Below are 72,089 nucleotides of genomic sequence, written 5' to 3'. Positions count from 1 at the left end.
GTCATGTGTTACTCATTCCATCTAACAAGTGTCAAATATAGCTGAAACCTTTAAACTGCAAAAAGCAGATACTTTGTTACAAGGACTCATGATAACAATGTTTTGAACTGCAAAACTAAAAGAAGGGTGTTTGACACCTGTTATGAGAAAAAGCTATTTACCTTGGGGGAACTTTGCTAATGAAGTAAGTGCGTGCATTGGTTTATTTTCATTTTAAATCACAAGGGATGTCATGGAAAAACGCAATGCATTGCACATTGTATTAATTCCTTACATAAATTCTAACTAAAAAGAAAAGCAAGTTAGCCTCAGTCTAATTATTATGCCTCCTAGTTCCTTGTGATAGTATACAGACACAAGTGAAGCAAGTGGTAATTGCATCTTAATGAAGGTGGTATTTCTATTTTACTAAATGTGGTAAAACATAACCAGACGGTCACTGTGAATGGGCTCATATCCCAAGGGGCTGGTTACATAGGTGGCATTATTCAAGTGACTTGGTAAGTGTGTTCTGAGATACTGCCAAAGTGGTATTGCAGATAAAATACCACATACATTTGCACTCTAGTGCGCACCAGGTTCGGTTGTTGGCTTACTGCTTATGATCCTACTATAAGAACAATATTGGGCAGTTCTGTATTTTTAGGGCTCACCAAAATACCACAAAATACCCCAACAGGATCACCAAAACCACCGAAAAATACCCCTAAAACCTCTGCCTCCTAATTTGCTTCTCCAAAATATGTGCTTATGTTAAATGCTCAGAATTTCCACCGGCATTTTGCTCTCTCTGTGTCTGCTGCGGGCCTAACGGGGGATAGCTCAGGGGCAATGCAATTTTTTGGCAGCAAGACAATGCAGAGCAACACAGGTTTGAATCACGGTTACACACTTGGAGACTGGTCTCCGGTGTTGAGCCAGTAATAAAAGATGCATTCATTCCTTCATTAATTACTGCCTTGACATAGTTAGCCTCCATATTCTGCAAATGAAGGTAGGGAAAGAATACAGGAAATGGACATTCCACATTTCCAGAAAAGAACACCTCTCTCTGCAGCCATTTCAGGAAAGCAATTCAGAGTGAATCTGACTCTTCTGACTCCCTGTATGCCATCCGGACAGAATGAGTGGCAGACATGAATTTGGGAAGCCTCCAACCATACATAGCACACCAGCGCAGCCAAGTCCCCAACACTTTGCTAATCTGCATGAAAATATCTGCCACTCCACACGAGAACCAAAGAATTAGAGCAGGTTTGCCCATCCTATGTATACCACATATGCAAGAGACACCACCACATCCAGACCACCAGGCTAGACATGCATGCACAGCAGATGGGCGCAGCTAATCTAGATAAGGATATATGCATCACTGATGCCCCGATTGGCAGAGAAACTGACCACGTCTTTCAGGTGTTCCACATGTCCAGTGGAAAATAGCACATGCGGACACCCGAACACCTGCCCCAATCCTAACTACCACCAGATGCTTCAGTTGTCCCTGATGAACAAATTCAGTCAAATCTTCTTGAGCCAGAAACTGACATCCGCATTGTATGCTACTGGATCAAACTTCATCAATTATAACTACCATGAATGATGATGTCCATTTTACATGGCTATGATTAGCTGGTACTGGGTAAGCACAGTATACTCATCTTGCTGAAAACTATAGTCATGAAGATACCCTCCAACACAAGGTGTTATACGCCATATTATTTATTATTTATTTATAATGCGCCGAAAGCCTTAAATCATCAGGGCGCAATAACACTTACACGCTAAATAAGAACGTGCGAGACAGGCCAGTCATATCCAATAGGAGGGAGGCCAAGAGGAATTTATTGGGTTACTTAAATAAGAGGGATTTTAGTGCTTTTCGGAAATACTTTAAATCCCCCTCTAGTCTAAGTGCAGCAGACAGTGTCTTTCAGAAATTAGCCACTTTTACTGGAAAGGATCTTCCTAGGCCATAATTTGATGGCTGGAAGCTTTTGAATAACGCATATCCACAGGCACAGCTCTTGGCAACCTTCCAGGCCATTGTTTTTCAGCCTGCAAAACCATTACAGAAAGGGAAAGACCATATGCAAATCAGGCTTTATCCCACCTCAAAAGGGTCAGTTAAGCCCAAACTGCTAGGTCACATCCCTTCTGCGTGAGACCACAAGCATCCCCAGATATGTTTTGGCCTTGTTGGCCATCATCAGTAAAGAGTAGCTTGGTTCTCTAGGCCTAGCAGGCTAAGATTGCTTGTGTTTCCATGCAGAAAGGACCTGCCCTAGTGGTTCGGGCTGGACTACTCACATTGGTGGAAGTAATTGACTGATTTTCATATGGCTGAACTCCTTTTGTAATGATGGGCTAAAAACAAAGCGGTGATGTGGAAGACTGCCCAGAGCAGTGCAAGTGTTCAGATTTTTTCTAAACCTTCTACCCATCACTTTTTTGGTTATAGTTTGTCTCTCTGTGTGAGAGAGGGTATACCCAGATCTGGGTCGCTTGCCGCCTGCGCTATAGGGAACCAAGCTACACCTCACTGATGAGGCCAAAGAAGGTTGAAACATGACTGGGATTACTTGTGTTTCTGGGCAGAGGGGACCTGGTCTAGCGGTTCAGGCTGGGCTGCTCCTGTTGGTGGTAGTACCTCACTTATTCGAGTATGGCTGGACCCCTTTTGCACTGGCGCAGACGGGCGAAAAAACAGTAGTGTGGACGTTGCCCAGAGCAGTGCCAGGGGTTGAGATTTATTGAAAACCTTCCACCTATCACTTTTTTGGTTATAGTATTTTGTTATTCATCATGTGTGTGGTGCACATCTGTCACTAGTGTGGCTTCACTGTGCTACTGGATTTTCTGTAAGCATTGAAGGATGGAGAGTGGATTCATAGGTGGAAGAGTGAGTGAATGTAGTGTGTCATAAATGCTGTACATGAATAACTGCTATTTGGCAATATTTTACATCTCAGCTGCATTTTATGAGTATTTTCACTGTGTCATACTTAGCTGCATTTTTTAGTACATCCGTTGTGTCATATTTTGCTGCATCTTTCAGTACATCATATTGAAACACTTGTGTATAGGCACGTTATAAATGCCATATCATATCATATCATGTCGCTGCATTTTGAGTATTGCCTCTGTGGCATACTTAACTGCATGTTTGAGTACATCCCCATGTCTCTGGAGGATAGCACAGGGGCAACACGACACGGAGCAACACAGGTTTGATCCCCGCGTCCACGCTTAGAAACCTCTGTGTATTAAGTACGTTATAAAAAACCTATCATATCGCTGTGGTATATTTAGCCGCTTTTATGTATTACCACTGTGTTACATCTAGCTGCATTTTTAGTATGGCCACTGTGGTATATTTAGCTGCATTTTTGAGTATAGCCACTGCGTTATATTTAGCTGCATTCTATTTTAGTGTAATGACTGTCTTATATTTTTTGATTATAGCCTCTGTGTTATATGTATCTGCATTCCTTTGAGTATAGCCACTGCGTTATATTTAGCTGCATTTTTTAATATAGTCACTGTGTTATAGGTAGCAGCTCTGAATTTAGCCACTGTGTCGAATTGAGCCGCAGGAATTCGCCCATTCTAAATTCAGCTGCATCTACAAAACCAGAACACACAATTATGTATCACACTCCATGTTTATGGAAGATAGCCAAAGGCACGACCACATACCCACACGTATCTGCTATCATACACTACTCTAAGACATAATCACACAACACCTCTGCCATAAGAATACAGCTATCCCCCATGACAGAAATGTGGTATAGCTGCACACATAAGGAGTCTCCTGCTCCTGCATACTTCACAGCAACCATCTACATGCCAGCTCGACGTGGGTTGCTAGTAGGGACTTTGACACACCTACCTGTGTATTGGCTAAAATGCAGATATGCATTCTAAACTCCACTGATGAAGTTCCCATACCTGGACTTCGGTCCCACGATGTCGTTCATTTACAGTGTTTTCAGATCATACCAGTGGTAAAAGGCACTACACAAATTACAATTACATTAAATTACAAAAAGGACTTGGTCTCTGGAGAAGTACAAATATTCCATTATGTATCCTAAAATAACTGAAACGTGTTCTTTTTTATTGGATAACCAACGAAGGTCAATGTGAAATCACTTGCAACATTGACACAAAGAGGACTTCATGTTGTGGGGGATTTGTCAGCATTTATGTTTAAATAAATACTTTTAAGCCATCTGAAACTAATAACTTTTCTACAATTTTGATATATGTGGTTGGTCGGAGGACACCTGTATTTCATTTGGCACCATCAAATAATTTAAAGTTCATTTGTCCCACTGAATCCTTACCTCACACTCAGAAATAGGTTACACTTGAGTGCTTTTAATTGGTCACAATTTCGCTTGAAGAAATTGCTCTTCATTAAGCATCTGTCTACTTAATTCCAAGATTTAGCACCCAATATGAGAGTCCAGCCAGTCAAATGGCCAGAAATTAGGGCTTTCTTCTATGGCCACATGTACCTCTCCTATTGGCTGACAATGTGTTAGGCCACAACTTCCCCCGCTCTGGCCCCAATTATATCCTGCACTAGCATCCCTGCCTCTGGTTCCCCATTGGTTCGCCCATCCCATAGATAAGAAAAGGGACTCCATTGCTACCCGCTTGTGGCTTTCTTCAAGGGAATTTGGCATGCTCAAACTAGCCAAGTCAAATTCTGTAAACAAAAAAAGCTATTAGCATTCTTAGGACCTGGTAATGTCCCAAGGCCCAGGTGAAGGCCCTTGCTTTGCCAGGGCCTCTAATTTGGGACTAAAGGCTGCTACCTGCCCGTAAAATAGCCCACCCCAATGCATATTCACAACGTAACAAGTTTCACAGTAATTTATAGTAGAAAAGAGGGCCAACTTCAAATAAAGAAGGTTACGATTTAAAAAGCATGTAATTCTCAGGAGTTAACAAAAACTGTTCACAACCAGATCTTTTTAAGGTTGAAAACCTTGCATCTCTGGAGAGTTGTGTTTATACCATGGTGATGTTTTGCCTGTTCCTCGTGAGAAGTGCTCAACCCTAACCAATTTTTAGATAGCTAAGAAGGTGCTCATCTGTCAGTCAAGAGTTCTGAGATTGTCTGTCACTTTGTGTGCCATTATTCCTCCAATGGCTTACACACGACGCATCACAAGCTCAACTAGCCTTAAGAACAAAACTAAACCTTTGTAAAGTGCATCGTTGGTTACAAATACCACGTAAGGCGACACTCATTTGGCTTACCGTTCTTCATAACAACATGATTAAAAGGTGCTACACTTTAATTATTTCCAGCATTCTTTCGGTTGATAATAATATAATTAATTAGGTCATCGTCTCCTGAAGAATGGTATCCCAAACGTTAATTCAGAGTCTTCATAACTCAAAATAAGTTACTCATAAATGACCAATCTATCATATCCGGCATTGTACATATTACATTAACAGGCTGCAAAAAATGATTTTTTAACGTGCTATTCGAGGAGTGTTAGGTACGATTTCCACAGAGCTGGTAAATCTTCCTTTCCTGGTTGAACTCCAGAACTTTTTGCTTTTCTAGTGGGATATTTTTCATTAATACCTCAGTGAGTGGGAACCTTTTTCCACACTCACCTAATCTTTAACTCTTTTTATGGGTGTCATTTTTAAGACTCTCCATAGTGTCTTTTTAAAGTTATCATGTCTAACAACTTATTGGCAATAAATGCCTGTTGTTGCTGGGTTGCCCTAGGGGCTCGCCATTTAACTTTCTTGTGCTAACCTTGAGTAAACTACACTTCCCAAGGGTAGAAAGGATCTTTGGATACCTTTTACATTTTATTCTGTGAAACCAGCACACCTCACCTTATGTGGAGTGCTGGGGAGATACAAGGTATCCCCTTTCACATTAAAACTGTAACAATTCTGTTACAGTGACAAGCTTACCTTTAATGGCTGGTGGCAGTGATACCTTTTACTAATTTGGTGCACCTTTACCGCGGGCTGTAATCACAGCTGCAGTAAAGGCACCTAAGGGTGCTCATTTTACCAAAATGGCTGCTGTCTTCTTTTTCCGACATTTTAGTGTTTCTTGTCATTTCTTGTTCCTTCCCCTGACATCCAGGGTGGGAAATTCCTTTGTTTAAGTTTTGTCTTTGGTGAGAGTCCAGGCTCCAGTCAGTCTGTAAGCACAGGAAGTGGGGGAGGAGTCCAAAACTTCCCCCTCCTTTGTCTCATGCCTTCCTTCAACTGGGCCAAATACCAGTGGGGGGCTGGCTGTCCTGATTGGACAGCCAGACGCCCCTTTCTTGTAAAATGCGGGGAGAGAATGCAGAGGTTTTGTTGTAGTTCCTGATAAATAATGGAAACCTGGAAGCTAAAGTCATGTCGACCACTGGAACAGAGAACTGAAGAGGGTGATGAAGGAAAAGCAGCAGGAATGATTTCCAGCGACCGGAGAGCCTGCTGTGTAACCGGAGCCTGCTGCAGCCCTTCCTTCCGATCAATCTGGGGTCTCCGTAAACGACGACCCGAACCCGGAGCCTGATGAGACCCACTAGACTTAAGACGACCTGCATTTTGAGCCATCCCACAGGTTGCTGCAACCTTGCGTTCTTGCAATACCCCGGGAGCTCCAGCCACTGTGCGGTGCACAGTCTTCCGAATTCCGAATCTTGCTGAAACTTCGTAGCCATCCTGGTGTATCTCCAGAGACACAAATTGAGTCTGAAAAGTCCCCTCACGAGAGTGCTCGACCTTTGTAACAACGAGAATTCAACCGCGATTTTCTGTCTTCTTCTGTGCTCCTTGAAAAGGCGCCAAACCCGCAGAACCGCATTCAGCCATAAGAGAAATCTTGCCTAGAGCCTTCTTCATCGATCCCTGCTGCAAAGTCCCTTCTGAGGTCTTGTGTTCAGTCTCCAGGACAAGCAATCCACTGACCGGGTATTTGGCTGCAGTCCTGAAGTTCTCCTGCTGCAATCTCTTCTTCATTGCTGAGGTACTGTGTTGGCTTGGGTATATACTTACCTTAAGCTTGTTGGAATTTCAGTATAGCTTTGGGGTGTTTTCTGTGATTGGGAGGTCCCTCATCCAGATCACCCAGTCCTACTGCTAGAACCCTGCTGGGGTGTTTTCTGTGAAGCCCCTGGACCCTCTTCTAACCCTATAAGTAAAGTACTCACCTGTTTGGCCAGTTTTCCTAAGGAACTCTGACTTTTGCTACTAAAGAACTTATTCTAACACTGCCTGTTGGTCACTAGTCCTAGTGAACCCTCTTCTGCCACTGAGAAACTCATGCTCTAAGGGGAAGACTTTAAAGGGATTGGGACTTCTGCCTAGAAAAGAAATCAAGTGTTTTACTTACTTGTAAAGAGTTGGTGGGTAACTGTAATTCTCAGACTGAACAGTTACAAAAGTTCTTACTGATCTTGAATGTGTGATGCACTATTCTTAAAAGTATGGTTAACATCTTTCCTTCCTTAGCCACTGTTTTGCCAGTCTAAATGAAAGTAGATGTGAAGGTATTTTACTCTCCTGTGATTAGGTTGTACCTCTTTACAAAAGTAATGTGTTGGTTTCACCAGATTATTCCTGAAGGGTAATTGTATGAGTGTCCCCCAACTGTTGGTATCACCAGGTTAGTCCTGTTAGGATAACTGTATGATTGTCCCCCAACTGGGTCTTGCTTCCCCTGACTTGCTGCTAGCCTGTCCTTAATAAGTCTACATTAGGTTGTTGCCTACCTAGAATAACTATTCAGTAAAGTGTGACATTGGTTTTTACTTTCCCCTTCATTGTGAAGGTAAAGGATGTGGGTTTTGCTTACCTTGTGTTAGCTGTGTGCCATCCAAAACAAGCTACCAGAGTTATTGCTTACCTCAATCTGGGGTTCCCTAATTTCCAAAGCATCTGTAATTGTATATTACATCCTTAGGTTTTACTCACCTGGTATAACTATGTGTTATGACAAAAGTGGTTATAGGTTTCTACTGCACCTAGAATCAGTGTTTCACTATTCACCAAAAATATATTGTCCAGTTGACTGTTTATGTGATTTGTTCCAAGAGTCACTGTACAACTGGAAGGGCCTACTGTCCTTGTATTACCAAAAGTAATCTAAAAATAACAAGGTTTTGACTTCCCTAGAACTACTGTTAGGTGTTCCAAATAAGGTCTATGCTTGGGTCTGTGTACTTTCAACTATAGTGTTGTGTTTTAAATTGTGATTTCATATAATGTGTTAGTACTTACTCAACCCCGAGATTTATCTGGGCCTACCTGTATTTAAATAAATCCTTTATTTTTACAATATATAGGGCCTCATTACGACCCAGGCGTTAAGGGTTAACGCCGTTGTTAACCCTTAACGCCTATTCTGATTTTAACGGCTGCTCTTAGCAATCCAAAATCCATGGCGCTAACCTGCCATGATGCTAATTACGCCACCGTAATATACGGTGGCGTAATTAGCGCCTTCCCCACTCCCATTATGCCCTATGGGGCAAAAATGGGAATGGGGAAGGGAAAATGGGAAATGGGGATTTACCGCCCCACTCACCTTGGAATGGGGCGGTAAATCCACCGTCCACCATGGTGTAAATGTAGTTTACACCATGGTGTTAAAGTTGGCGCAATTAGCGCCTGGGTCGTAATGACCCCCATAGTGTTTCAGTGTTTCTTTGGATCATTTGTATGACAATTTCATTTGTACTGTATCTACTGCCCTCTCTCCCTCCTAAAATAAGCCTGGCTGCTCTGCCTACGCTACCATGTACTCAGGTGGCGCAGTCTTATACTAAGAGTGGAGTCTTGTTCTGCCTCAGTTGAATGGTTTTACTAAGCCCTTAGTTGGACTTCAGAAAAACTGTCCTAACAAGGAGTTATATATAAAGCAATAAAAATAGTCCGCCAGCTCACACAGGTCATCACAAAATGTGTTCCGAGAGAGTTCCACCGATGAAAATATCACCTTTTCTAATTCGTTAGTTCTCTTCAAGTTCATGGAGTTTAATCCAGGTTTTCTTCATATTTTTATGGCACAATGTGAATTTGTGACAACTTCCTCACAAATCCACCAGTGCACAATGATTTGTCACACTTAACCTGGCAGCCCAATAGAAAAGTCACAGAACTCTATATGTAGATGTATTTAGGAGCCCCTAGGTGTTTTGCTTTGCCAGATGAATTATTTAAAATGCTTGCGTGCCTTCTGAACAAACATGCTTCAAAAATACATAAGCAGAGCACTAAATAAGTAAATAAGAAAACCTACACAGTATAATAGCCATTTTGGGCCAGTAAATCCAGTCAGCAGGACACATTGGCAAAATATTCAGCTACCAGCGGAATAGACTCTTCAGTCTCAATACTAGTGCAAGTAAACGCGCCATGATCTCCAGTAATGTAGCCTAATCTGTCACCATTCTGCACTGCAGGGTCCAGACAATGCATTACAGATTTCAATGGATTGGCTAAAGCAATGGCCTACATTATATTTTACTTTCGCTTATAAAAAGGCATTTAGATGATACAATGAGCATACCGGGCTATCCTTATTCTTTTGTTTTTTTTAATAGCAATATTAGCAGTGTGCAATATAGTCTGTGGCAGCCTCGAAATCCACGTCCCTCAAATACTTTAATGTATGAGCTAAACTACAACACTTTCCAAAGGGTTTCCTAGGGATTCTTTCATACCCCAGGGATGTTAATTGTACATTATGCATATGTGTTTAACAATTAAATATGGAATTTTCGTAAGTTTACCAATGTTGCACCCTACCACTCTAAATCTATGCTCCATAATTACACCTACGGGGAACATATGGGAATCACTGCCTGTGGCCACAGTCACACAAAGGCACAACTTAAAGAGTCAATTTACCAGGAATACCCCAAACATACATCGAAGCTCTACTCTAGCAGGGGGAATCCGGTGACTCCACTCTACTAACAGGAACCGGATATATGTCTGATGTCAGACTCATTAGAGGAGAAATCAATCTATTACCCACAAACCTCCCACGCTGACACGTTCCCCGGGCCCGACAGGCCTTAGGTGGGAATCAATGCCCCCTGAAGCTAAGTACAACCAACTTCTCTCCATTAGCCCTTATCACGGTTAGACTGTTCATGGAGAACTTTACTCCCCACAATATAAATCAAACTCCTCCTTCTATGATCTCCCCGACCAGATTGCTCCTACCTTTATGTTCAGACACCATTATCAGGAACAGCCTCTGCCTGCCTTTCGAGGGAGTGGGGGTAAGATCATTCTCATTCCTGGCCATGTTGAGAGCACCTTATTGAATCATATCACAGATGGAAGCATCCAACGCATTGTGTACCAGGATTCATTCACAGGAAATCACATCCCATTATGCCCAGGATTCTGGAGCTCCACTCCAATCCCATGCTCATCCTTGGTCTCCAATAACAATAAGCAGAATATACAAAGCCCCATTATTAAAATGGAGGTCCCCCCCATCATAATGATACCAGGAACAGAGGCACCCACTCTATTCTTGGAATGCCCACTCCTCACACAGTCATGCCAGACATTTCCTACAATGATGCTTCTGATACTACAGGGAATCCAGGTAACACTTCAATTGTTGCCCTCACATCCTTGATAGCCTTGCCAGACTGCTATCTTCTAAATGTGAGGTCACTGTCAACACATACATTAGAGTTGTATAACTTCATCCTTGAGCACAAAGCATCAATCCTTTTCCTTACTGAAACATGGCTGAATGATGATTATGCCCCTGTAATCCATGAATGTCTTCCCTACGGCTGCAGAACTGAATTGAAAAACAGAGAAGGTAGAGCAGGAGGGATAGCATTGGTTTGCTAGGACAACCTAATAATCAACACTTACTGGATATTATGGCACCCTCCTGTGAGCCTATGCTCATTAAACAACTTTATATGACTTCACTCTTATGACTTTCATACTAATCTACTGGCCACCAGGATACAACGCGAATATTTGGCACGAGTTGACAGAATGCATTCTGAATGAGCTTGTATCACATGGCAATCTTTGCATTCTTGGTGACTTTAATCTGTGGCTACAGAAAACGGATAATGTCCAGACTAAGTACATATTCCTAAACCTTGAATGCCTGGTTCTATATTCATCCCTGGCTGCACTTATTAATATTACGGATCACACTCTAAATGCCATTTTCAGACAAAAGCTGCTTGTTGAAACTCTCCATCTCATCAACCTTCCATGGGTTGATCACTCAGCTCTCCATATTTAATTCCTGGACATTAACACATCCTGTATTGCTTCAAAGGGCATTAAATGCTGTTTGAATTTGGGACAAACCTGTGTAAACAGGGGTTCTGTGCTGACTTGAATGCGTCTCAGAAGCCGTTTGGAGTTGTGAAAAAAGGATTTCAGCTGCTTTGTCTTATGGCTCATTTGATTGCGTTTAGGCTACTTTACAGCCCAGAACACGTGACCCAGTTGAAACAAGATTAATAGACACTGATTCAAAGTGAAGAAAATACATATTGGAAGAACTGGACATCCAGGTGATTATTGGTAGATGATTAACAAATCATGACAGGTTAATAGTTCAAATCATTTGTGGAATTTAAATACCATTATTGATTGTACATTTTAGATTTGTCAAAGGAAGAGAGAAGGGGATTACCAACCCCGAAACGCGTTAGGATCAACCAAACTACATGTGATTTGTGAACTTTTGAACTTATGATAGGAACCTGATGAGTGCAATTGTTTACCCAAAAGGGACCATTGAAAATTGAGAATTTGAAAAATCTGATTTGATGTGCATTTCTGTGAATTAATGATATTTGAATTAGAATAATATTCGTACCCTATGGAGAATGAATTAAAGCTTCATGTGTGAAAAAAATATATACAACTGATGTAAAACCTCATTTTTTTTACATAAATTGTGTTAAAAGTGATTTTTTGCAAAGTATTACAGTAACTCAAATATTTTTTGTTTATACAATACCTTTTGGGTGTGCAGAGTTTTTGTAGAGTGGTCAGTAAAACAAGAACACATTTTCTGAATACTATGGAGGTTCATATGGGTAGCTGCGGCAGCTGTAGTGATGAATTGTTGCAGTCATAGGTCACTATCAAAGAGAACGCCAAGATTGAGAGGCTTGGGTGAGGGAGCAAGAAAGAGATAGGAGAGGGGTGACTTCCGCATTTGAAGAGTTCAGCATGAGGCAGCAGAGAGCCATCCAGCGACGACTGGAGTGAGACAGTTTGTAATCTGTTTTGAGATGGGTGGGGTAAAGGAGGGAAATTAAAAATTATAATTGTTTTTTTATAAAGCACTTAATACCAAAGACCAGTTTCTAAGCGCAAAACCGGGATTCAAACCTCTGTTGCTTTCTGTTGTCCTGCTTCCAGGACAAACACTTTGCCCCTGGCCTACCCTCCTGGCCCAATTTGAGTGGCATCAGCAAAAAGGTTATAGTGAAAGCCAAAGGATGAGACAAATCTTCCTAGGACAGAGGTTGAAAGGGTGAGTAGCAGAGGTGCAAAGACTGATCCTCGGGGCACGCTGACAGGGCGAGGGGTAGGATCAGAGGTTTGCGAGTTCTACGCATTTTAAAGGATCAACCTTCCAGGTAGGACGTGATTCAAGCAAGAGCAGATTTGCAAACCTCAAGAGAGGAGTGGTTGTCGATAGTGTCAAAAGTGGCTGAAAGGTTAAAAAGAATAAATTTTGAAGAGCGTTTGGAGTGGTGAGCATTAGAGAGAAATTGTGAAACATGCATGAGTACAGTCTAGCCGGAATATTTGCTACAGTGCCTTATTGAAGTGGATTTCCAAGGCCATTACACTCAAGCTACTTAGTGATCCAGTTAAAGAGCACCCGCGTAAGGTCTTTAAAATAATGGGGAAGGAAAGACATTTGGGTAGGCTGAGGGTTTCTTCAATAGGGGTAAGACAGTTGAAGTTTTGAAGGAGGCAGGAAGAGTCCAGTGGAAAGAGAGAGATGTTAAAGAGCTTCGGGCAATAAGGGACAGTGATTGATACTAAGGGCCTGATTCATGGAAGTGTTTTATAATGGTGCAATCCCATAGGAAAACGTTCCATGAATAAGCCCCTAAGTCTTTAACCATTTGGGAAGGAAAAGGGTCAATAGGAGTGAAAGATTGTTTGGCACTGTCACTCCGAGGGATGGTTGCTAATTCACTAGAAGGTAAGGGAGAAGTATTTGAAAGATGAAGAGGTACAAAATAACATGTATTACACCAGAAAAACAAATATCCCCTAGGGCTCTCGTCTTCTAAGGATGTGTCTCCAAGATTTATGCTGATGTGATGTCACAAATCCAGGTTCCATCCCAGAAACCTATCACACATTTACATTGGTCAGTTTGGGTAGGATACATATAGAAGGTTAGTTCTACAATTGGATAGCCATTTTTGAGTGGCTCCTCCTAGGACCACCTCTACTAGAATCCATCTACAGTGTTGCAGAGTCGCTGAGTGACCATTGGCCCTTGCAACAAATTATATCCCCACGTGAAAGGTGAATCTGGATTGTGCAGAATGTGTCCTCCCATCCCTGGGACCCTGAACAGTTACCAGACTGAGTGTACCTTTTCAAGGCAATGGGAATGAACATGGAATTGCAAAGTGTTCCCTAATGTTGCCAACTCTGATCATCTAAGCCTGAGAAAGTGCAGTCAGTTAGCAGCTTGTGGGAAACACTTGTAGATTTTTTTCCCTCTGGCTCCACGGTAACAGTCCTCTTCATCTACCTTGGTTGAATGGGCATTGTCCTGTTTAGTTGGGCCACGTGTGTGGAGGCCACAACATGAAGCAGTCCTGCTTATAATTATTAACGTCTTAGCCTGATTTTCTGCAGGTGACTCACTGTCTTGGTAACTGGAACTTTCCCAACGTGTCCTTGGCTGGGTTCCTTGTTTCTTCTCGCCTCTGACTGCGGTGATCATGTCAGCTTTTCCATGTACTCAAAGCCTGTTTCTCATTTACCATTGATTTCAGAGACAGAGACCTATAGCTTCTATATCATTCCTTATGGCTTCTCCATGTTAGTAGCAGTCAAGCATGTGGAAGCTAAATATATGAACTCTTTGTATCTTGCGATTTCTGCTTTGGCGAAGGATCTGCATATAAAGAAATATGTGTGTGTGTGTCCGTACTATGCGTCATAAGCAAGTGCTTTGTGTCTGTATGCAATAAACTAGTGCATGTTCGTGCAACTTCATAAATGAATGTGTACTTCATGTATAATGCGACTACGTCATGATGTCAGTGATGACGTCATTGATTTCTGGTTTTGCAGTCAGTCGACTTACTCGATCAATGTCATTTGTATGTCATCCAAATCATCGCTTGCGTGTGGCCTGAACGGCTGTCTGAGAGAATAATGCTTCTCACACCTGCGATACATTTAAGTTTGCAGTGATGGCCATAAATGTGAGGCACATCTGTTGTTTCTCTGCGTTCGTGTCAAGAGTTGTATGTGGGGATGAGGGTCAGATTTGGCCTCCCATCTACAGAGGTTAGGACATCAAGGAATTTTTTGTAGGCTAGGAGCAGGGTAGGTGTCCATAACTTGTGCCAGCATCACTGATCATAGTGCATGTTTGTTTTGAGGGCCTGAACTTCAAATGTGATCCAAGGCTGAGGACTGGGAAAGAAGGTGTGAATGTGTGAGCAGAATAGTGTTGGTTAAATGCAGTCTTACGAGCATAGTGAAAGTCAGAGGAAGCACGGTCAATGGAAGAGGCATGAATAGGGGAAAGAGACAGAGGAGAGTTCTTCACATCATTAAAATTAGGGGCTGTCATGATCTCTGCTTCCAAAAGGTCAGGGTTTTCCCAACTCCCTTGGAAGCAGATCCATAACCCAGGTTCCGAGTGCCAACCAGTCCCAATTGGGACCTTTTGGACCCAGTCCTGGCGCCAGTGGCACCAGGCTCATAAATATGCCCAGTCCCAGCGCTGGAAGCGCCGGGCTCATAATGCTTGGGTGGACTTACCTTCAGCAGACCATGCTGCTTACTTGCCTGCCAGTTGAGCCTCTGATCCTCTTCTGTTTGGAACTACTTTTCCTGTTGGGTGGGGCTGGAGCCACTCCCTAGATTCAGAACACTGGAACTCTTCTGGAAGGCAGGAACTCTTTTCTTACCAGGAACTCTTTTCTTACTTAGGCGTGGCTGTGGAAGGAGACACCTAAGCACTACAGGAGGCTATTTAAACCACACCCGGTGGATGAATCTTGCTTTGCGTTATTCTGCAACCTCTGCAGCAGAACGCTCATCGTGTCTTCTGCATCCGGTCCTGGGCCTAAGGAAAAAGGCTTACCATCCTGAATCCAGTCTTCAGCAACACCTATAAAGACAAGAAAGAACAGGTTAGCTTTCCGGCATCTGAAAGGCAAAGGCTTACCATCCTGAATCCAGTCTTCAGCAACACCTATAAAGACAAGAAAGAACAGGTTAGCATTCCGGCATCTGAAAGGCAAAGGCTTACCTACTCTTCGTGCGCTCGGGAGGTCTTCACACTGCATTCCGGCATCTGAAAGACAAAAGTTTACCAACTCTTCGCACGCTCCGGAGGCCTTCGGCGCTGCATCCCGCATCTGAAAGACAAAACAAGGTGCGTTTAAAGACATTGGGGAACTTTAATACTCACGTGCCATTACTCCTTTCCACATCTAATCCAGTGGGTATTCCGGCACCCTGCAGCCGCTCCGAACTCGTACCTGCAAAATAAAAAGACAGTTAGAGCGCATAGTGAAGCAGGCAACAAGCGCTTACTTACGTGCTTCCAGGCGCTTCTATTCATCACACGGGTTCCATCTTCAACTCACTTCAGCCCGTCATCCGCCATCGCCGGAACCCTGCAAAACAAGAGACATCATTACTAAAGACTTTAAAGACATTTGAATGACTCGAAACTTACAGTTCGTGCAGTAAACAACGGACAGCAGTCCTCTGAAGTCAAGAGGCCTGCGCTACCTATCCAGTGAAGAAACTGGTTACAGCACCCTACCCCGAGGCAGATGGAGAGCTCGGCATTCACTTACCTAAGGTGAGAGCGGTAACCTTTGGGGGTCTACAGGAGAGGAGAAGAGGAAAGAGATAGGGACACCCCAATAACCCCAGTTCATTAACCCCATATTTTCTATCTGCAGACATCTTACTCTACACGTCAGGCATACAGTGCACAGAGGTCCAGCCCAAAGAGCCAACCGGGTGCTACACATCACCTTTGAAGATACGGTAGTCGCCCAGTCAAGACCGGCGCCTCTGCGAGAATCAGGTGAGCGTTACAGAACGCAAAGCCTACCGCAAAACTCTCGCCCAGGCGCTATGGAAACCTCGGATACTGACCCCCTAGCCCGGTTACTTGGGGAACTAAGGGCAGAAGTGCATGCAGCTCGTCAGGAAACGAATGCTCTAAGAAGGGAACTAATTATTTCCAAGGAGAGAACAGACAATCTTGCTAGACAAGTGCTACAGTCGCAAGCCGGACAGACCCCGTTACCCGCATCAGGGGCAAATCTTCCTTCAACATCCTCTATGAATCCAGTGCAGATCAACCTACCTGGGAATGTACCTCTGGCTCCGCCCGAACGATTTTCTGGTGACCCAAAGAGGTTTGCAGTATTTATCAATCAGTGCCGGTTGCACTTCTTATGCCGGCCAGCAGCCTTTCCAACTGATCAAGCAAAAGTAGCTTTTGTACTTTCGTACCTTAGTGGCAATGCGGCAGACTGGTCGATCCCTCTAGTTAATCAAGATGATCCGGTTCTCCATGATTTTCAAGCCTTTCAGCTTAGTATGGAAAAACTGTTCGCAAGACATTCACAGGGGCAGGCCTTGGACAATGAGCTTCTTTCGTTGCGACAGGGTAATCAAGACCTTTTGGCTTATATTGCATCTTTCAATAGACTAATAGTGGAAACTCAATGGCCTGAGGACAAAAGGATTACGCTGTTTTATAGAGGTCTACGTGGAGAGCTCAAAGACGTTTTAGCCCAAGTAGTGAATCCCCCACAAGACTGTTCGGATTATATAGACTTGGTCGTTCAAATAGATCACAGGCTGCAGAACAGGAAGGCCGATCGTTCCAAGTTTGATGCTCGAGTATTTTCCAAACCGCCAACTCCTTCCAAAGGAGTAGACTCCGGGGAACCCATGCAAATAGGGGGTCTGAAAGGTCCTCTAACACAAAGGGAGCGGGAAAGGAGGAAACAGTTGCAATTATGCCTATATTGCGGAAACTCAGGGCACTTTCTTCGAGACTGTCTGGTGAAACCTGCCAAGAAGGCAGTAGGAGCTGCAGTTACCAAAGTTACAAACTCTGAGCAGGGAAACGACCTCGCCTGACAAGAATAGAGGTCCTCTTGCCGAGCGTGAAAACCAGTTCCGTGACCTCGCATTTCGTGATACCTATGGTCCTCATTAGCCCTGATAATCCGGATCGATTACATGCAATTGAAGCTTACGTCGACAGCGGTGCCATCGGCAATTATGTGGATCATGAAATGGTTTTGAGGATGAATCTAACTCTTTGTCCCAAGGCTGTAAAGGACGTCATTACTACGGTGGATGGTACGGAGATAGCCTCCGGGCCAGTAACGCATACCACTCAAGAGGTGACGCTAGTAAGTCAAGATGGACACCATGAGAAGATCGTGTTCGATGTGATCAAGGCCCCTCAGTTTCAGATTATTCTAGGAATACCTTGGTTAGAGAAACACAATCCTCTGATCGACTGGCGAGCAAGAACGGTCCAGTTTCCAGAATGTGTCTCTACTTGTCACCCTCCACCTGGTGTTGCACTGGCCGCAATTTCTTCAGAGACTCCCCAGTTACCTCCCGAATACCTAGAATACCAAGATGTTTTCGGGAAGGATCAGGCTAACTCTCTACCTCCTCATAGGTCTTATGACTGCCAGATAGACCTGATACCTGGATCTACTCCTCCTTGTAGTAGAATTTATGCCCTCACCGAGCCTGAGAACCTTCACCTTCGACAATACCTGGATCAATACCTGGCAAATGGGTTTATTCGTCCTTCCAAGTCCCCTGCTTCTTCAGCTTTGTTCTTCGTTCCAAAAAAGGAAGGAGACCTTAGAACTTGTATCGATTATCGCTCCCTGAACCAGATCACCGTTAAGAATAGATATCCGTTACCTTTGATCCCTGAACTCCTGGACCAAGTCAGAAAAGCATGCATATATACAAATCTGGATCTTAGAGGAGCTTACCACTTGGTACGAGTAAAAGAGGGCGATGAATGGAAGACGGCCTTCCGCACCAAGTATGGGCTATTTGAATATCAGGTCATGCCCTTCGGACTTTGCAATGCCCCGGCCGCCTTTCAATATTTTATGAACGATGTCCTCAGAGAGCTCATAGATGTATGTGTTGTTGTTTACATTGACGACATCCTCGTTTATTCTTCATCGGAATCTGAACATCGGAAACACGTGAAAATGGTCCTCGAAAGATTGCGTCAACACAAACTTTTCGCTAAGTTGGAAAAATGTGTTTTCAACGTGACTGAAGTTGAATTCTTGGGATTCATATTATCACCTGGCGGAGTGCGTATGGATTCAAAGAAGGTCGATGCAGTTCTCAAATGGCCATCACCATCCTCCGTAAAAGGTGTGCAAAGCATGTTAGGCTTCGCTAACTTTTACCGCAGGTTTATCCCCGAATTCTCTCGAATAGTCCAGCCCATCACTGCCTTGTTAAAGAAAAACAAACGTTTTGAATGGTCTACCGAGGCGGAACAAGCTTTCCAGGATTTGAAGACTAAATTTATCTCTGCACCAATCTTAAAACACCCTCACCCCGAACTCCCCTACATCGTGGAAACTGATGCTTCAAGCCTTGCCATGGGGGCAGTTCTATCACAAAAGGACCCGGTAACCAATCAGTTGCATCCCGTGGCATTTTGGTCCCGCAAATTCTCGCCTCCTGAAATCAATTACACGATTACTGACAAGGAACTTCTGGCTATCAAGTCTGCCTTTAAGGCTTGGCGGCATTATCTGCTGGGGGCCCGACACACCGTTACTGTGATTACGGATCACCGAAACCTGCAATATTTGAAGACGGCAAAAGCCCAATCCTTTAGACAACTCCGTTGGGCATTATTCTTTGCCGAGTTTGACTTCATAATTACCTATCGACCTGGTACAAAGAACGGTAAAGCCGATGCCCTTTCTCGGATGGGAGTGGAAGAACACTTGGTCAACCCTAAACCTGTACCAATCATTCCCGAACAAAGAATTCTGGGTGTAATCGCCACAGAATCCATAGAGAAAGTTAAGGATAAAGCCAGGCAACTTGTAACTCCAGCAGACATACAGAATTGGCATCTGCAGGGAAAGGACTTTGCAGTAAAGGACAACTTATTGTATTTCCAAGAACGATTATACCTACCCAGCACAGATTTACAGAAAAAAGTAATCTCTTGTTATCACGACTCTTTAATGGAAGGTCATCCCGGTATAGCCAAGACCTCAGAAAAGATCAAGCGCTACTTCTGGTGGCCGTCTTGGAAAAAAGATATCAGAGACTTTATAATGTCCTGTGGAGTATGCGCCCAAAACAAGAGTCAAAAGGAAAGACCAGCAGGCCTCTTACGCCCTATTGACATCCCACCTCGCCCTTGGCATACGCTTTCTATGGACTTCATCACCGATCTACCTCCATGCTCCGGATACAATACGATTCTAGTAATCGTGGACTTATTCTCCAAGATGGCGCATTTCATTCCGCTCAAAGGCTTGCCAACAGCAGCAACTCTGGCCCGAGAATTTCTCGAAAACATCGTCCGACTGCACGGTTTTCCTTCGGTTCTAATTTCGGATCGAGGTAGTCAATTTATTTCTCATTTTTGGCGAAGTTGCTGTCGGTCGGCTCAAATTGATGTGAGACTATCGACCAGTCACCACCCTCAGACCGACGGACAAACCGAGAGGACCAATCAAACTCTGGAACAGTATTTACGCTGCATGCTGCAACAAACTGAAAAAACTTGGAAAGATATCCTTTGGATAGCCGAGTATGCCTACAATAACTCTGTCCATTCGGGAACTGGGAAAACCCCGTTTTTTCTTTTGTACGGCAGTCACCCTCGAACCTCGGAGTTGGATCCCCTCCAAGATCTTGAAACACCAGCAGTAGACTACCTGCATTCTACAATCACCCAAGCCTTTAAGGAAGCTGTTTCTCACCTTCAAAGGGCTAAAGAACAATACAAGAAAGGAGCAGATCAACATCGGAAGGAAGCCCCTCACTATCAAGTAGGGGATCAAGTCTGGTTATCCACCAAATATCTATCTCTAAAAGGGCCACGCACATTCAACCCAAGATACCTTGGTCCCTATTCCATCACTACCATAGTAAACCCAGTAGCGGTCAAGTTGGACTTGCCCCCGCACATGAAGATACATCCGGTCTTCCACGTCTCTCTATTAAAACCCGTGCAACCTCAAACCCGACTAACCAAATCTCCAAAACCTATCCTAGTGGATGGAGAACTCGAGTTTGAAGTCAAAAGCATTCTGGACTCCAAGATCTCCAAATCTAAACTATTCTACCTAATTGACTGGAAAGGCTACGGCCCCCAAGAGAGATCCTGGGAACCTGCTGAATATGTCCACGCTCCTCGCCTAATCAAAAGATTTCACCGAACATTTCCTGACAAGCCAAAACCCCCGGAGAAGCCCGGTTTGGGAGGGGCCTTGAGGGGGGGTACTGTCATGATCTCTGCTTCCAAAAGGTCAGGGTTTTCCCAACTCCCTTGGAAGCAGATCCATAACCCAGGTTCCGAGTGCCAACCAGTCCCAATTGGGACCTTTTGGACCCAGTCCTGGCGCCAGTGGCACCAGGCTCATAAATATGCCCAGTCCCAGCGCTGGAAGCGCCGGGCTCATAATGCTTGGGTGGACTTACCTTCAGCAGACCATGCTGCTTACTTGCCTGCCAGTTGAGCCTCTGATCCTCTTCTGTTTGGAACTACTTTTCCTGTTGGGTGGGGCTGGAGCCACTCCCTAGATTCAGAACACTGGAACTCTTCTGGAAGGCAGGAACTCTTTTCTTACCAGGAACTCTTTTCTTACTTAGGCGTGGCTGTGGAAGGAGACACCTAAGCACTACAGGAGGCTATTTAAACCACACCCGGTGGATGAATCTTGCTTTGCGTTATTCTGCAACCTCTGCAGCAGAACGCTCATCGTGTCTTCTGCATCCGGTCCTGGGCCTAAGGAAAAAGGCTTACCATCCTGAATCCAGTCTTCAGCAACACCTATAAAGACAAGAAAGAACAGGTTAGCTTTCCGGCATCTGAAAGGCAAAGGCTTACCATCCTGAATCCAGTCTTCAGCAACACCTATAAAGACAAGAAAGAACAGGTTAGCATTCCGGCATCTGAAAGGCAAAGACTTACCTACTCTTCGTGCGCTCCGGAGGTCTTCACACTGCATTCCGGCATCTGAAAGACAAAAGTTTACCAACTCTTCGCACGCTCCGGAGGCCTTCGGCGCTGCATCCCGCATCTGAAAGACAAAACAAGGTGCGTTTAAAGACATTGGGGAACTTTAATACTCACGTGCCATTACTCCTTTCCACATCTAATCCAGTGGGTATTCCGGCACCCTGCAGCCGCTCCGAACTCGTACCTGCAAAATAAAAAGACAGTTAGAGCGCATAGTGAAGCAGGCAACAAGTGCTTACTTACGTGCTTCCAGGCGCTTCTATTCATCACACGGGTTCCATCTTCAACTCACTTCAGCCCGTCATCCGCCATCGCCGGAACCCTGCAAAACAAGAGACATCATTACTAAAGACTTTAAAGACATTTGAATGACTCGAAACTTACCGTTCGTGCAGTAAACGACGGACAGCAGTCCTCTGAAGTCAAGAGGCCTGCGCTACCTATCCAGTGAAGAAACTGGTTACAGCACCCTGCCCCGAGGCAGATGGAGAGCTCGGCATTCACTTACCTAAGGTGAGAGCGTTAACCTTTGGGGGTCTACAGGAGAGGAGAAGAGGAAAGAGATAGGGACACCCCAATAACCCCAGTTCATTAACCCCATATTTTCTATCTGCAGACATCTTACTCTACACGTCAGGCATACAGTGCACAGAGGTCCAGCCCAAAGAGCCAACCGGGTGCTACACATCACCTTTGAAGATACGGTAGTCGCCCAGTCAAGACCGGCGCCTCTGCGAGAATCAGGTGAGCGTTACAGGGGCAAGAGTCCTGCCTGACTTTCCTCTTAGCCATTAAAGATCGGAGATGATGCATAGAAGGTGAAGGGATTGAGATATTAAATTGAACAATGGAGTGATCAGATAGTGACGGGTCAATGAAGCGGTCAGAGGAAGAGAATGAATTAGAGATAAATACATGGTCAAGAGAGTTCCCACCAGAGTGAGTAGGCTGGTCGTTGGAGGAGCAGAGGGAGCGGTCACATAGGAGGGATTTAAGTTCAAGGTAGGTGGCAGCAGGGGGTTTGGGAAGGTTAAAGTGACAAAGGGGATGTTGGTAGGAAGTGACTCATGGATCAGATCAGGGAAGAAGGAGTTTGGAGGACCGTGGGCCTTTTGAGAGCCAAAGCAGTGAGAGAAGTCAGAGAGAGGAGTTGCATAGTGGCATATTCAAAAGAAGAGGAGTTTATGCCAAACGGGGGTAAAGGGGCAGTGTTGAGGGCTTTATTGATAAGGAACCCCACACTGCTGCCCTTCCCAACAGGTATGGGAGAGTGGGAGAAGGTAGCAGAGTCAGTCTGTAGAGCTGCTAGTGTAGCAGAGTCACAAGGGGGATCCAGGGTTCTGTGACAATATGAAGTGAAAGTTGAGGGTCATAAGAGTTGAAGTGGTCAGTGATGCAGGAAGACTTGTTGCAGACAGATTGTGCATCTCAGAGACCAAGTGAAAGACTGGTAGGAGGTGGGGAGAGGAGAAGGCGTTGTGCAGTATGCAAGGGGCTTAGATCGGATTGGAGATCCTGGGAGCACGGGAGCATTTCATTTGAGGGGTGCAGGGTTTAGGAGGAAGATTGGGAGTCGGAGAGTGATGCAGAAGTTACACAAAGTTGAGGTTGAAGGTGATAAGAGAAGGGAAAGAGAAGAGTGAGTGAGAGGAGTGGAACTAAGTGAAGATGCCTGATGAATGATAGAAGAAATAGGCCAGTGAAGACAATGAAGAAATTGTGCAGCCCAAAAGAGAGAGGGGTGAGGTGTGTGAGGGGAAATGGAATGCGTGGATGGTTGACTGAGAAGAAACAGGTGTACATTCTGAGTTTGTCTAGAATGGAACTATAGGTAATGAAAAGACAGTGAACAGGCCCAAACCAGAAATGTTGTCTGGTCCTATGAGGTAACAGAAGCACCACAGTTAAAGCATAGTCAATAGGCGGAAGAATCACTATTCATGGGCGCAGAGGTGAAGTGAAGGGTTAGCTCGGTGAAGCAGGGGGTATGTCCCTTGGGCCTTTCTAGCCCTAACCGGCCCAAACAGGGAGTGGCCCTTTGCAGCTTTTGGCTTTTGGCTGCAGACACTTGGGCTGGATGACCAGGTGAGACTAAATAAGGGAGTGAGATGGTCACATGATCCTCTCAATACCAATCACAGTGCTACAGATGGCTCCCACGCTTGCAGGCAGAGTCCTAGGTGTTGTTAGTCCAGAGAGTTTAATTTTACAGGCAGGACCCTAAGATGATGCACAGGGTCCCCTGGCCAAGCAGGATGTGGCCAAGAAGAAAAAAAAGCTCTATTGAAAACGAACCTCCAGACAGTCACCTGTCCCTCTTGGAGCCAAGCGCAGTGCTCCAAATGGCTGCCACACTTGCAGGCACACTCCTGGGTGTTGTAGGTCAGTGAAGCTTCGTTTTACCAGCACCATAAAAATAGTATGCAGGGTGTTTTTAAGCATATTGATGTGGTACGGAAAGGTGTTGGATGCCTCGTTGATCTGCTTGTTGAAGGCTAGCTTGTGTTTGTAGAAAATACCTTTAAGGGCAGGAGGAGGATCCATGGAAGGAGGCCAAGCGAATTGGAGGGACGTGGAACTCTTGGACCCTGCAAAAATAACTTCCGTCCTTGTTGCAATCAAGAACAATGTGATGATCTTGGTGTTGTCTGATTGGTATGGCAGTCCAAATGTGATTTGAGCATGATCAGCATACAACTGGAAGGGGTGGAGGAGGATTTGAGGATGCCAGCTGTGGGATTCAAATAGCTGTAAATATCCAAGTGGAAATGACTGAGCCTTGAGGGAGGCCAGATCTGATGTCTGGGAGCTGAAAGTGCCAGATCTAACAATGGCCCTCCTATCTTGAAGGAAAGAGGCGATACATTTTAAAGATGTACCTGTGATGCCAAATGAGTGATGCCCTTATGAGTTCGAACTCATCCAATATGCACTCTACATTGAGTCAGTAGACTGCAAACGTGGACATGTTGAACATGGTCACCCTTACCCCATGAATTATCTCTTTATTCTTCCTTCTGGCTGCTGCAATCCCTGGTTGTGCTGCAACAACCCTCTGCCTTACTGCTGCTACAAAACTGAATCCAGCACCTATGACATTCTGCATTTCATTCAAACAGCCACAATTTCCTATGTGTTTGTAAGTCAAATATAGGCCCATGCAACTTCAGAATATGTATGTCACTTCACTTTAGGAACTATGGAGGTACCCAGGGCCAGGCGTAAAACGCTGCACTTGCATGTCATCTCATCCATAGCAATGACATAGTGCGGGTGCTGCTTCCAACGCAACACCAATCTCTGCGTTTCCTGCAATTTACAATTATCTTTGCCTGTTGAGAGAATCTGGCTCACGTGACCTAATTTGCAGAACGTTTAGCACTGCAAAAATACACTTTGCAATGGACCTAATTCACATAGTGGAGGAAAGTGACTTTGCACCGCAAAAGTATTCTTTGTACGGTGCTAAATGGGCCTAATTCATCAAAAAATAACCAAGTAGAGCAGGGCCTGATTCCCAGAACGTTTTACTATGGGATTATGATATCATAAAACACTTTTGTGAATCAGGTCTTTAAATGGGACAAAAGATCTAAGCGGTGACTCTACAGAGATTCGTTTGGGTGTCTAGTGGGAGGGAGCAACGGTATTTCGTTATACTTCAAAATCGGATGTTATTTGCGCGGCTGCGACAAAGATAGTTCCATAATTTAAGCAATTTACATACGCTTTCGGGCAGTGTTCGAAGTGAGCTGGATCGGTCTGGAGCAGTGTTCCACTGCTTTTCTTTTTTTCTTTTTACCACTCCTCTACTTTTTACCACCATATCCATCATTCTATATAGGGGATGTGTCCATTCATGTCCCTGTGCAAGTGTAAAGTTGTAATAGGTACCTTGGTTGCTAGTCACTTAGACTATTGCAATGCCCCGGCTCCGCCTACCCTCTCGCTTGCCGAGACCATAGCTCCGCTACTTTTTTCGGTGCACTTCTACCGCTGCTTTCGGGCCAACATTAAAATTGGACCCGCAGATCAGCGCATCCATAGACATTGGGGAGTTCGCATAGGTTTTTTGTTTTATGATTAGCTCAAATAGGTTAATGATTTAGGTCGAACCAATGCAAAGATAGACACAAACTAGAACAGCTGGAATATCTAAAATAATATTCAGAGGCTGAGTGAACCTTATATAGGCCTACATGGCCACCTTCCAGGGGTGGACCATGGCAGCACTGGCCGCGATGGGACGAGTATACTCGTCCTTTTTACATAGACTTCAATAATAGCCTGGCACTTAAGAGGTTAAAACAATAATACATAGCCTAGCGCCTAAATAAAGAACAGACAAACGAACGAAGAATAATAACCCGCAGCGATAAACTCTAAACCTGGTCTATTTAATGGGAAACAATATTCTCCATTACCTTATTGGAAGTGGAGGGGACACAAGTCATCCATTCAAAATGGCGGGCTGGCTGCTGAGAAGAAGCGTCCTTTAAACATATGCAACGCACTCAATTCCTCCCAAACTGCAAAAACGACAACCCCGCCAGGAGGAGCTCCTCCTTCCCCAATCAGAGAATGGATGCAACCGTGGCAGAAGAAAGTGTGATGAAAGAGATTAGAAAACTAAATATTGTCGTACTGGTGCAATCAAGGCAAATTGGACTATTAGTGCAATTTCCTGCAATTATGAGAGCAAGTCATTAGGAAGTCAGGCCCTTTGTCTTCTACAATATCTGTGAAATTATGCAGAGCCGGGACAATGTAAGCACTTCAAAAAAACACAAAGGGCTTCTTATTTTAAGGAGTAATTATTTCGAACTTCCATGCATTCGTCAGTTGCGATGATGGATTGGAGCTGGGGCGCACTGTTTCATACGTGTGCTAACTGCACTCGTGAAGTGAGGTCTGCAGGTATTCAACTTTGAAAACACCGCTTGGTTTATCGCTGTTTCCGGCGAACTTATTTTGCGTGGGCAATAGATTCAGGCGCAGTTTCTTGCGCGAGCCCGGCGAACCAGGGCCTGCTGCCCGGTGTTGTTGCTGGCGCGGCTCGTGTTGGCCGTTGCGGCCCCCTGGCTGCAGGACTTACACCTCACGGTCTGTAGATGTTTTCAGGACATGTCTAGCCATCCCTCTGGGAAATAAAGCGCCCCAACCTGATGTTGTAAAGTAAAGCGCTTGAATGGGATAAGATGTATCAGTTGGAAGGGTTAGGCTTAAAGAAGCGTTAGGCACTTTGTATTACTCGGGGACAAAAACGGGGAAACAATGTGAATATGTAATGAAACCTTGTAATTTCAATTTTAAGCGATGTATTTGATATCTTCGTTTTAACAGTTTACCCTGTAAGGATTATGCATGGGCATGGCCGGGGGCCCCGTATGAATGCCGTTATTGTAAAGGTGATGTAGAAACGCCCGGGCACATACTTGCGGCTTCCCCTACACGGTTACCCTATTATTATAAGGGCTATAAGAACTTAGGTAGTTACTCTTCCACGGTTGATTCTTATCAATGTTGGTCGGCTGTACATGCCGTCGAATCTTTAGTCATTACTGGTGCTGCATATTACATATGGGAAAGAGTACTTGCGGATGTATCGTCATTGGTGGGTTAGGGCGTAACTGTGATATGCCCCTCGTTATTTGCACTCCTTTTACACTTGCTGTATTTATCATTGCACATTGTTATGAATGAGGATTCACTTTTTTTAATGTATTTGTATCTATTCACATTATCGCATGTGTATTTGGTATTGAATAATTGATTGTTGTTAAGTATGTATTTTCCGTGCACAGGGTTTTAATTAACCATAAGCACATATTACAAATAAAATAAAAAAATAAAAGCAAGGGCTTGCTGTCCGGCTAGAAGCGATGAACAGCCACGTGTTTGAATGTGTTGCTAATTCCTGCCACCGGATGACTAAGCTACTGCACGTTCATGGGCGGGGAAACGGGCTGCCATCTCGGCACTCATTGACAAAGCTAACAGGTCTGCCTTTTGAATGGTAGAAACGTTCTGTGTGCGGTCTAATGAGCTAGTGTGCGGTGTGCGCCTGTTTTTACTGACAGTGAGGGAGAGGAGAGAGGAGAATGATTGCACTGGACCAGTGGAGTAACTTTTCTGAAAATGTTGGGGGAGGAGGGGGCATGACATCTGAAAAAAAGGTGCCCCAGCCAAAGGAATGGGGACAAAATGGTGTGCCATGAAAGTTGGGGGGGGGGCAAACATCCCTGCCCCCCCCTAAAATTACGCCCATGCACTGGACGCTTATGTTGGGAGGAGGAGCAACGACCGACCGTGTGGACATGGATATTCAACACGTCGTATACCCCTTTACCAAGTATAATGTACCCTGGTGGGAGATGGGGGAAGCTACACAGATGTTTTAACATGGGCAGAGCAGAATATCGCTTTAGAGTTGCTGCTCTTTAGCTTATATAGTACCACACCTTTCGACAGGGCAGCCATACCTGTAATGGGAACATTCAGAAGCCATCAGGATGGTTGCTATAATTTTTAATAGAACAGTATTGCCACTTATTATCACTCTGAGCAGAGAGGCCAAGCATTGATAGGTCTGGAGTCTGGACTCCCTTGTTTCATTTTAGTTGGAGTACTGCACATGTGTATGCTGCACACGGGGCACATTTCACAACCCCTTAATGGCTAGCAGCGACTAACAGGGTGTAACCGGCCTATTACCAATATCCCATATGGATGAGGTGCTGGCTAAATGAACTCCCTGCTAGGTGCTCCGTCACTCCTTAGCCACCCCATAACAAAATGCATTCACACAGCATCCGAATGAGACGTATCCAAATAACCACCACACGACAGTACTGCCAGAGGTCAAGTCCTCAAAATAACAGTGGGGGGACTCATTGGCAAACGTCATGGGATGTGACGTTGACAGAAATTAGCATATCAAGGTGAAATATGCACTTTTCATCAAATTGGCTTTGCATAAACAACGAAATTGCACAGGACGAGTGCCGTTTGCCTTTCATAAAATCAACACACACACAAAACCAAGAGAGAATATTTTCTTCTAACAATGTTGTTTTAATCTCCAAGAACCAATACAAATGTTTTCCCTGGAACTTGCAGTACCAAAATGGGACACTTCACCTTTAGGTGTTTGTTATTTTTCATCAGGTTATATAGTGCAGTGGTGAAGTGTCCAACCTGCAAACCTGACGACTGCCCTTAGATACCTGAGGTCGGCTTACATTCATAAATTCAAAGAAGACTTTCATAGGGGGCTGATTCCAACCTCTGAAGAAAGTGGGCGGACTTCGCCTGCCAGTGTACCCTCGACCTTAGCCCTGGGTACAGCAGACCCTGAACCAAATACATATAAATAAGGCACTGGAATAACTGACAATCTTCAGAGGAGAAGCATTTATGTGTGACAATCACAGAAAAGGGAGTGACGACTGACATCCACACTAAACAGATAGATCCTTGGCGCTTGTAGTGCACAGTTGACTCGTGGGGAAAGAACATGTCTGGTGCTTGTAGTGAAAGCTTCTTTCACAAACAAGAACGATAACGCTTGGATTTCAGCACTACAAGCTTCGTGGACAATGCTCTGACAATCTACCCACTCCACGAGGAAAGGTACCGCCCAAACAACAGCACTCCCAGCTGCTCTCATAGGCTCAGACGATAGACAGCACCGGAAACACCACTGCGAGTTGAAATCACACAAAAAACAGATAGCATGGTAAAGCTTCATTCACAAACACCAAACAAGTAAAAGGTCAGTGCGAACTTCACACAAACACACACACACACAAATGCGCGTGCATACACAGGCGCAACACAGTAAGAACCATTTCACACTTCTTTTCCGGCTGTGCTAAGAATACTACAGTTCCTGCTTAGGAGTTTAATATGCTGTACACTGCAGTGGCGCAAAGTAGTACTGTTAAAAGCAGAGCAGAGCGGTAATGATGGTACAGACTCATTTAACAAACAGCAGACGAGTGATTGTGTGGTATCTTTCAAAACAGAATCACTTCAACAATTTATCACCTGTTTCATAACTAAAGAGGTGCTTGGTCCCCCTGGAAGCTCATTTTGCCAATAGGGTGCCTTCATGCCGCAGACGATAAGACACCACACAAACGCATCCTCTCTCTGGGCCAGTCCACAATGTTTTTTTTGGGTCTCATGGCACCTGCAAGGCTCTGACTTAGCGTACACAATAATTGTATTTGTTCACTTCATTATGCAGGCAACGATCCCACACATTTTACAAAACGTCATCATCAACAATTGCTTAGCACATGCATCAATGTAATTAAAATACAGTTGATAACTTCAGCAACACTCAGTGATTATAAAGCCTCCCTTCAGGTCACATGGGCATACCACCACGCTAGCAGGACGCTGTACACCACCTGGACCATCAGAAAAAGGAAAAAGTTGCCTACTGCTAACAGCCGTATCCCAACTGTAATGTCCTCATATGGATAGCATGTAGGAAACCCCATCATGCTTCAGGCCTTTAATTCTAGAACCTTCCTCAGGGGGATCCAATTCACACACTCAATTTAACAACTACCAAACAAAGGAACATCAAGGTTACACACAATGAGGGATATCAGAGTTGTTCCAAATGCGTGACCATCAAAACTAAAATAATGTCTCCTGCCTTCAGAAATTCCACCTGTGATACCTGCATAACACCAAAACCCCAAGGAGCCTTACATATAAAGTCATGAATCCAGTACTTCAACCTGACTAATATCATGGTGTTAATTTCTAAACGCTGGAGTGGAAAAGAAGAGATGCTTCCTGTAAGAATTACAATGCACAAACGCTCCAAAAGGGATCCTCCAGACTTTGCATCAGAGGGACTTTAAGTCCTAAAGAAGCTGTGTGTCTTGTGGTCCCTCTCTGACACAACAGATGGGCTTTGGGCTCTGGCAACTTTCAAAGCCCCACCACGGTTCTCTGGCCAACTTGCACTCTTCGCCAGGAGACAGACACCTCCCTCTGGGCAGCTTGAGCTGCCCTCTCTTTCTTTCTGTCGGAGGCTCACACCACCTCCAGGAGGTGCTTGCCCGCAGAAGCCCTTCCTTACATCAGTTTGCACTGTGATGCCAGACAGAAGGATTGCAGACCACGGACTTCAGGATTCCAGAGCTCTTGTCTGCGGCTGAAAAATAAGCCCAGGATGTAGGAGCCCAGATGAATACCCTGAACACAGGCGAGTGGAGGAGGTGGATGGTCCTTTTTGTTTTTCGTCTCAAGGACATGCAGCTAATAAAAGTTCCACGGGCGACAAGCTAGTGTTTTTCTGTTTGGTTTATTTTGCAGGGGGTAGCGCCAGGAACCCCTTACCTCCCTTCTATACCCATGCCCACCTGTAAAGGAAACACATGGGAATATCACTATCTGCACCACTTAACACCAGTATTCTATTCCTGGCAAAATGACATTGGGGTCACAAGGAGCAGCCTGGCCCATCAGCAGCAGTCCCATCCCTTGTGGTGGGGAAGTCCAGATCGCAGACCTACTCACTTTAGCAACCACAACACCAATGAGCAGGGAGGCGGAGTGGATAGGTTCCCAGGCCCCCTTCCAATATCTGGGTTTGAGTGAAGACTTGTGGGAGGGATAACCGGCAAATTCTTGCCGCTCTTATTTCTTTGTGTATGGATCAGAGTCTACGTTGCCATGACTTCCCCAAGCAGCGGACTGTCCACTGTACTCTACAGCAATCTGTAGAACCCACTTTGGGCTGCAACATTTTACACCCATATAGACAAGGGACAAGCGTAGAAGACAACTCACACAGGCATGTACATTGGAAATTAGCAAGTCTAGCTGGTGTCTCCCTTCACCATAGGCAGAAATAAGAGGCAAGTTTGGGCCTCATTATGAGTTTGGCATTGAATACCACCAAACTTGATTACCGTTACCACTACTTGGTCCCACAGGCTTACTGCAGCATTAGAAGTGGTGGTAGGGCGTTGTAATTTCCAATGTATGGAGTGCATAAGACTCTATGGGAACTTCGGTGGTAATTCCACCGTTTTTTGGAGGAAAAGTGGAAAATTGACCTCCAGATCCTGGCTGGAGATAAATCCTTCACATTTCCTCGAAACTCAAATTCAGCAGTGTGGTAAAAATTACAGTAATTCAATGACCACCCTAAAAAATGTCAGTAACAGAATTACCACCACTTATTTACTGCACCACCAAACCCCAGTCACCCATAGAAAATTATGTCAATGTCGTGGACTTTTTAACTCTAATTTTACTGGAATTTCCCAACGATAATGAGAAAAGCTGAGCTTTCACTGTCACATTTGAAGCTCTGCAAGTCTACAATGTAGGTGCCGTTTTGATGTAATGAGCAAATAGCTTGGAGGGAATAGCCCATGTCTGCACTTATATGCTTTTGAGGCCCCCTCCATGCATTTATTCATTAGAAAAATTGAGTACAGGACCAAGCATGACAACAGGCAAATTCACCTTTACTCTTCATTTTTGCAATGCTTTTGCAAAAAGTGTAAATGCCACATGACCTGTCTTTTGCTCATGGAAAGAGGCATCACAATGGGATGCCAAAAATGAAAAATGAAAACTCCCAAAATGAGCAAAATAGCATACTCGGACTTAATGGTTACTTACAGATCCGTTTACACTTGTGGTAGGATAGGTAGGACAGAAATTTGTGTGGCTTCACTAAAGAGACAAGGAAGCTTACAGGCTATTGAGCAGGGCATTAAAGCAATATGAACACAGGTGAGAAAATGGATTTTTAAAAGCAAAACAATACAGCAAAATCACATGTGACATAATTACAATTCCTTATTTTACACAGGCTTTAAACAGGCAAACAGCTTAAAAATTGGGCTCAGCAGTCAAAAATCGGAAATCAGTTTTTGGAATGAGGAACAAAGGCACAGAACAGATAGAATACCAAGGGGAAGGGATGACTCTTTATAGGATGATCATATGTTTTTTTTATTATAGGAAATGCAAGTCGGATTTTTAAAGAAAAGCAAAATACATGGGCAAAATTGGTTTTGTTTGCACAATGATTAGTTCTACTGAGACTATATTTTAAGGATATAATTGTTAAAGAAAGGCACTTGAACATGAGGTGGTTGGGTTCGAATTGCAACCAGCTCACCGTGAATCTCTTTATAGAGGAATTCATTCATTATTTCAAATGATACTAGGGACTGAATGATTATAAAAAGGAATACACTAACAGATATGGACTAACACAGATTCTTCTAAGGAAAGAGTAAACAGAGGATACTGACACTTTGGGAAATTACTAGGGTTTTTATGGGATTTTAATAGGATTTGTACTGGATGCAAGGTAAAAGAGCTGGATATGCAGTTTTTTTGGGTACTGGGTGATGTGATACTTACAATCTAGACTTGAGTTTGGTGATTTGGACAGCCAGCAAGGCCTCTGGGCAGCGGGGTCAAGAGATGTAGTGACTGGGTCAGCTGGGCTCTCTTGGATGGGAACAGCTGGGCAAGGTCTGGTCTCTGTGGACAGCGGGATGGGTCAGCTGGGCAAAGGGTCTGGTCACTGGATTCTCCTGAAGGGCATCAGCAGCCTCTCCTTTTTTCTCCCTGGATTATTGGGTATGCCCGGATGTAGATGGGTAGTTCTGCCTAGATCTAGATGGTTCTGCCTGGTTCTGGATCAGTGGTTTGTCTCTGGATCTGGTTTTGGGTCTGAGTCAGCAGGTCAGGAGATCAGGCAGTCAGTCAGTCAGGAAGCTGGTAAGTGAGTCCAGCGTGTGTCTCTGTCTCTCCTTTAAATAGCCAGAGAGACACCATAGAATTTTACAATCTGGGGGGAAGCACCCAAGAATTAGTCCTATCATTGGATAAGCTAGCCTATCGGTTCTCCCAACTCCCACCAGGCTGATTGGTTCAGGGGAAGTGACATCAGTTTATATGTGTGCGTTTTATGATTTGCTTTGTCTCACCACAGTTACGTTTTACCAAAAATAACTTATGGAGCACAATTTAAAATGTCTACTAGTCAGCTGCATGAGAAAAAGATATGCATATTCCATATTTCACAGGGAATTGGACAGTCCAATCGCCAACTCTGTGCAAGGTAGCTTCGCTTTTGGGCACAATAGCCCAATTTTTATACACAGCATAATACATACAATTCTGCAAACTGCTACACAGCTGCATACTAATATTTGGCATATATTCTCCAAGTTTAATGTATGTGCCATTTATGCTTCACCCAGAAATGCATCTTTTCTGCCATTCCAGTTCCCCAGGTGCCAGTAAGATGTCCTGGGTCTCATTTAACTTGTTTGAACATCACATGAAATACTGCCATATTATCGAATTGTTGCTTAGTTACGATGCTGAAACACATGTCTTAATGTACAATTTTTTTTAAAGTCAATGGGATGAATTTGTAATAGATGTGGCCTGTCCTCAAACCCCCCACAGCCAAATGTCTTCTACCAGGCTTGGCTTGCACAAAGGACCTCCTGGGAGAGGGTGTTTGCAGGAAATCACACCTTTAAGTCAAACAGAGGACTTCACTCACTTCCTTTGTATTTGATGGCAGTCCTTACAGTCAGTCTGGTGGAGCCAGTAATTATCACACCCTTAGTCCAAGAAGAAGAGAGCACATTTCCTTGCAGCATCAGTTCACTGGTAGGTGCAACAAAAAAAATGGGTGTCAAGCTTTCCTGCCAAATTGGTATGAATGAACTTCCTGGGCTTCATTCAGGCTGATTGAAGTCTTTGTGTGAGGAAAGGGCATAATGTACATGACTTTGCAGCCCTCCCACCCCAAGTACAATAATATTTCTTGCGCGAGCAGCAGTGAAATATTTGACCTTTAACTTTGAATGACATTTTTCCTGATTTTCAGAAGAGTAAATTCACAAGTGTGTTTATTTCAGTGCATTTTCAGTTTCCCAATGCGTTTTCTGTAGCACACTGTTGTTAATTAACCTTCTGGAGTGTTTTTACAGATATGGTCAGTTTCTGGACACATAAAGATATACTGCCAAGCATCTTCTTGAAACTGACATGAGAAAAAGAAACGCTGTGTTATTTCTTTCATTCACTGCAGTTTGTGCGCAATGATTTATAGCAAATGAAAACACAGGCAGTGTTTAGGAGGAAATCTGAATTCTCTGCCTTTAAAGTGATTTCTCAGTACATCAGCTGGCAGGAAATGTATTACCTTTCTTCTTGGTACTCAACAGAAGTCAAGCATGCCAGGTGGGTTTTCATGAAGAGCACAACTTTGTGATGTTTTAAAAATGAAATCACGAGCAAATTGAAAGGCTGTTTTGAATATCATGTGTGCAGCTTAAGTTTTCAGAAAACAGAACAGCAAATGTAGTGCCGTTCTGCATATAGGTTATTTTCAGATGGTTTAATTTGAGGTACAATAATGCAGAGCACTTCTTTTGGTGGACTTTCTTGTATTCAGTGCTCACCACACATGTGTGCCATGGAAAGGAATGCACAGCCATTTTTCTGCAATATTTCCATGCAGTTTTGAGGTAAAGCGAATTTTGTCATGGGCCTTAAATGTACCCCACAGAATCTCCTCTGCTCTTCCATGCCTTCTTGTTGAGGAACAGAAGGGCAAAGTCAGGTTAATTTGGTGGAGTTATTGTTCATCTGGGAACGGCACTCCGGGATCCTCTTACGTCTTTATTTGGAGGGTATGGAGCGGCACCTCCTTTCCTTCCTTGATAAAAATAAGTTTTAGGATATTTTACTGACCTTGTTCCCGGAAGAATTACAACAGTGGGACAATAATTACAACGTACGCTTTCTAGGACATAAACATTTATCATATTTACCATCACACAAAGTAGATCACTGAGAACAACAATTTGACTTTTTAAACAACTTTTTCTTCTATTTATAATAACTTCAAGTAAATTACTCCCTGTTATATAAATATACCTATGCACCTAAATACTTCCCTCTGCTTTTTCTTTTCCTTTCTTCTTATTCTTCCGATGGTTCCCCTGTTTGATTTTCCTTTGACACATCAATCAGTTGCAAAGTGTGTCTGGGGTGACAACTTTTTGACTGATTGATGTGGACCCAGTTCTCTTCTGACACCTCTCCTTTGGGGATGCGGATCCTGTAGGCGATATGTGAAATTTTGTCTACAATTTCAAGGGGACCATGCCAGGAGGGGAGGAATTTTCTCTCCTTAGGCTGGTTCCTCTGAAAATTGTACAAGTAGAGCCTGTCTCCTACTTGGTATTCTTTTTTATTTGTTGTTAAGTCATAGTGGGTTTTCATCCCCTTTTCTGATTTCTCCAGATTCCACTGAGCATACGCAAAAGCATGCTGAAGGTGTTTTCTTAGATTCCCAACATATTCATGTGTTGTGGAGGTGTTTATAAGTGTCTACTCTTGTGTTCTATAGAGCAGATGCTGAGGTAGCACCATTTTTCACCCTGTCATTAGCTCAAATTGAGACATTTTGGTCACAGAAGATGGTGTAGATCTGATGGCCATCAAGACAAGCGGTAATCGGATGTCCCATCTTGGTATAGAGTCTGCCACATACTTCTTAAGAATGTTCACAATGGTTTTATTGTACCTCTCAACACCCCACTAGAGGTTGGGCTTATGCAATATGGAGTTTCCTTTTTACCCCAAGTATCTCCCACATCTTTGTCATCACTTCGCTGGTGAAGTGACTTCCTTGGTCTGACTCAATCCTTTGGGGAAGGCCGAAATGTGAGAAGATGTGGTTGATCATCAGGGCAGCAGCTGTTTCTGCCTTGCAATTTGGGGCCAGGAGACATTCCACCCATTTGGTAAACAGGCATGTTACTGTTAACATGTACTTGTTCCCCCTAGAGGAGTGAATCATGGGCCCGATGAAATCTACTTGTAAATCTGATCAAGGCAGTGTCCTCCCCCTCTTCTGGAGGGGAGCTCGGTGTGTGAGTGAACTTGACTGAAATTGTGCACACACAGGACACCCCTTTAAATATTGGTTGAGGTCCTGCCCCATGTGTGGCCAGTATACAACCTCCCGCAAGATTTTTAAAGTAGTGTGAAACCCCTGATGACTGGCTGTGGCCGCGTCATGGGCGTGACTTAGCATCAGGCTTTGGAATGAGGTATGTACAACCCACTGGTCACATCCAGAGATGGATCTCCTTACCAACAAGCCATCTTGGATTCAGAACATTTTTGGAAACTTCATCAACACCGTGAGATCCTCTTTCCCAATGTAATCGGTTTCCACCAGAGGAAAGTTTATAGGTTCCTCAATGTGTTGGTCACATTTTCCAATAATCGGATCCCCTTGTTTGTGCCATAACTAAATCAGGAACTGAAGTCTCCTTACTCCACTGGGTAGTTGAGAGTACATTGTGAGCAAGTGTCTGGGACCTGGTGATAGCTGTGACCTGGATTTCCCCCAACTGATCAGCCAGGTTGTTTCCAGTTTGTCTGGTCCCTCCGTTCTGGAATGACCCTTAATCTTTTTCCAATAGATGGTCATCCCATTAGAGGTGACCAGATCATCAATATTTTGTATGAGTTTGCCATGTTTAAGCTGTTTATTATTTCCACACAGCATGCCTCTGGTTTTCCAAATGATCAGGTGCTCCACAAACTCATTCCAGACATAATCTGAATCAGTGATTATGACCAGTCCGTGGAGTCGGTGTTGCACTGCAGTGAAGATGGCCTGATGAACTGCCATCATCTAGGCCACCTGACTACTGCAGGGACTGATCTGGTACCCAGCAGGGAGCTCCGGGGCATCATCCACCAAGGCATTCCCAACACCGCCCACCAGCTCCTTTTCTCTGTTGTTGTCAACATGGTTGGAGCACCCATCCACATAAACTGTGGGCATCCCCTTGCACTTGTCTTCTTCATAGAACTTGTGCAGGGAATTCAAGTACGCCTCCATGTTATCTTGGGTTTTGAGACTTTCGTCCTTGAGACCGTTTTCTCGGGCACAATCATGCAAGTCAGCCAGACCATGCGCGAGGGGACTCTTCTTGTTTTGGGCATATCTGCCCTCCACAGGAACGCCTTGCATGGACAGAATCCAGGAAGTAATTCTGGATTCTGCCACTTTGTAGGTATTGCAAAAGGCTAGTGCGGAGTCTCCATAATGATGTGCTCCCCCTGGATGAATGGGAGGTAATTCTTCAATGCCCACACCATTGCCAGGAGTGCCTTCTCACAATCGTTGAATCTTTCCTCCACAGAGGATAAAGTCTTACTCGCATAGGAGATTACTTTATTGACCTTGTCATGCTTTTGGTATAATACTGCAGTCAAGCATGTATTAAAGAACCCGGTCTCCAAGAAGAACTCCTTGTTTCTGACAGGGTAAGCTAGGTAAGGTGCTTGTGAGAGGCTTCTTTTGAGTTGTCTTACTGCCTCGGCTTGTTCTGGACCCCACTCTCACTTGACCCCCCCTTCAAAAGATGATCTTGTGAACTCTGCGTAGCCCTCAATGAACTTTCTACTGTAGTTAGTCAATCCAAGGAGGCTCCTTAGTTCCCGCAGAGTTGTGGGGTCTTTCAATTTCTGGAGTGCTTCCACTTTCTTTTCCTGGGGCCTGAGACCCTGAGGAGTAATCTCATGCCCCAAGAAATTGACGCAGGTTTTACACCACTGTGCCTTTTGAAAGGAAAGTTTTGCTCCGGTAGCCCTCAACTCTGTCAGAACATAACAGATCTCCGCTATGTGTTCCTCCACAGTTGAGCTTTTGATGAGTACATCATCTACATAAGCCAGGTCACCTCTCTCACCCAGGTCGGGCATGGCCTTCTGCAGAAAAATGTTGATCGCATTGCCAGAGTTGATGAATCCAAAGGGAGTCTGGCTCCATGTGTACTGCTGCCCCCCAAAGGTAAAGGCCAGCTTGTATTGGTCCTCCCTGCTGACAGGTACAGTCCAGTATCCATTGGTCAGATCTAGTGCAGTGAATACCTGTGACCCCTGGATCTGGGCCAGCCATTGGTCAATGTAGGGAAGAGGCCATTGGGAAGTATGGACCCGTTTGTTGAGCTCCCTAAGGTCGGCGCAGAGTCTCCACTGGCCGTTTGGCTTCAATATCCCCCGCACCGGATTATTGAAGGTGCTGTGGACTAGATGGATTATCCCACTGCACTCACGGTTCTTAATTATTTCAGTAAGGGATTCCATTGGTACGAGAGGCAAGCGATATTGCTTCACAAACACTGGAGTCATGCTAGGGTCCGTGGGAATTGTTGTGTGGATGTCGGTGCAACCACAGTCGTATGAGTCCACCGCAAAGAGATCTTGAAAATCCAAGAAAACTTGTTTCAACTTTTGCTTCTGCTCCAGAGTCTCACAGGCATCAACTAGTTTGACTCTCTCTTCAACCATCTGCCTGAAGCCTGGAAAGACTTCTGGTTTTGCTATCTCAGCGGCCTCCTCCAGCTGGGTGGAGAAGTCCCTGGTCAGAGTGCTGATTTGGACTGGTTGCTTCAGGTGGGAAAGGCAGCCCTCATGGACCTGGAAAATCACCTCATCCCTCCTGAAGTCACAAGTCACATCTTCCTTACCATAAGGGCAGGAAGTGTACACCAGGAAGTTCCGCCAATGCCGGGTAAAGATCCTGTCTGGTGTTTTGTTGTCATCACTGTCACTGTCAAAACAGTACTTGGGGATTGGTCCTAACAGTTCATTGCCTTAATCAATGGAAAAATGTCCGTCATCAACCACCATTCCAATAATGGTGCCTGCTGCTAGAGTGATACTCTTTAAGTCACTGTTATCCACCTCTATTGGAATGGTGTCATGTTCTATATTGACTAGTGTTGTTGGGTTTACCCCCAACCCTTGCTGTTGGAGAGAAGCATTTAGATGAATATAGGCATCAGGGTTATTCAATTTCTGTCCTCTTTTAACTTTCACTTCCAGGGAGAATTGTCAGGTCCTTTCTGGGATGGTGACTTCCTCTCCAATCTGAATTTCAACTGCATAAGGCAGCAGTTGAGCTGACCTAAATGCTTTCTCTGGATCATCAAAGCCCATGGGTTTATCCGATAATCGGGACCAAGCTTTGAAGTTTATTAGGTCCAAACTAATGGCAAAGCGATTGAGAATGTCACTGCCTAAGTAAAAGGCGGCAGTGACGTCTCGCACGACCCAACGATTATGATCTATGCTCTTGTTGCCTATGGAGATTTTGAGCATACACCTGCTTGGAAGGAGATGTTTGGAATTGGGTGTTTCCAGATCCATTTCTCATTTGTCTATCAGTCTAAATGTGGGAATGGCTGGATCTTTTGGGAGTTGGCGGAACATGGCTTCGCTGATGAAGCTCTTACCGTTGTTCACACACACTCGGGCGAGAACAGAGTCCTTCCCTTCATTTAACTGAACAGGGATGAACAACTGCTCTCCAATTTGCTGAATATCAGCCAGGCTTTGAGCTGATTTTTCATCTTTCTGGACTATAGGAGTGGGAATGTCTGATTATGGATTGTTAAAGAATTTCAGAGTGTTTCCTTTCAGTTTGGAATACCACCTTAAACTGGAAGGAAGGTTGATTTTCAGAAATAGAGAGGACCCCAATCACCAGTCTGTTGTCCTACTGCTATTACTGTCACGTCTGGAATTTGGTTGTTCTGGAAGTGAAATTCTACTTGGTCAGATTTTTGTTCAACCATGTGGCATGTGCCGTTTAAACTAACATGGTTGACACTCTGTTTTAATTTTATGGGTTGGCTAGTCTGGGTCCAGAGGACCTTGTTTACGCAATCTATTAGGGGTGACAACCTTCGCAGGAGGTCATTCCCTAGTAAACAAGGGGGGACCTGTAGAGTCACAACTATGACCGGGTGCTTCACCTTGTGTCGGCCCAATTTTAATGTCCAAATCCGCAGTCCCCTCGATGGGAATTTCCTTCCCGTCAAAGTTCTGAAGTTGTCCAGGAAGAGAGGTGAGAGGAATTTGATAATTCTCCCCCTGTCCTGAATTCAGTTCATCAAAGGCCTTTTTGGACAGAAGGGTAGCTTGGGATGGTGACTTCCTCTCCAATCTGAATTTCAACTGCATAAGGCAGCAGTTAAGCTGACCTAAATGCTTTCTCTGGATCATCAAAGCCCATGGGATTATCCGATAATCGGGACCAAGCTTTGAAGTTTATTAGGTCCAAACTAATGGCAAAGCGATTGAGAATGTCACTGCCTAAGTAAAAGGCGGCAATGACATCTCGCACGACCCAACAATTATGATCTATGCTCTTGTTGCCTATGGAGATTTTGAGCATACACCTGCTTGGAAGGAGATGTTTGGAATTGGGTGTTTCCAGATCCATTTCCCATTTGTCTATCAGTCTAAATGTGGGAATGGCTGGATCTTTTGGGAGTTGGCGGAACATGGCTTAGCTGATGAAGCTCTTACCGTTGTTCACACACTCGGGCGAGAACAGAGTCCTTCCCTTCATTTAACTGAACAGGGATGAACAACTGCTCTCCAATTTGCTGAATATAAGCCAGGCTTTGAGCTGATTTTTCATCTTTCTGGACTATAGGAGTGGGAATGTCTGATTATGGATTGTTAAAGAATTTCAGAGTGTTTCCTTCCAGTGTGGAATACCACCTTAAACTGGAAGGAAGGTTGATTTTCAGAAATAGAGAGGACCCCCATCACCAGTCTGTTGTCCTACTGCTATTACTGTCACGTCTGGAATTTGGTTGTTCTGGAAGTGAAATTCTACTTGGTCAGATTTTTGTTCAACCATGTGGCATGTGCCGTTTAAACTAACATGGTTGACACTCTGTTTTAATTTTATGGGTTGGCTAGTCTGGGTCCAGAGGACCTTGTTTACGCAATCTATTAGGGGTGACAACCTTCGCAGGAGGTCATTCCCTAGTAAACAAGGGGGGACCTGTAGAGTCACAACTATGACCGGGTGCTTCACCTTGTGTCGGCCCAATTTTAATGTCCAAATCCGCAGTCCCCTCGATGGGAATTTCCTTCCCGTCAAAGTTCTGAAGTTGTCCAGGAAGAGAGGTGAAAGGAATTTGATAATTCTCCCCCTGTCCTGAATTCAGTTCATCAAAGGCCTTTTTGGACAGAAGGGTAGCTTGGGATCCAGTGTCCACCAGTGGAAAAATTGTACCCTGCCCCTGTATTTGTACCGGGGCATAGTATCTTCCCTCCTTCTCTGCAAGGGGGCACAGATAATGCACATTTTTGGACAAGTGTGGGCTAGTTCTTTAGTTTTGGACATTGAGAGAGAAGAGATTTGGGCAAAATTCTGTGGGGAGTCTTGGGAATCTGAAAGAAAAAGGTGGCAACTAGAGATGGGAGAAGTTTTGAGTTCCCCTAGTTCCGGTTCTGGGCCGCCCCCCCCCTCTTTTTGGAGGCAGTCACAAGGATGGGTTTGAACCAGGGGATTTTCATGTTGTTGGTTCTGGGATGGGATGATGGGCGGCGCTAGCAAAGTCACCACATCTACCCAGTCTGGATTTGAATCCTTTGGGACCCCTTTTTCTTTGGGAGGAGTTCCCCCATCTTTGAAGGAGAAGATCCTTTTCCCAGGATCCTCTGAGGATCCCTCTCCTTCAAATTGGAAGATCTGTACCTCCTCCACAAAATGGGTCTGTTTGGATCCTTTGTTTCTCCTACTGGGTTTCCAGGGGCTTTTTACAAGTGGGGAAGGAAGCTGCCTCCAAGGCTTTACACCCCTCTTCCCCTTGTGCCTCCTCCCTGGGAACCAGTGGGTTGTCGGGGTGCTGCCCCGTCATTGCTCTGGAGCACCAGGTTCAGAGTTTGGGGCATTCTGTGCCGGCATGCTCATCTGAGGGTTCTGCTGAGCCCTCTGCATGCAACCCAGATCCGGTACCATGTTTTGGACCTGGCGCTCTAGCTATGACACCCACTCAGGCTGATGCAGGGTTCTCATTTCTCCCCTGGGTTGATTCCGGGAAGGGTAGCTATCCCTTCTCTGGTAATACCCCGGGTTTTGAAGATTTGGGTACCCCTCCACCCTTGGCCTCCCCTCTCCCGGATTAGGTTGTCTGGTCTCAGGAAAGTGGGGAAAGAAGGATGGATTGTTTTGGGGTTGGACATTTTGTGGATACCTGGGGAAAAAGTTCTGCCCAGGATTTGGGGAATTTCTGCCCTTCTAGGGGAAGTGAGGAGGGAAGTTCCCTGGGTTAGGTGCTTGGTTGGATCCCCCCCTTGGGCAGGAGGAGTCCACACATAACCCAGGATGGGTCTGTTCCCCTTGTAGCGGGGACTTACATAGCCAGGGGAGTGAGGGATCCCATTTGTGGGACTACCTCCTTGGCTCCCTGTCTGTGACTGGCCCGAGGGCCTGCTGGGCTTGGGATTATTCTGCTTTGAAGGTGGGTTTTTAGGCCCCCATCTCCAAATCTAGAATGGGGGCAACCTTTACCTCTACTACCTTAGCAGCAATGGGGGGGTTGGTTGTTTTTTTTTTTTTTGGAGTATTCTTGTTTTCTATGGGCTTTTGCACCTCATAGATTCGGGTGGCCTGTTCAATGACCCAGTCTAGTGATCTTTTCTCATGAAAATCTCTCACTAGCTGGGTCATGATGTATTTTGGTAGAGCATGGAAAAAAGTATTAACAAATTCTTTGCTGTCCGTGCGCACCCTTTTGGTAGTCTGCGCAAAGGCACGCTTTAACTCCTGCACAAATTCTTGTGGGGTCTGATCCTCCCCACATTGCAAGTTGTAGGCTGCCTTGCGAGCCTATTGGGGATTTCTGTGAACAGAAAAATGCTTCAAGATGGCCGCCCTATATGTGGACCATCTTGAATGATTTTGGTCCTCCAGCCCCGCAAAGAAACTGGAGTTTTCGGGTGAAAAGGTCCATTTCACACACTGAATGCAGCTACTGCTGTCTTTCAAATGGAAAGTTGCCATCATCTGCTCAAAGAGCTCTAAGTGCTCCCAAACAGAATACTTAGTGTTCTTATGATAAGGCGCGATGACGCTCCTTATTGCCTTGATCTGTTTTAAGGGGTCCTTAAGCAAGGCCCTTTTTGCCTTATTGGCCTTCTTGGTTCGAGTAACCCTGGTCCAATCATCCTCTGACTCAGAGGCACTGCTCTCAGAGGTGCCCATCTGGTCTTCCAGGTTTTCCCGGATTCTGTGAGCCTGGGAATGCCTGGCAGAATGTGGGGACCTAGTCTCCTGTGTCCTGGGGCGCTCAGAGGAGTCTTCTGATTCCACCTTGCTCCCAGGATTTGATGGCTACCCCCTCTAGTGTCCTAGCTGGGCAGAGGTTTTCAAGATGCCCTTAGTGGGCCTACTCTCATGGGGTTCCCCACTAAACTTCACAGTGGTTGGGTACCCATACCAAGATGCCCGCCCATCCATTCCTGGGAGGTGCTGGTCTATGAGCCACATACTTCTGACTGGATAGTAATATGCCATCCCCGTGGCCCTGGGCTAATGTGCAGCAGTGGACATGTCGGTGGCAGAGTCCAGGGACTAGAAGAGATGAAGGCCTCTGGTACCAGGGTTCCTGAGGTTATGCTCAGGTGTTTCCCTTTCCCAGCAAACCTCATCTCTATCATCCCCTGCTCCCTGTTGCCATGCAAGAACCTGACCTTTCTGTTCCTCAATCAAGGCCTTACTAGTCTCTACCAGTCTCTCTTGCATGGCTACCTGCCTGTAGATCCTATCATTGTTCTGACAGAGAGCCTCATTTTCTCTCTGTGCGTCCTGGTTTGTCTTTGGGTACTGGGCCAGTCTTTGCTGTCCTGCCCATACTGGCCTGCTCCTTCCTTGCCAGAGCATCTTCCACCCTCCTGGTGTGCTCTAACAATCTATCATGCTCTTTTTGGAGGTCACCCAGTCCCTGGAGGGCCAGGTGAGTTTCTTCCAGTTTCCCTTTTAAGTGACAGACTTCCTGGCCTTAGGTGTCCCTTTCCTGAGCAAGAGCCTGCCTCTGCGCTGCCAGGTTGTCCCTCTGCCTATGAAGGGCTCTCTTCATCAAACTCTGCCTGGGTATCCAGGTATTTCAAAATCAATGTATTGCTCTCCTCTTTTTCTCTATCTAATTGGCCTTGCATGGTGGCTACCTGCTTTGTGCATGCCCTGTTGAAATCTATCTGTTGCTCCAGCTTTTTCTGGCTCTGCAGTAGGGAGTCCAAACTTTCTTGCTACCAGAATTCTGATTTCCTGGTCTGCCTTTTCCTGCTGTAGGATACCCATGTCCTCTTTTATTTTAACTATATACTGCCTGCTTTCATTTTCTGACTCCTGGCTCCTCTGCAGCCCCTGCACAGAAGAGTCCAGATCAGATAGGGCCTTTTCTAATGCCATCAGTTGCCTACTTGCCAGATCTTGGCCTTCAGCATATTTATCCTGTATGGCTCCAATAGATAAATATAGATATGCCGCTATCTTGGAAATCTTATTTTGCTCATCCTTGGCCTTAGGGGCCATATATAGTTCACTCAGGGCTACATGTAAGGGTCCCTGGTCTTGCCATATATCTAACCCTATTGCAGTGACCTGTTGTGTGATTGCCTGCAACCACGCATTCTGGTCCTGCTCAGTCCATTCACCTCTCACAAATAACCTATGCAAAACGTGTTATCTAGCCATCTTGATGTCTACCAATGTCACCATTTTGGAAATATTAATTTCCTTCCTGATTTACAGAAGTTTATTTTATCTTTGAAAAACAGACTTTTTCCTTAGAGCGTTCCCTTTTGAGGGGTGCTTTTACAGTGTAACACAGCGTGGTACCCCAACAGGATTTATGTATCCTGTCAGTTAGCACACTTTATTAAGCTGCATAAGTGGTATATCTAATCCAGAAATCCTGCTATGAGCCCCCAATCTGTCAGTGATTTCAATCCAGCACTCCAACTATGTCAATGCCTAGTATGGGATGCCCAATGGAAACCCTTATTCATATATTTTTAGGTCAAAAGTTCTTTTAATTCTGGATGATGTACCCTTATATAATGCCCCTCTCTTTGAATCCCCCAAGTCTCACTGAACCAAGAAATAGGTTTGTTTTGCAAATTAAAAGATTTATTTGAAGAATTGAACAATATATATATATCACACTTTTATAAATATGTATAATATCTGAATATCACACTTATGAATATTTATCCAATGATCAGCAATGGATAATATGACAATATCAACAATCTCTTTAATCAATTAGGAGTAGGAATAGGAAGATTAATGTAGCAGGGAATAACTTTGTATGGGTTGAAGGAAATGCAATGATAGGAAAGAATGCAACAAGAAATAAACTTGATATGAATTTAACCAAAGACAATGTAATCACTGTTCCCCCCTGTTATTACTCACTCCCCCCCAATATGCAATATGAAGAGATGGAATGTGGGCACACAGGTTTCAGGAATAACAATCAACAATTGCAGTTTCAGTCCCGATTTCCGCCAGCAAGCTTAGAGAGAACAATAATGATTTTAAACAGATCAATTGCTTTTAAATGTAATATGTAATATATGGAAAAATGCTAAAATGATTTTAATTCGCTAAATTGAATTCAGAACTAGTGAGAGTGGCTTTGGATTGGTTCAGGTCAACACTAGCAATGATTGTAGAATGATTAGCAGATGGAAAACGAAATTCAGAAGTTGAAATCAAGAAATAGCTATTTTAACACGTGGTGAAATTGAGCCAAATGCAAATTCGCTGCAACTTTTCCACGTGTGAGAAACGCGATTACGGAAATTGGAATGTTGGTTCTTTCGAAAGGTGAGGATGTTAGCTTCAAAATGACATTTAAATTACTTTCCTAGGACGTACGGGTCAAAAGTTACAGAGGTTTTAGTGAAGGTAGATTTTTCTCAGAAAGGGTCAAGATTTTACAAATGGGATGCGCTTTAAAGATTAGGAACCAAGATGGACTTATACTAAGGGACTATGAAAGTGCAAGATACCCAACGGGACAGCCACCAGAACAGGGCGCCTTCCGCTCTGACTTCTGTCCGCCAGGACACTTGACTTTCTTCAGAAAAATATCAGCGCACAGATGATTATCACTACAATTATCACAGACTATGTAATTAGAAGGATTCAGGATGGACACAAGATTCTATAATGCAGTTCTGGATAGGTTGAAATGGATTAAATAGGATTACTTTAAACTAACAGATGACTATGGACAGTTCTATACTAAATACTCACTACTATGGCTTTGAAATGGTATGGGCCCGTCAAAGATCTGGTCAAGGATTTGGCTGGGATTCACTCGCCTCCAGACAGGTCTCAGGCGCTTGGTTCTGCTCTCAGCAAGGCACTCTGGTCTGCACGGCCTCTTGGACTGGATCTGACGGGTTCTGGGTTACAGCACTGCTCTACCGGTTTTGATCTTTGGTTCTAGCACGGGTTCTTGGCCAGAAGCAGCAAACAGCTCAGCCAGGCTGTTGAATGGTTTGGGCACCATGGAAGTTTAGGGGTTAAAATCAGGTTGCTAGCTTTTAAAGGCCTGCTGAAACGGGTTCAGCGTTTTGGGTTAGGCCTCTGCTTCAGGGTTCTGGAGTCTGGTTCTGGAGTCTGGTTCTGGAGTCTGGTTCTGGAGTCTGGATCTTCCTGCAGGGTGCTTCGCCAGTGAATCAGTTGATGAGTGAATGTGTGTCCTTCTGGGTCCTCAATAGTGCCTATTTATCAATTTTCCAAAGTGGATGGGGAGGCTGATTGTCTATGCCCAACCTTCTAAGGATCTGATAAGTCAAAGAATTCCTCCTCTCCTGATTTGAGAAAGGAACAGTGTGTCATGATGTGTCATGTTTATGGCTTAGGGAGAAACCTGCCCTTTGTCTCTGTACAGTATATCTTATTTTTCATAAAAAGCATATTTACAATATGCACAACTTCTTCATAATACATATTTACATGATAGATCGACTAAGGTACATTTCTGTCAAAGTCTCATGTTCCTACGGATTTTGGTTCACAAATGACAGTTTTTCGCGCTTTTGGTTGGTTACACATTTTCAGATCTGTACAATTTTTTACACATACATCCACCCACCCTCTGGGCATATTCCTGTAATTTTTCATGTTCCTAGCATAATCACAATAGCCACAATATCAAAACTGTTGTGGTTCAGTCTCAGAACATCGCACAGAATCCAGATTAGTTTTAAACTGTGAGCATTTTTTTATTTTTTAATAATCTCTAAATTTCATATTTTTGTCATTTCGGCACAATATTCATAAGTCTTTTCCCAAAACATACAGTTACTTTAGTTTCAAACCCACATTTTCAGTCTGGCCCGCCTCCAAGGCGCGGCTGAGTCAGAGAGTCACATGGTCTTCTTCCTGCCAGGGCAGTTGATGTCAGTCACACCAGAATTAGCATTTTCATTCAGCTCAAGGGAGTCCTTTGTCTACACTCAGAGCAACATGCCAGAGTGCCCCTCCCAGTTCCTTTCACACCAGCCTGCCAGTTTCTTAGCAGAGAGCAGGGGGAAGATTCCTTTGTTTGGGAGAAGGTGTGGAATGGATTTGAAGCTCAGTATGGCTAACTTTAACTTTTAAACACAATGGGCCTCATTAAGTCCCTGGCGGTACGGAGTGAACGGCGCCGTAAAAGGTGCTGGCACCGTTCACCCCGTACCGCCACATTACAAGTTCCCCTTGCGGGACAAGGTAAGCACGCCTGGGAAAACCAGGCGTGCTTACCGGGTCCCGCGAGGGGAAGAGCGAGCAAACAACGAGCCATCTCGTAATGGCCCGTTGTTTGCTCCCTCTCCCATTCCCATTCAGCCCTATAGGGGCTGAAATGGGAATGGGGAAGGACCGTGTCTGGGTCCTTGGAGGGAGGAATTACCAAGCCTTCCGAACTCGGAATGGCCCGGTAAGTCCTCATTCCGAGGACCCGGACCCTGATGCAATTTCGGCGGCAGCCATGCCGCCAATAGCGGCACGGTTACCGCCGAACTCGTAATGAGGGCCAATGTCTGAAATTGTCTTGTCCTAAAATATAAATTACATTTTTAACAAATACATCAACCAATTTCTTAATTCAAGCCTTTTTAAAATATAGTTTTGAATTGTATCCACCGCTTAGGCTTCTGATAGCAAGTCTTTCATTGGCAGACTTTGAGTTCAATGTACAACTTTACACGTGACAGGTTTTAGAAATCGCCAGCTTCTGACAGAGGTGAGTAATGGTATTGCGCCCATTTTCAACATAATTTTCCAAGCAAGCAAACTTCAATGTGGATTTTCTTCTGATAAGTGTACTTCTGTGGACATTGTATTCATGTGGATTCTTGAAGTAGAATAATGTTTAACACCCCCAAAAGGAGGTTGGATATTTTGGATGGTTTGTGAGCCATGATTTTTGCAAATTTGACAACCAAGAAAAACAGATTTTCACACAGCTCTGTGTTTCTTTTGCAATCAGCCTTGCTTTTTGGGCAGCCAAATGATGGGTTTTGGCAGTTGTCTCCTGTGTTACCACTGAGATAGGCAAAAGTGGATCGCGGCCTATTTTTCAGATTTTTACTGCACACTTCTGGTTGATTTTTAGCGAGCAGCATGCTTTCCAGTGGCCATTCTGATGTTCCTGATGCAAGCAGCACACAGGAATGTTGCAGGGCCTGGACTAGTGGGTTGAAACATCCCACACAGGTCAATGCAGGGTAGAGGCCATCGGGACATGTAAACCCATTTCTTCAGCTTCCTAAGGTCTGCGCAAAGTCTCCATCGGCCATTTGGTTTTAACATCCCCAGTACCGGATTATTAAAGGTACTGTGGACTGGACGAATTATCCTGCAGGACTTTAGGTTTTTTTATAATTTTGGTATGGGACTCCATAGACACGAGAGTCAAGCAATGTTGCTTCACAAATACAGAAGTCATTCCAGAGTCCATGGGAATTGAGGTAGAATGTATCTCGGTACGACCACAGTCGTATGAGTCCACAGAAAAGATATCTTGTAAATCTAAAAACACCTGTTTCAACTTTTGCTTTAGTTCCTCAGTCTCACAGGCATGAGCGAGGTGGACCCCTTCTTCAACCATCTGTCTGAAGCCTGGGAAGACCTTGGGTTGCACGATCTCAGTGGCCTCCTCCAGCTGTGTGGAGAGATCTCCGGTGAGGGTGTTGACCTGACCAGAAGGTTTCAGGTAGGAGAGGCAGTCATTGTGCACTTGGAATATCACCTCATCCTTCCTGATGTCACTGGTCACCTCTTCCTCCCCTTAAGGGCAGGAAGAGTACACCAGGAAATTCCCCTCTTGCCGGTTGAAGATCCTTTCTGGCGGTATGCCATTGTCACAGTCATAAGAGTCATTGAGGATTAGTCCTATGATTTCATTTCCTAAGTCCATGGAAAAAAAGCTGGTCATCAACCGCCATTCCAATAATGGTGCCTGCGCCCAGAGTGATACTCCGAGGGTTGTTGTTATCCACCAATATTGGAATGGTGTTGGGTTTAACCCCAACCCCTGCTGTTGGCGATGGGTATTGAGGTGTACATAAAAGTCTAGATTTTGAAGTTTCTGTCCTATCTTAATTTTTAAGTCAAGTGGGAATTGTCGAGTCCATCCTGGGATGGTGAGCTCCTCTTTAATTTCAACTTCAACTGCATATGGTAGCAATTGAGCTGACCAAAATGTCTTTTCTGAATCAATAAAGTCCATAGGGTTGCCCCCCAGTCGGGACCAGGCCTTGTAATTTAAGAGGTCCATATTAATTGCGAACCGATTGAGAATGTCACTCCCTAAGTAGAATGCAGAAGGGACATCTTGCACGACCCAACAATTATGCTCTATGCTTTTATCACCTATGGACATTTTTAGAATACACCTGCTAGTGAGGAGATGTTTGGAATTGGGAGTTCCCAGGCCCATTTCTCACTTATCAATCAATTTAAATGTGGGAATGGTTGGATCTTTTGGGAGTTTCCTGAACAACGCTTCGCTGATTAAGCTGTTCCCATTATTCCGGCACACTCTGGTGAGAATAGGCTCCCTCCCCTCATTTAACTGAATAGTGAGGAACAGCTGCTCACCCATTTTATGAATACAAGCCAGGCTTTGAGCTGGTTTTTCATCACTTTTTACTACAGGACTTGGATTTTCAGATTGGGGATCGGTATAAAATTTCAAGGTATCTCCTTCCAATGTGGAATGCCACTTGAAACTGGAAGGAAGGTTGATTTTCAGGAATGGAGAGGAGTTCCCATCAGTAGTTTGTTGTTCTACAGCAATTACAGTAATGTCAGGTATTTGATTGTTTTTGAAAATGGAACTCAATTTTGTCTGATTTTTGTTCAATCATGTGGCATGTGCCATTTAAACTGACATAGATGATGCTTTGTTTAACGCTGGTTAGTCTGAATCCAGAGCACTTTGTTCACACAGTCTATCAGGGGAGACAACCTCCGAAGAAGGTCATTTCCTAATAGACAGGGGGTCCCCTCTGGAGTCATGGCTATTACCGTGTGCTTCACCTTGTGTCACCCAAATTTAATTTCCAGATCCGCAGTCCCCACAACTGGAATTTCATTCCCGTTGAAGTTCTGGAGTTGTCCAGGGAGAGGGGTTAGAGGAATCTGGTGTCTCTCCCCCCTTCCTGAATTTAACTTCTCAAAGGCCGTTTTTGGCAGAAGAGTGGCTTGGGATCCAGTGTCCACCACTGATAAAAATGCACATTGCCCTTGCACTCTGACTTGGGCATAGAACCTACCTTCTTTCTCCTCCAAGGGGCAAAGGAAATGGGCATTTTGGGCAAGCTGGGTGGTTAGTTTCTTTATTTTGGACTCTGATACAGTGGTGTTTTGGATAGTCTTCTGTGTTGGAGTTTGGCAACCTGAAATTTGGCATCCCGAAATTTTGGAATCCCCTTTTTCCCTTAGCTCTCTGCTGTCCCCCTTTACTTGGAGACAGTCACTAGAACCGGTTTGTAGGGAGGATCCCTCAGTGATAGTTATGTCCTCTGGAGGACAATTCTGCGGTACAGGGATGGGCGATACAGAATCAGTCCCCACACCTACCCAGTCTGGGTTATGGTCTCCTGGGACCCATTTTTCTTTGGGAGGAATTCCCACGTCCTTGAAGGAGAACACTTTTTTCCCCAGAATCCTCCAAGGATTCTTCTCCTTCAACCTGGAGGACACTGACTTCCTCCACAAAATGGGCCTTCTTGGTCTCTTTGTTTCACCTACCCACCTACTGTTCCCTGAGTGTCAGATTTTCAGGGGCAGGAGATTTTAGTTATGGTTCTGGGGTGTCTAAGCTTCCTCTAGGGCTTTGCATCCCCCTTCCTCCTGTGCCTTCTCCTCTGGAGCCGGTTCGTTATCTCTACCTGTCATTATTCCCGACCCGTGGTTTGAGTTATTTTGAGCCACCATGTACATCTCTGGGTTCTGCTGAGCCCTCAACATGTGGCTCAGACCTTGAGTTAGGTTCTGGACCTGGTGCTCGAGTTGAGACACCCACTCCGGCTGGTATGGGGGTCTAAGATTAACTCTGGGTTGCTCTCTGCAATGTTAACTGCCCCTTCTCCCGGAGTAACCTGGGTAAATTGGGTATTCCCCTGATAGCCCTCTACCCTTATCCTCTCCTCTCCTGGATTTGGTGGTCTGGACTCCTGAAAGCGGGGAGAGTAAGGAGGGTTGTCCTGTATATTGGGGTTTTGAGGATACCTAGGGAAGAAACTTACTTAACCCATAATTTGGAAGATTACTGCCCTTCTGAGGGAAGTTAGGAGGGAAGTTCTCTGGGGCAGTACTCACCTGATTGGATCCCCCCTTGGGCCGGGGGAGTCCACATGTACCCCAAGATGGGTTTGTTGCCCTTATACCGAGGGCTGATGTAATTGGCAGAGTTAGGAGGCACATTTGTGGGGTACCCTACCTGACTACCACCTGCTTGTGATTGATGAGAGGGCATTCTTTGCCTCTGATTTGGTTGGTTTTGGGAAGGCAGATATTTAGGCCCCCCATTTCTAGGTCCAAAATGGGGGTAACCTTCACCTCCAACACCTTGGCATTAGCGGTGGTGTTGGTTGGTTTGGGGGTTTTGGTTCGATTTTTGTTTTCTATGGGCTTTTGGACCTCGTAGATCCAGGTAGCTTGCTCTATTACCAAGTTGAGGATCCTGCCATCATGGAAATATCATACTAGTTGTGTCATGATATATTTTGGGAGTGCATGAAAATAGGTATTTATAAATGCCCTATTATTCGTACCCATCTGCCTAGCAGTTTGCGCAAATGCCCACTTTAGCTCCTGAACAAATTCTCTTGGGGCCTGATCCTCTCCACACTGCAGATTGTATGCGCCTTGCAGGCCTCCTAGGGGTTTCTGAGTGTGAAGAAGTGCTTCAGGACGGCCGCCTTGTAGGTGGACCACTTCGAATGGTTCTGGTCTTCCAGCCCAGCAAAGAAGCTGGAGCACTCTGGAGAGAACATCCATTTGCAAATTCTATGGAATTCTGGTTATTTTTAATGTCAAAAGGTGTTATCATCTGTTCATATAGCTCCAGATGCTCCCAGACAGAATATTTTGCATTTTTCTGGTACAAAGTCATGAAACTCCTAATAGCTTTAATTTGTTTAATGGGGTCTTTCATGTTAACCTGTACACATGAAGTCAGCAGTGCCTTTTTTTCATGATCACAGCAAAAGTTCCCACAAAGGCTTCCAAAAAGAATTGGTCTTCAATCTACCATTCGTGGATGTTAAGAAAAAAACAACTCAGATCAGTGTTAGGTATGAGCAGCTCTTCCCGACACTCAACAGGGCTGCCTGGTTTATGCTGGTAGAATGCACAGTGTAGGTCTAGTTGTTCTCTCTCTCCTCCTATTTAAGCCCCTCCCCTCGATCATTCCCTGCTTCGCGTCGGAGAATTCAGTCAACGCTTGCCGCTGTCCAGCTTTAGGTTCTGTCACGCTCCAGCGCCACTTATTACGTTTACCCCTTTTTCAGTCATTTGATTCCTCCTCAGCCCCTTCTGTATCCCCTAGTTCCAGTCACCGAATCTTCCTCAGCAGTTTTGTAACTCTCGTCACAGACTTCGTTCCGGTCCTTCATAGCCCCGTTATTTCCCAGTCACGGAACGTCTTTCAAAACTTCGAGAGTTCCTGTCAGAAATTCTTCGCAAGTATCTTGGCTTTTATTTTTATGAAGCATTACAACATTTTCCGATGATATTGTGAAGTTCAGTGTTACTTGGAATTCTGTGCTGAGCGCTTGTTGCGCGTAACAGATGAAGCTTAGTGGCTCTTCAGAGTTGCCAAGTGTTTCGTAGCTTGAGTCTTAGTTTGGCGGGTGTTCTTCACCTATTGTTTTTTTTTCTGCCGCGAATCGTGAATGGCATGTTGCTGTATGCTTTTCCACCTACTACAAAGGGTTGGTGTGTTTCCTGAGGTGATTCGTTTCCCAGTTGTGGTGCCCATGTATGTTAGGGCGTAGGAATTTCCCTCACAATTTAGGTGCTCTCAAAAACTTCCTGGCCCTATTCCAGTTACTTCAGCACGGCACAGTTCTTGGTTTCACACTCTTATCGGTCGTGTGATTGTTGTACGCTGTGTCTTTCCCGCTTATTAAACATTAGGAAAATTTCCTCCCTGGCCACCCTAGTAGCACCATCACCCCTCTTCAGAACAAGCGCCCCTGCACCGATGCAGGATGGAGAGCTAACAACATAAAACCCCAAGGTAATTAGAAAAGTTGAAGTGTTGTATTGAGTGTGGAATTAGTTTAAACTCCATTGAAGCGTTAATCAAAATCCTTAGAAAATTCTTGTGTTTGTCCTAGGAACTCACGTCCGTTTAGTTTAAGGAAGGATTGGAGCTACACCCATTGAGAAGAACTGAGTTAAGTGGTTCCTTCGTGAGTGTCCCTGCAGAGTCCAGGTAAGCGTTACACTTTTACATATCAGGTGGTAAATGGGTTTGATGCTCTTGGTACAGAGTGCATCACACTGTGATCAAGGCTTGCCCTGCCACTCTCTGCTTGTTTGGGGTCCCTCAAGTTTTGATTCAACCTAGCACATTCTTTTTCTAACTTCCCAAGTTTCCCCTTCTCAGCCCCTACCTCTTGATACTAGGCAAAGGCCTGAGCCTTTTGCTCTGCTATCAGGGATTGACTTGCCTCTATTACCTTCCCCTGAGCTGCTACCTGGATCTGGAGTCCCTTCTTCTCATCACAGAGGGCCTCATTATCTTTTTTTGTTTCTTGCATTGCCTGTGAAAACTGATACCATTTTTGTTGCAGGAGATACATCTCCTTACTATGCACATTTTTGGCTTGGGTGGTGTCTTCTAGATCACCTTATACTTGTCTCATGCGCCCCCATACATTTTCATATTCAGTTTGTAGGTCAGTCAGTTCCAGAAGGTCTGACTCTTTTTTCTGTAGGTCTGCTATTAATTTGCACACTTTCTGCTATAGGGCATCTTTTTCCTGATACACAGTGCCAACCTGTTCAGTCAGTTCATCTCTTTGTGGTTTTATAGCGCCTAACGTCTGGCACTCTTGGTCAAACTATGTTTTGGAATGGAGTTCCTTAATAATTAATTAATTGCTCTCCTCTTCCAATTTCTCAATCTGATTTTGTAAAGTGGTTATCTGCCCTGAGCAGGCTCTATTATATTTTATTTGTTGGTTCAATTTTAGTTGATTCTCTTTCAGAAAGTCAACCTTTTCTTGGAACTCCACTTTTAGTGTCGCTAATCGGGCCTTCTGTTCTGAATTGGTTTGCTGTTGTGCTGTCAAATCTTCGTTTAACTGTTTGATGTGGCTTTCAATTTCTACTTAAGAATTTTATCTCTTTTGCAATTTTTCTTCTGCCTGTTTTGATTCACTCTGAATCTGGCTGAAGAGCTCAGACTGATTTTGTGCAAGGGTTATACTTTCTTGATGGTTTTCCTCCATAACCACCATGTGGAGGTATATGTAGGAAGTGACATTCTGAGTCATGTAAAACTCAGTCAATGCTTGTTGTAACAGGACACTACCCTGCCACACATCCATGTGTTGCATCATGTTGGATAGCCAGGCTCCCTGCTCCTGTTCTACCCATTCCCATCTAACTAATAGTTTGGACAGAAGGTGCTGCCTAGCCATGTTAATCTCAATGGTGCTCATTACGAAAAGTGTTCTTCCTTTATTTAATTATCTATGCAAGGACAAATCTATACTCTGCTTTTGTTTAGTTTAGGGTTAAGTTTATTTTTACACACAGGTCTGATACCTAGGGTGTACGTTTGGGGATTGCGCGTTTACAGTGTAACACAGTTTTCTAACCATCAAAAGTATCACTACCTTCAATGAGTTAGCCTGCTGTGTTAAGCTGCAATGGTGGAAACACTTACTTCAATCCCGGATGAGCCCCCAGCGTGTAACAGACTTTATGGCACGGCACGGGACTTCTTCCACTGAATTGAAGGTGGCGCACAAAAACAAAATGCCTTTTTATTTTTATTTGAACCCTGGTTCTTTTTGAGAAGGCACCCAACCCATATCACACCCACCTTAACAAATACCCTGTGTCGCAATAGACCATGAACCAGGCTGGTGTGTATTAATGAAACATTTATTGATTTTTAGAATTCAAATGAAAATCAGAGCAAAACAAATTTTAGGGCAGCAGGCACCACGGTGTGGAAAAACAAATGCAAAACCTTATAACTCCGTTAATTCAACTTCTAACACAATATACATACACCTTTAAGAGAAATGGAAACAAAATCACTTTTCTTCACAATAACAGATGGCACGTAGGTTATGCACTCCCCCTGCCACACTTCCCCAAACACCTGCTGACTAAATTCTGTGTGGATGGAAAGCAGTGGCAAGGAGTCAGAAAGAAGAGGGAAATATCAGATTGAAAAATCAGCACCCCACCCAAAATGGGAGGCTGAAAAATGAAAACCCTCAAAATGAGTAAAATAGCATACTGGGATTTTAGTGGTTACTTATAGATCAGTTTACACTTGAGGTAGGATAGCTAGGACAGAAATGTGTGTGGCTTCACTAAAGAGACAAGGAAGCTTACAGGCTACTAAGCAGGGCACTAAAGCAACATGAACACCAGTGAGAAAATTGATTTTGGCAAGGAAAACAATACAGCAGAAATCACACGCGACAGAATTGCAATTCCTTATTTTACATGGGCTTTAAACAGGCAAACAGCTAAGAAATTGGAGTTAGAAGTCAAAATCGGAAATCGGTTTTTGGAATGAGGAACAAAGGCACAGAAGAGATAGGATTCTGAGGGGAAGGGATGAATCTTTATAGGATGATAGTATTTTTTTTATAGGAAATGCAAATCGGATTTTTAAAGAAAAGCAAAATACATGGGCAAAATCATTTTTTTAGCACAATGATTAGTTCTACTGAGAAAATATTTTTAGGACTGTAATTCTTGAAGAAAGGCACTTGAGGTGGTTGGGTTTGAATTGCAACCAGCTCACTGTGAATCTCTTTATAGGGGAATTGATTAAATATTTCAAATGATACTAGGGACTTACACAGATAACTGAAATGATTATAAAGAGGAATACGCTAACACATACAGACTAACACAGATTCTCCTAAGGAAAGAGTAAACAGAGTATACAGGCAATTTTGGAAATGACTAGGGTTTTTATGGGATTTTAATAGATATGGACAGGATGCAAGGTAAAAGGGCAGGATATGCAGTTGTTTGGGTACTGGGTGATGTGATACTTACAAGGTTCACTTGAGTTTGGTGATTTGGACAGCCAGCGAGATTAAGAGATCTGGTTACTGGTTCGGCTGGGCTCTCCGGGATGGGAACAGCTGGGAAAGGTCTGGTCACTGTGGACAGTGGGATGGGTCAGCTGGGCAAAGGCTCTGGTCAATGGATTCTCCTGGAGGGGATCACCGTCCTCTCCTCTTTTCTCCATGGATTAGTGGGAATGCCTGGATCTAGATGGGGGCTTCTGCCTGGATCTAGATGGTCCTGCCTGGATCTGGATCAGTGGTTTGTCTCTGGATCTGGTTTTGGGTCTGAGTCAGCAGGTCAGGAGATCAGGCAGTCAGTCAGTCAGGAAGCAGGTAAGTAAGTGAGTCCAGTGTGTGTCTCTGTCTCTCCCTTAAATAGCCAGAGTGACATCATAGAATGTTATAATCTGGGTGGAAGCACCCAAGAATTAGTCCTATCTTAGGATAGGCCAGCCTATCCGTCCTCCCACCTCCCTCTGGGCTGATTGGTTCAGGGTAAGTGACATCAGTTTATGTGTGTGCACTTTATGACTTGCTTTGTCTCATCACAGTTAGTTTTTACCACAAATAGGTTATGGAGCACAACCTAAAAGTTTGTACTAGTCACCAGCATGAGAAACAGATATGCATATTCCATATTTCACAGGGAATCAGACAGTCCGATAGCCAACTCTGTGCGAGGTAGCATCGCTTTTGGGCACAATTTCCCCATTTTTATACACAGCATAATACTTAAAATTCTGCAAAGGACTACACAGCTGCATACTAGTATTTGGCATATTTTCCCCAAGTTTAATTTATGGGCCATTTATGCTTCACCCAGCAATGCATTTTTCATGCCAGTCCAGTTCCCCAGATGCCAGCAAGATGTCCTGGGTATCATTTTGCCTGTTTAAAAATCACATTAAATACTGGCATAATATCGAATTGTTGCTTATTTAGAGTGCTGGAACAAATGTCTTAATGTACAATCATTTTTTTAAAGTCGATGGGGTGAATTTGTAACAGATGTGGGCAGTCCTCAAACCCCCATCACAGCCAAATGTCTTCTGCCAGGCTTGGCCTGCACAAAGGGTGTTTGCAGGAAATTGTACCTTTAAGTCAAACACAGGGCTTCACTCTCTTCCTTTCTATTTGATGGCAGTCCTGCCAGTCAGTCTGGTGAAACTAGTAATTATCACACCCTGAGTCCAAGAAGAACAGAGCACATGTCCTTGCAGCATCAGTTCACTCATAGGTGTGAAAACAAATGGGAAGCAAGCTTTCCTGCCAAACTGGTTTGGCTGAAATTCCTGGGCCTCAGCCAGGCTGATTGAAGTCTTTGTGGGGGGAAAAGCATAATGTATATGGCTTTGCAGCCCCCGACCCCCAAGTACAATAATATTTCTTGTGCGAGCAACAGTGAAATATTTGAACTTTAACTTTGAATGACATTTTTCCTGATTTTCAGAAGAGTAAATTCACACGTGTGTTTATTTCAGTGCATTTTGAGTTTCCCAGTACGGTTTCTGTAGCACACAGTTTCTTGTTAATTAACCTTCTGGAGTACATTTACAGATATGGTCAGTTTCTGGACACATAAAGATATACTGCCAAGCATCTTCTTGAAATTGGCATGAGAAAAAGAAACACTGTGTTATTTCTTTAATTCACTGCAGTTTGTGCATGATGATTTATGGCAAATGAAAACATAGCCCGTGTTTTGGAGGGAATCTGAATCCTCTGCCTTTAAAGTGATTTCCCACTACATCAGCTGTCTTTTTATAGTCAGCAGTAGTCAAGCATGCCAGGGTGGGTTTTCATGAAGTGCACAACTTTGTGATGTTTTAAAAATGAGATCACTAGCAAATTGCAAGGCTGTCTTGGATGTGATGTGTGCAGCTTAAGTATTCAGAAAACATAACAGCAAATGTAGTGCCGTTCTGCGTGTAGGTTATTTTCAGATGGTTTAAATGGAGGTAAAATAATGCAGAGCACTTCTTTTGGTGGCATTTATTGTATTCAGTGCTACCACACATGTGCGCCATGGAAAGGAAAGCACAGACATTTTTCTGCAATATTTCCATGCGGTTTTGAGGTAAAGGGATTTTTGTCGTGAGCCCTAAATGTACCCCACACATTTGAAGGTAGAGAAAAATGCACGGATGAAACCTTAATTCCCTTTCATGTCCCTGCTCCTTCTCATGGCATCAAAATGCCCTGCAGTATAAAAGATGTAAAGTCCTTGGATCTTCCATTTGTGCTGTAGACTGAGCTCTGGTTCTTACAGAATGACCCACCCTGTGTCATGTGTGCTACCGGTAGCTAGAGAGAATAAAGAAAATCATAATTCTTGACATTTCAAAATACTGATTACTTTTAGAACTTGTGTTTTGGACAGTTAATACAATGTTTAGATGCAAAGGGACAGTCATCACTGTAATGATTTGCCACAGTGAATGTTACTTACTTATCCTGAAACACTCACCATATCGGAAGGCCGTTGAATAATAATGGACCCCTGCCATCCGATCTTTGCTGTGCATGCTGAGTATGGATGGTGATTTGCACCAGAAAGCTCTTTGGATAGCCCAGTGGTGGCTCCTACTCCAGGGCAAACACATGGCACGGATTCACAGCACAGAAGCCAATGACTATCTGGGGTATGTATTCCCTACAGGCAATCCTGATGCAGGTAAGGGCTTGCAGCCATGATGCAGTGCACCAATCAAGAGCCACTTGCACTTTATTGATCAATTTGTTTGACAACACAGTACGTCTAAGATTATTTTGCTGCAGATCTTGACGTGAGCCAAAGCTCTCGTTTGCCATTTATAAAAATTCACTCCATAGATGCACAAATATTGTTCCCAGGAGGGTACATTGGGACCATGCTGAACACATATTTGTTTTGCTATGAAACACACATTCACATTTATGTTACTGCACCAAGTTACTGCCAGGTGAATGTGCACTTTACAGATACACGTGTTATGTTATGGTATGTCATTTTATGTAATGTTATGCTATGCGTGTTTTGAAGGTGACTGGGCTGCCTTTGTGGAACCCCAGTGCTGACATGGTTTGCCAGCTGGAGGGTGAATCACTCAAGGTTCAAGGTGGCAATCAAAACAGGATGTGGGCTGCGAGATGCAATTGGTGAGGAGCAGAATGCGAATTTGGTGGAGTTTAGTTTAAGGTAGACACTGGACATGCAGGTGTAAAGTAGAGCTGGGAAAGAATATTTGTGGAGAATAATGCTTTTAGGCAGAGTTGTGTATTGTCTGTTTGTTGGTGGATGTGGTGTATCAGGTGAGGAAGTGTGCCAGCTGTTCTATGCATATTTTGAAGGTCATTCGTGTAAAGATGTCTCTCCATAAATGATAGGTCGAGGTTGTGACCTGGCGATATCCACCTGGACAAACTTATGGCAGTCTTGTAGATAGGAGGTGAACTAGTGGATTAGTAATGGGCATTCTCTCAGCACCCATTAATTTGTGCAGTCATTTTGTTGAGAGCTTGATGATCTACTGTTTCCATTTTCAAGGATGCAGAGCGCATCATCTATCACTTGGATGGTTGCTACCTCCAATATACTTCTGGGTCTGAAGCCTGATTAATAGGGTTGAAGGAGACCATTGGCACCAATGTATTTTTGTAGCTGGATGGCTACTGCTCTTTTAATCATCCTGCCTAGGTAAGAATGTTGTGTTATGGAGTGCCGTTGTTCAGATTTTCAAGGTCCAACATTGACTACTTGAGCAGGGTGAGAATCTAGGCTGGCAACTTGATACTTGCATATCACCGATCAGGCTCTGGCCTGGCTGACCTCTTTTCTCTCTGATCAACCCTCACAGGTCCCAATTGTGTCCTTCCTATCTTCCATCTCCCTTTGGTGTTCCCCAGGGGTCTAACCTCTCTCCTTGGCTTTTCAACCAATACCTGGCAACTCTCAACCATTGCATTGCCATTTTCTGCTCAAATTTCCAGTGCTACGCTGACGACACTCAACTCATTTTCAGTCTTCCCTCGGCCACCTCCTCTCCTTCTCTCATCTCTGATTGCCTAATTGCCATTCAAGGTTTGTGTGCCGCCAACGATCTTTGCCTGAATGCCAGCAAGACAGAGAACCTCCTCATTGGCACACCTTTAACATTCTTTCCACTTACTCTCTGGCTGGCCTCCCCTGGCCCTTCTACTACGCCCACCTGCGAGGTCAAGAACCTTGGGGTCATCTTTGACTCCACACTTTCCATCTCTGCCCACATCTCTGATGTCTCTAAAAAGTCAAGCTTCCTATGGCACTTCCTTAGAGGTACTCTGCTTTTCCTCTCCTTCCGGCAGAAGCTCACTGACTCCCAAGCTCTGGTTCTCTCTAGGTTGGATTATTGTAACAGCCTCTTTCTAAATCTACCTGCCTCTACTCTATGCCCTTTGCAACTAATCCAAAATAGGACTGCAAGACTTGTCCTTGGCCTCAGGCCCTGGGCTCGCATCTCTCCATCCCTGAAATCTCTCCATTGCCTCCCAGTGGATGCAAGGATTAAATTCAAAACCCTCTGCATTGTCCAGAAGGCTTTCTGAGGCCTGGGTCCAAAATATCTGCAGCTATCTCTCTGCAAATACCTCCATTCTCGAGCTCTTCTCTCCTCTACCTCTAACTCCATCAGGGTCAGTCATTTTTCAAAGAAATTAGCTGGGGGTAGATCTCTGTCTTTGACTGGGGCTTCCCTCTGGAACAGCCTCCCTGCCACTGTGAAACTTGAGGAAAACCATCTCTGGTTACGGAAGCAACTCAAGACCTTCCTCTTTGCTTCTACCTTCACACCTCCTCTCCCCTCCTGATCTGTTCTTTCTCGGCTACATGCACCTGGCCTACCCTCTGTCTTCTGGGCATTTTTATTTTTGTAAAAAAAATTGTTAGGCTCAAATTGGTTTACAAAATTGAAAACCTCTAGCCTATTATTACATACAAATATAAAATCAGTTACTTTTCCTTTCTCTTAAAACTAAACAACTCAAGTCTTGGCCATTTACATTTTTGTATATCAGTGACAGGCTAGCATCACAACTGTTAGTTTTTGTCCCAGTCCAATTTTAGTCTTCCACCTATTTTAACTGATGTAGTTCATCAATTTTCTTAAAAATTGTTATTAGCTGTCTTACCATGGCCAAGTTGATGTGCATTTTTCCCCCTTCAATTAAAATTTGCCAGCAAACCTCATGTTCCTTGGTGTAGGAATTCCGCACTCTCTCACCCAAACACTGGTCTCGTTCCTTTCTCAAACCTTCACATGCCAAAGTCAGAAGTTTCAGTGATTCTAGTGAGTTTGGGGTTTGACATAAGATGCATTCTGGTGATCCTTTTAACTTCGATCTTTTGTGGATTAGATGTTTAATCGAAACCGCACATATTGGGAGTGAAAGTACTAGTTTGGAAAAAGTTTCAGGTATCTGGGTAATATATTTAGTTTTCTTGGACCTGCCCAGAAATCCTCATAATTTTTATACTTTTGTGTTTTTTCTTGAGTTTGTATCCAGTCTCAGCATTGTTTAGTATATCCTCTTTTGTCTCACTTAAATCTTCCAAGATGTCTTCACACATTTTTTGCCATCGCTGGAGGGTTGGGTCTAAGCATTCTATCATCACCTTGTTAATTGCCTTGAAGTCTCCCGTAAGCGATTCTTCAAAGCATTTCCAATAGAATGATATGATTTTCCAGTTCACAGTCGCTTTTAAAGAAGACAAGGCAAGTTCTCTCCTTATTATCGGGATTGGTAACGACTTCGGAAGTTGTAATACTGATTGCCAAAAAATACCCTCTGGGATGGGCCATACGTTTGCTGGTAAACAGTGAAGCCGTATCACCGCTGTAGGACAAAATTGGAACAGCTTTCATCTTGTAGAAAGTTATCAACGGAACAAGGGTAAATACGCAGTATCTTCTTAGTAGCGTCTTACCTTGTGCCACCAGGTTAGTTGCTTTCCTTTTCATCAATTCTACTCTCAGCGCTTAGGATTTGCTGTTGTTGATAGAGACCCCCAAATAGTTGATGGAATTAACATGTAATATTTTTCCCCCTTTAGGAACCACCCGGGCTTATTTCCCCTATTCTGCTTGCTGTGAGCTAAGCTCAAGCTCAATATACGGGCTGGTTAGCTTGTTGGCGTCGACATGGTCCCGCACGGCTTCTAGTTGATGCTGCAGTCCTATTGGAGTTTGATCCATCTGGACTATGTCGTCTGCGTAAAGTAATCTTCCGATTAAAGTTCCTGCTACCTTTGGGGAAATTAACGTGTCCGGAGAAATGCGTCTTCAATGTCTGAGATGAAGAGGTGATATAGTTCGGGTGCTAGAGGGAAGCCTTGTTTCAAACCCGTTTTTATGTGTATTTGGTCTGACAGTAGGCAGGATTTGTCCACCCTTACCCTGATCAACGTATTTTTATACAAATCTTTGATGTTTTTTGCAATCACTGGACGCCAATTTCATTTTACCAGCTTGTTCCATAGTTTCCATCTTCTGACGGTGGCAAATGCCTTTGATAAGTCTACAAAGGCAACAAATATTTTCTGGTCCTTAAGTCTGGCACATCTCGATTTTAGTAAATTGATCAGGAAGATATTGAGTGCTGTTCTCTACCCTTCACAAATCCTGACTGCCAGGGGTCTCTTCTGTCTCTTCTGCCCACTGTGGTACTCCACTTAGTTAGGGCTTTCAGTAGGATAGCTGAAAATACTTTGCTGGCCATGTCCAAATAGGACGATAGTTGTTAGGATTTTTCCTATGTCCTTTTTTAAAATTTGGTACTATAACTGCAGCCTTCCATGAAATTGGAACTTTTCCTACTGAAAAAGTGTATTTAATCAGATGATATAAAAATGTTGTCCACTCTGCCGGATTGCTCTTCAATATAGAATTCGTCAACCTATCAGGGCCAGGTGCTCTTGATTTTTTTAAATTCTTTATGATGGCTTCAATTGTTTCAATTTCTATATCTAATTTTCCATCCTTTTTTGTGCGCCATGCTTTTGACTCTATCTCTACGCTTGTATTTTCTTGCATCTCCGTGTAAAATTCAAACCACGCCATAGCTGTTATGGGGTTTGTCATCAGGGCATCTTGAGGGGCGTCCATTTCGTTAATGGTTGCCCAAATCTAAGTTGTATATCTCGTTTTCATTTTTTGCAGCATCCACTTAGCATCTTGGTTTAACATTGTCTTTTTATGTAAGTGAAGCCAGTTACGATATTTTTGTTTGAGTTTTTGTGTTTCATTTGAACTGCCAAGATCGGTGTTCTGTCTAAGCCGTGCAATGGTTTTCTTTCATTTTTTCTTCTAATCCACTATCTGTGTGCCGTAGGCGTGACGATGCAATGTATTCTCCCCTCTAATGGGGTGGAATTTATATTGCTTACATAGTGGAGTATAATCAATAGAAGGATTCCATTCTTGGTTTTGCATTTGTCTTATCAGTTCTTTTAAATTTAAATTCAACACTGGTAGTTTCCCTGGTTGTATTCGTAATTGATTTCTTCCCATGTTGATTAACATTGACTGAGTGTTCACATGAGTAACTTTTGCATTTTGACTAATGTTTTTACACATGAGTTTCAGTAGGTTGTAGTCGCTAGCAGATTTGGTTATTTTCAAGGTTTTTATGGCTTCCGACATGTTGGTTGAGGTGCATATGTAATCCAATATTTCTGATGAGTGGGCACCTTTCCAAAGTTAGTCTCCCTGGCACATCGCCTTGCGTTATACCATTCAGTATTACACAATCTCTAGATTGTATTAGTCTCCTCCACAGAACACCTCTTTTCTGTTTTTTCATAGCTGTCACAATTTCATGTTCCATGGGTTGATTGGTGTTTGTCAAGGCATGTACAATTTCAATTATGAAAAGCAGGTCATGCCATTTCTCCCTCTGGTCGTCCAATAATGCAGCTATATCATCTGGCAGAGAGTTATTTGTTATTATTGTAGGATTCCAATAAAAATTTAATAGTATAAACACTCGCTGATTTTCCCCACCGTCCTTTTTGAGCCTTAACGCTACCAGCTATATGTATGGGGTTGAGGTCAGTGTGTATAACAGCACCCAGTTTAAGTCATTTTAATGGCAACCAATAGTCCCATCATAGGTCTTCGCTAGGGTCCATTAAGAGTTGGATTCAACAGAACCCAGTATCCTGCCAACGATGGAGGTTCTGTCAGCCACATTTGTTGTAAACAGAGGATTCGAAATACCACTTTTTGGAGTTCACCTTTCCTTAACAGGTGGCTGTGAACTCTTGTGTTCCAACTTGCCAGAGTCCAGAACTCCCCCGCATCATCCTTTGGGCATTATTGGTTGTGCCTTTTTTCTGCCAAGTGATTGGCTAGCCATTTCCATTTTTCGTCATCTTTATCGTTCTCACGTGTAATTTTTTTTTTGGTTGGCTTGGGTGGGATTTTGTCACTCCTTGTATTTTTCCTTGGAGCCAGGGAATTTTTATTATGTTTGGATTCCTCATGTTGGTAAGCGCCAGTGCAGGGTTTTGTTTGTAGTTGATCTTGCTGTTTTATGATCTCATAACTTTCCTCATACAAATCAAAACCCACTGGCCTTAAATGGTGAGCTTCATCCAATGGAAGTTGCTTGACGAGTTTGGAGACTGTGTGTAGGAAAACTTTGTACGATCCTAATCAGGGAACTCAACTATAGCTAGGTTTTTTTTATACTATTAATCTAAATGCCGGGATATGATGTAACAATCGTACTACGTTTGATCTGTTAAGTATCAAACCGTCGTCGTAGTGTAGCATTCTTTCCAAAGTAAGACCTTGTTGCTCGCCAGATGAATCATCTTTGTTCTTGATAGATCTTGTAGATTTATTTTCTCTTTCTTGCAACTTAGGTGTAGCCTTACTCCTTGGTGGTGTCACAAGTGAGCCTCTCTTCCTTTTGTTATTCCTACTTTCTTGAGACGGTTTCCCTGACCGTTTAGCTGATGTCTCTTTTCTCCCCTCACGGGTATTCCTATTAAGTTTCTCATTACTTCGCTAATTACTACTTGATTTATCCCCATAGTTCCTTCTGATTGTTTCTTTAAACAGAGATGGTTTAATGTTTGTCGATTTTCTCCTCTTCAGGGTATCCCTGTTAGGTATCTCCTTTCTTTGTGCTATTCGGTTTCTCCCCGTAGTGCCCTCGGGTTGTTTCTTTAATCAGAGGTGATTTAATATTTGTCGATTTTAGGGGCCAACCCCTATCTCCATTCAGATATCGTTCACAACCAGTAATCACTTCACTTTCTGGGGAAGACTCCTTCACTTCTGATCTACTTGTGTCTCTGTCGTCTGATTGTTGAGTGTCCTCTTGATCCGTGTCTTCTTCACTTTCAGAGGACTGCTCCTCCTCTTCCCTCTCTTCTTCTTCTGAAATGGAATATGTCAATAGATCCATTATGTTCTGTTCACAATCCTTGTCATCTATTAGCTCAGCTATCTCTGGTGTAGTCTTTTGAATGTGCTCTTTTCTCTCCGTGTCCAATGAAGCCTGAGGTATGGTTATAGCACTGTTACGATCTTTAGGGAGGGACACATTTTTAAAAAAATGACTAGCTTTAATTAGATTTTGGATTTGGAGGTAAAATTTGGTTCTTTGACTTCTTTAGTGTTTTGTTTATAATTGTACTTTTTTTGTTTTTGTTTTTTATACATTTTTGTCCATTCTGATCTTCAGTCCCATTTGTTTTAGACCACCTTTATACATGTTTTTTTGTGAGGATTTCACATATGTTTACTTCAGGCTCTTTTTCCCTGATTTTGTTCTCTTGCTTTTGAATATCATGATCTGTATTGACGTTATCCCCCCTTTCTTGAAGAAATATTCTTTGCTTCACTACTTGTTGTTTTTGTTTATTAGTTGTTTCCTCTCTCAATTTGGAGTCAGGATTGGTTAACAGATCTGGCTCTGTTGACTCCTGAAATCGGCACAGAGCAGTCAATTGAGCTCTTGCTTGGTCTTGTGATTGTGCTTCCAGTTCTTTCAGTTTTGGCGGTGTTGCGGGTCACCCCCCCAAAGATGATACACAATGTGAATAATCTGTTAGCACTATATTATTATTATTTGGTATAATGTTTTCAAGAGTGGACTGTGGGACAATTCTTTGTTGAAGCCCTTGTTTATTGATCATAGGGCTGTTGGGGAAATTCCCATGAATTTCTATATCATGCACAGTTTTGTTTGCAATCATGGAAGTGGTGTCAAAATTTGTGCTTTCTGCACGCACTGTGCAATAGCTGCCCTTTTCCTTTCTCTTTTCTCTTTCATTATGGGCTCTAGCATGTCATGCAGAAGTTGTGACACCTTAGCAGAACTATTATACATGTTGTTCTGCAATGCTGATATAAAGCCTTCCACAAATATCATCTTTGAGTGAACCATTGCAAATAAGGTGCTATGGTCTTGGAGGGTGCCTGCTACCTCTACATATAATATCATGAAGTGCGCTAAGATCGCTGTCATTATAGATACTAACAATAAGTCATCTTCCTGATTACCTGGTAAAAGTTGCCCTTGATTTGGGATCCTATTTGCTTGATCGTTTGGCTCACTTAGCTAATTTGCTCTGAGATTGTTCACTCCCAAATTAAGTTGTTTTTCTGAATCAGCCCCTCTCTAAACAAAGGTTTGAGTTACCTGATCTCTTGATGCCACCCTTTATGTAATCTCTTTATTTTGGGATGCAGAATTTGAACTATTGTTCTTCACTGGATTTTGGTCCCCGTTCAAGTTTTCTATATTTAAGGAAGTTTCCAGGAGGTCTTCATCTGATATTTCTGCCTCCATTCCATTTTCCATTGCTTGGTCTCCCAACGTTAACCCCCATCCGGGGTGCTCAGTTAGAGCCGACTTTCGTGTTCCATTAAAAGTGTAACTGGACGTTCTCATAGAGGTAGTTATGGTCTGAGGTTTCCATATATTTCTTCCTTGTATGAGGCTACCATGATTGCTACTTTTATGCTGGGTCAGCGGACCCCTGTTAACTCTTTTATTAGGCAGCCACATTCTTGCTTCCTGATTGAATTCATTTGAGTCAGAACATTACGTTCTGGTTCGTTTCACAGTGTATTGACTTTGGAGGGGGGTTTGTCTCCTGGTTCTTTGATTGCAAGTCATTGCCCAGCTGAGGCGTAGGCAGCACATTTGCCACAGTGTCATCCGTGTTCAAAGTTCATTTAGGAGTCACCACTGGGCTCGTGCCTGTGCCGTTGCCTTTTGTTTGTTAAACGTGCACTCTCTCCGTAGATTGCACCTTGTTCCGCTGTTTCTAATGGCTGCCTCACTTCTACCCTCATGTCCAACCTGATGATCTTCCCATTGAAGGGGTTGAGAAGGATATTCTTCTCTTTTCCAGTGATTTCTCCTATTTTTCTTTAACGTCAGGTCTTGTGCATAATTTTTATTGTACTGGCCCATGATTGCCCACACTTGGGCTTCCTTACTTGCAAAGATCTGCTTTCCCACTATTTCGTCTGATGTTGTAACATTCTCGTAATTCAGTGGTGCTTCCTTATCAGTAAGCACCATGATGTCGATGTAGCGGGCAGTACTAGCCCCTATATTGACTTCGATGTTGAACGGATACGCTGTTACTCCTTCGTTCGTTGTAGGGCCCAAAGCTGGATTGAGCAGGGTCAACGCTTCTGCCGCCCAAGTCGGAGTCAAACAATCATCGCCCCCCTTATTGGGCTGGGTCTCAACCCTCTCTTTCGTGCTTATTTCCTGTGTCTTTAATGGCAACGGTTGGGTCTCTGAACTGAGTTCCCGCACAGAAGGAAATATTTCTGGCATCTCCTGGTTAAACATTGCTATTGGGTGCACTGCAGTTTGACTTGTCACTCTCACTAATGACTGCTTATCTGCAATTGCGGTGCAGGCAGATTTCTATAGCTCTGTACGCTGTCGGCTGCCACCTGACACTGGACACTGTTACGCTTCGCTCCCAGCCCAGTTTTTGTGAGAGGGTGAGCATCGGCGTGGGTGGAGCGTTCTGGTTGCAACAGTGTCCAGTTAAAAAAGACTGAATCACACGCTGCAAAACACACTGACTCCTAATTTCCAAAGGCTTCTCAAGGTGTAGGAAACAAACTCCAAGCTACTGACAAAAGTTTGTACAGAGTCCACAGCACACTGGACACTCTGTTATGCTCTGCAATTATCAAACATACCCTGTCTGCTTCCTTAAACCCTGCACTTGCCACTTCTGGCTGCACTGCCACTGTTAGTTGATTTTATTATTTATTTTATCTGTTTTTCCTTTGCTGCGCATGTTCCACTTCTCCCCCTTTCCATGCACTTTTCCCCTTTCACTCTGCCATGCACTTGCACATTCTCAATGTCACTTGGCCTAGTAAGATCATTGTTTTTTGTTCTCCCTTGCTCCCCTCCCCTGCCTTGTCATACTCTGAAACACTTGTGTATGAGAGCAATAGAAATAAAATATCAATATCAATAACTTGTAATCTAAATAGAATTTTGCTTTAAGTAATGCCATTATATGAGTCTGATCTCCCATGGGAATTGTTTCAAACATAGTCCCTATCGTGTTGTGTGCTAAGAAGAGCAGAGAATTGATTGTCTGCATTTATGTTAGTGTCTATGTTTTGGTCAAAGTTGCTGACCTCGTCAACAAAGAAGTTGAGGGTGGTGGGGAATTGCTGAAGGACTTATTCTATGTGAGGGTCGGGGAGATGATTGTCACTGTTTGACTGCCTTCTCGAGAGCCTTGCTTTTGTGGTTGACTTCGGCCATGGTGTGTTAGAAGTAGGAGATTTTTGCTAAGGTAATCATTTGTTTATAGGGACTCTGAGTTCAGTAAGTAGGATTCAATCATATGGGGTTTTGGACTTGGACCAGGTTTATTTGCTCCTGGATTACTCTTTTGCTGATGTTGAATTTTTCTATGTACAAAGAAGCGATTTTTTTGGATCTGATAGTTTGTTGTTTTTGTGAGGCATTTATGTGGATGTTTGACTTCAGGGTGCTGTTGAGTTCTTATGGCAGAGAGTTGCTTCCTTGTACTGAAGCCCTGGCTTGGTGATCGTAAGGATGGTGAGGTTATTTGGGAATGGTTCTAAATAGAAGTCTGTGAAGGATCATGGTTCCTGCTTGGTAGGTGTGCAGTGGGTATGGTTGTTTGGTGGTTTTCTGGTGGTTGGTGAAGTCAACAGTGAGGTGACATGATCAGTGGAGAGGTAGAGGTGTGTTGTATTGAAAGGTTGGCAGAGCCTGGATGATGATGAACAGGAGGTTGCCTTGGTTGTGAGATGGAATGTTTGAGTGCTGGGAGGGATTCAATGTGCCCAGTATGTTTAGTAGTGCCTCCTTAATGACCTTGACTGCAGTGCAGTCTGAGAGGTTAAAGTCTCCAAGGAATATGTTGCTCGGTGTGAGGACATGATAGTAAACAGATTTGTTAAGTCATTGATGAAGGATGTGTTGGTCTTAGATAGTTCATAGATGACGTTGAATGTGATGTTGTTTGTGAGAGATTGCAAGAAGTGGCAAGTGAGAGGTACAAAGGAGTTGATGGTGGCTGCTTCCAGTGGTCTGTAGGGCTAGGTGGTCTTCTGGATGATGGTAAATCCACCACTTGTTCTGTGAGGTGTGTATCTGAGTTGGATGTATATTCATTGTGGGACAGGATGTACAGGATGTGGGTAGAGATTGGTGTTGGTCAGGTTCAAGTTGAAGAGGTTATCTAGTGGCTTGAGACCAGTCCTTATGTGAGGGAGGCATTATTGATGCAGTGTAGGTACATGACTAGAATGGCCTGCTTTGCTGCAGCCAGTCTGGTTATGTTTTCTGACTATTGCATGACATTTCTTTGCTAGGAATCAAGGGTAAAGCACATATGATATGTTTTGTATAATGGCTAGAATGGCCTCGAATTGCTTCAGACAGTCTGGTTACATTTTCTGATTCTGGAAAGAAATTTGTTATTGGGCATCAAGGTTAAAACAAACATGATAAGCATCGTTACATGGCTAGACTGGCCTACATTGCTGCCGCAAGAATGGTTATGTTTTCTAACCCTGACTTGGCATTTGTTACTGGGAATCAGGATTAAAGCAAACATAGTAAGTGTTATTATGTGGCAATGCTGGCCTGCCTTGTTGTAGCCAGACTAGTTATGTTTTCTGACTGCGGCATGGCATATTTTACTGGACATAAAGATTAAAGCAAACAGGGTAAGTGTTTCTAAGTGGCTAAAGTGGCCTACATTGCTGCAGCCGGTGTGATTACATGTTCTTACTGTTTTTTTTTTCTAATGGGTATCAAGGTTAAAGCAAACCGGATACATGTTGTCACGTGGCTAGAATTCCATGCACCACTGCAGCCAGTCTGGTTATGCTTTCTTGCTGTAGCATGGCATATGTTACTGAGCACCAAGGGTAAACTACACATGATGAGTGTTATTACATAGTTAGACTTTCGTACATTGACTCAGTTCATCTGGTTATATTTTCTAACTGCAGAATGGTATTTATTATTGGTAAATCCAACAGGTGTATGTTCTTATGTGGTATACACATTATGTATGGGCACATTGTAAATATTCAAAGGCCCTCATTCCGAGTTGGGTGTCAGCCATGGTGCTAACAGCTGTTAGCACCATGGCTGCCACCCAAACCGGGTCTGGTACCGGTCTGGGTGGGATTTACCGGATCATTTCGACCCTGGAGGACCCGGTAAGTCCCCATTCAACCAACCATTCCCCATTCCCATTGAGCCCCCATGGGGCTCAATGGGAATGAGCCCCCATGGGGCTCAATGGGAATGGGGCAGGAGCTAATAACGGGCACGCGAATAGCAGGCCCGTTATTAGCACCCTGGTCCCTTAGCGGGACCCGTA

The sequence above is a fragment of the Ambystoma mexicanum genome, chromosome 4q (genome assembly GCF_040938575.1).
Source record: "Ambystoma mexicanum isolate Mex_15411 chromosome 4q, UKY_AmexF1_1, whole genome shotgun sequence".
Lineage (NCBI taxonomy): Eukaryota > Metazoa > Chordata > Amphibia > Caudata > Ambystomatidae > Ambystoma > Ambystoma mexicanum.
Note: the sequence above shows the minus strand (reverse complement) of the source record.